The sequence below is a fragment of the Haemaphysalis longicornis genome, unplaced genomic scaffold (assembly GCF_048455015.1).
Source record: "Haemaphysalis longicornis isolate Haplotype H1 unplaced genomic scaffold, Haemaphysalis longicornis Haplotype H1 scaffold_12, whole genome shotgun sequence".
NCBI classification, from domain to species: domain Eukaryota; kingdom Metazoa; phylum Arthropoda; class Arachnida; order Ixodida; family Ixodidae; genus Haemaphysalis; species Haemaphysalis longicornis.
The window spans coordinates 114538060-114609870 of NW_027526225.1; the positions used below are offsets into that span (position 1 = coordinate 114538060).

Here is a 71811-nt window from a genome sequence, read left to right on the forward strand (position 1 = left end):
CATTGCGAACTTCCCAAGGCCGAAAGACAAGAAGGGCGTGCGAAGATTTCTCGGGCTGTGCGCATACTACCGGCGCTTCGTCGCAAACTTCGCACGCATTGCAGAGCCACTCACGCGCTTGACGAAAGATAGCACCCCTTTCAGCTGGGAAAAGGACCAAGAAAAAGCATTCTGCGAGCTGCAAAAACGCCTGCAAAGCCCGCCCGTGCTCGCTCATTTCGACGAATATGCCGAAACGGTAATGCACACGGACGCCAGTGACATAGGCTTGGGTGCCGTCCTTGTCCAAAAGCAAAGCGGCTGCGAAAGGGTAATCGCCTATGCCAGCCGTGGTCTGTCGAAGGAGGAGAAAAACTATTCTGCCTCTGAGAAAGAGTGCCTGGCTATTATATGGGCGATTTAAAAATTTCGCCCATACGTGTATGGAAGGCCATTCAAGGTTGTAACAGACCACCATGCGCTGTGTTGGCTCGCCAATTTAAAGGACCCCTCTGGCCGTTTTGGGCGGTGGAGCTTGCGCCTGCAGGAGTTCGACGTTACAGTCGTTTATAAATCCGGCAGGAAACACTCCGACGCCGACTGCCTGTCCCGCGCCCCCGTCGACCCACCACCACAAGACTCTGATGAAGACAGCGCGTTCTTCGGGATCGTGACGGAGAGCGACCTAGCCGCCCAGCAGCGTGCCGACCCCGACTTACGCGTCATAATCGAGTACCTCGAAGGATGCAACGTTGCCGTTCCTAGGACCTTCAAACGCAGCTTACCAGCATTCAGCCTCAGAAACTCCGTCCTTGTGAAGAAGAATTTCAGCCCCGGAACAAGAGCGAATTACCTTGTCGTCATCCCCGCGGACCTGTGACGAAATTTTGGAAGCGTGCCACGACGACCCGTCTTCCGGACATCTGGGCACAGCCCGCACTATTGGAAAAATCAAGGCGAGGTACTACTGGCCCGTCCTTACCTCTGACGTCACCCACTACGTCTGGAGCTGCCGTGACTGCCAGCGACGAAAAACGCCGCCGACAAGACCCGCCGGACTTCTGCAACCGATCGCCGTCCCATCGAGACCATTTCAACAGATTGGAATGGACCTTTTAGGCCCGTTCCCTACGTCACGATCACAGAACAAGTGGATTGTCGTAGCGACAGACTACATGACGCGCTACGCAGAGACTGCCGCTCTTCCGAGGGGGACTGCACAAGAAGTTGCGAAGTTCTTTATAAGCCAAGTTGTGCTGCGACATGGAGCTCCGCAAGTCCTAATCACAGACCGCGGAACGGCATTTACTGCGGAGCTGATGCAAGGAGTATTACGCTACAGCAACACGGATCACCGAAGAACGACTGCGTACCACCCCCAAACGAACGGACTAACAGAACGTCTGAACAAGACAATCGCAGATATGCTGGCAATGTACGTTGACGTTGAACATAAGACTTGGGACGAAGTGCTCCCGTATGTCACGTTTGCGTACAACACGGCTATCCAGGAGACGACGCAGCTGACGCCGTTCGAGCTTGTCTACGGTAGAAGGCCGACTACGATGCTCGACGCCATGCTTCCGCACGTAGAAGACGACGACCTCAACGCCGACGTCCACGGATATCTTCAACGTGCGGAGGAGGCCCGCCAGCTCGCTCGAATTCGTATAACGCACCAGCAGCTGGTGGATGCGGGCCGCTACAACCTCCGACGCCGAGACGCCGAGTACCAACCAGGGGATCGTGTGTGGGTTTGGACTCCCATCCGACGACGCGGACTCAGTGAGAAGCTCCTGCGACGGTATTTCGGACCCTACCAGATTCTACGACGTGTTGGCCAAATTACCTACGAAGTGATCCCCGATGGTGACTCCGGCACATCACGACGACGCACGCGGCCTGAAGTCGTCCACGTGGTTCGCGTAAAACCTTTCTACCGACGATGACGAACTTTTATTTTCATTTTTCGGACTGTCGCTTATGTTAGCATCGGGTCGATGCACTCTTAGAGGGGGGGTAATGCCGCGAACCATACATTGGGTTTGTTTATTTGTGTTTTGCTTTTACCGCCCGGCTGCGCCGGTCTGTGTTATCTCTGCGCCAAGGGAAGCGCGTGTTCCATTCTTTATTTCTGTGCCGCATGTGTTATCTGTTGTGATAGGGAGAGCATTTCGATCTAACGTGAACAGAATAATCTTCTTGGATCTACTATGTTCTCGATGCGAATCGACGTTTCGAGAACCACGCGCGCCAAAAGATAAAAAGCCTGCAGTGCGGACGCCGGGGCATTCGATTCGACGACACTCGCCTGTGCAAGTCACTTTGTTGACTGCTGCTTCGCCGCCTCTGTATTCTTTTGAGTTGTTAGGGGAGCACAAGTTCGCTCCAATAAACGTGCTTCTCATTCAAGATAACTCCATCGTCCTTGTCTTCGTGACAATATATATATATATATATATATATATATATATATATATATATATATATATATATATATATATTGAGGGAGACGTCAATGGCAGCCGTCACCCAGAAGACACGTCGCAGAGGCAGTGGAACAGCGCGTTTATTCTGAGCGGCAACCCAGAACTCCAGCCCCAGGAATGATGATGAGGATGGGTATGGAACCCGCCGCGGTGGCTCAGTGGCTAAGGCGTTGCGCTGCTGAGCACGAGGTCGCGGGTTCGATTCCCGGCCGCGGCGGCCGCTTTTCTGATGGAGGCGAAAAGCAAAAACGCCCGTGTGTCCGAGATTTCGGCGCACGTTAAAGATCCCCAGGTGGTCAAAATTAATCCGGAGCCCTCCACTACGGCGCGCCTCATCGCCTGCGCTGCGTCGGCGCGTTAAACCCTACAATCAATCAATCAATCAATCGAGGATGGGTATGAAGAATAGATGAGGAACGGCATGATGATGATAATTGTCCTGGGAAGCAGACGAAGTATACGATGAAGAACAAGGCGCAATGCGATAATTGACGGGGGAGGTTTCTTCCAGGATGGTGTAGGGACCAAGAAAGCGATGAAGGAATTTCTCACATAGTCCTGGCTTGCGAATTGGCGTCCAAAGGAGTACCTTGTCACCAGGGCGGAACTGGACAGCACGATGCGTTGCGTCATATCGAAGTTTCCGGTCGTTTTGGCACGCTTCCGTGTGCAGGCGAGCAAGGCGACGGCAATGGGCAAGGCGTGAGACAAACTGCTCGGATAAGGGGCTTGATGTAGACACGGTAGCAGTAAAGAAGGTGGTATCCAGAATAAAAGACGGGTGTCGGTCAAAAACGAGGAAAAATGGCGAATACCCAGTGGTCTTTTGAACAGCGCTGTTGTATGCGAATGTAACATATGGGAGAATCGTGTCCCAATTTGAATGGTCGGGTCGAATGTACATCGAAATCATATCAGACAAGGTACGGTGGAAGCGCTCAGTTAGCCCATTTGTCTGCGGGTGGTACGCGGACGTTGTTTTGTGCACAGTATGAGAGGCTCGGAGAACTTCCTCGAGAAGGTTGGACAAAAAAGTCCTGCCGCGATCGCTCAAGAGTACTCGAGGAGCGCCATGACGCAAGAGGATCGAGCGTAAAAAGAAATCGGCGACCTCAGTAGCACAGCCAGAACGAACTGGAGCTGTCTCCGCATACCTTGTGAGGTGGTCTACGGCTGTTACGACCCAGCGATATCCGGCAGTCGTTGGAGGTAGTGGACCGTAGAGGTCAATTCCCACGGTGTCGAACGGTACCGACGGGCAAGGAAGGGGTTGTAGGAGTCCTGAAGGCGCGGAAGTCGAGCATTTGCGCTGCTGGCATGAGCCGCACGACGCAATGTAGCAGGCGACACAGGTGGCAAGGCCAGGCCAAAAAAAGCGGCTCCGGACGCGATCATACGTCTTATGAAAGCCTAGATGTCCAGCTGTGGCATCATCATGTAGGGCTTGCAGTATCGTAGGGCGGAGGGAGCGCGGTGCAACGGGAACCCATCTGTAGCCCGAGGGGTGGTGGTTGGAATGGTGAAGGACTCCATCTAAAAGCCGAAATTGTTGAAGTTGACGACGGCAGCGGCTGTTCACAGGACGTTTGGTTCCAGTAAGGTAGTCAATTATTCCACGGCAGTAGGGATCGGATTGTTGAAGTGCTGCCAAGTCAGACACGTTGTCAGGCGCTATTTGGATGACAGGGGCGATTGTAAATGTCGTGCCACGCGACGTGGTCGCATCTGGAGCTTCGGATGACTGCAGCGGACATCGTGAGAGAGCATCTGCATCAAGGTGCTTCTTTCCGGATTTGTAAACGACTGTAAAGTCATATTCTTGCAGTCGAATAATCCAGCGTCCGAGGCGTCCAGTTAGGTTTTTCTGCGACTGCAACCAGCAGAGAGCATGGTGGTCTGTCACCACTGTAAAGGAACGGCCGTATAGATATGGGCGGAATTTCTGAACCGCCCAAACAACAGCGAGGCACTCCTGCTCGATAATTGTGTAATTCTTCTCAGTGGGACAGTGAGAGCGGCTGGCGTAAGAAACAACCCTTTCCATGTGTTGGTCATCAGCCTGCAAAAGCACAGCACCAATGCCATGTACACTTGCGTCAGTATGCAGAACAACCGGTCGGGACTCGTCAAAATGACAGAGTACTGGACCGGAAGTAAGTGCTTGTTTCAATTCTTGGAAGGCCTGTTCACATGCATCAGACCACTCAAAGGGTGTTCCGGAGTGCATCAGCTTGTTGAGGGGAGAAGCAATAGCAGAAAAATTCCGGACGAAGCGACGGAAGTACGAGGCCAGACCTAAGAAGCTGCGCAGATTCTTCTGTTGTAACGGGCGTGGAAAGTTGATTACAGCAGCAATTTTTTCAGGATCAGGCCTAATACCATCCTTGCTTACTACGTGTCCCAAAACTTTAATGCTTCGACTAGCGAAGCAACACTTCTTAGTGTTGAGCTGAAGCCCCGCATTGGAAAGACAGGTGAGAACTTCATCCAGTCGCTTTAGGTGCTCGGCGAAACCTGAAGAAAAGATAACGATGTCGTCGAGATAGCAAAAGCACGTTTTCCACTTGAGACCGCGGAGGACAGTGTCGATCATTCGTTCAAATGTTGCAGGGGCATTGCAAAGCCCAAATGGCAGGACGTTAAATTCATAGAGTCCGTCGGGGGTGGCGAACGCGGTCTTCTCTTTATCGTCCTCATGCATGGGGATCTGCCAGTACCCCGAGCGCAGATCAAGGCTTGAGAAATATTCGGCGCCTTGTAAGCAATCTAGGGCGTCATCAATCCGTGGCATCGGGTAAACGTCCTTCCGGGTAATTTTGTTCAATGCGCGATAATCGACGCAAAATCGCACCGATCCGTCTTTTTTCTGCACTAGCACTACCGGGGAAGACCACGGACTAGTTGAAGGCCGAATAATGTTCCGCTGAAGCATTTCGGTGACATTGTCACTGATAACTTTCCTTTCTGCTGAAGACACGCGGTAAGGACGGCGGTGAATAATGCGATGCGAGACCCGTCGGTTTCGATACGATGCGCTGCCACCGATGTCTTACCCAGTACGGTAGAATTAGAGTCGAATATAGATTTATGTTTGTTCAGAAGCTGCAGTAACAACTCAGTTTCAGCCGGGGAAAGGTCAGAGCTCATTGTGGCGGTTAGAGCGGTATCAGGAGAGTCGGAATTGAGATTAGTAGTAGATGAGACCGCACAGAGAGGGAAAATACAGGCGTGAGTAGAGGCAGCAACAGTAGCAATTGTGCTGCGCCGAGGTAGGACCATTGGCTCATGATTGGTGTTAACTACGATAAGAGCAGTAGTTCCCTTTGAAAAGCGCACGAGACTCGGAGCGATCACCAGCCCTTTGGGAAGGAAGCGAGGAGAGGGAGTGATGAGAACGTCACCATCGCAAAAGTGATTGGAACTAACCGAGATGATTTCCTCACTGCCAGGATCAAGGACGTAATGCGCGCTGGCTACTATGCGCTGCTGCGGCGCGTCATCAATAGTTGAATCATCTGTTTCCGTCAGTTCCATGTCTTGGCGGTCACAGCATATAATAGCGGATTCCGACGAGAGGAAGTCCCACCCTAAAATGAGCTTATGGGCGCAATGAGGCAGTACCGCGCACTGTATGTGGTGCCGAATTCCATCGATGAAAACACGCACTGTACAATATCCAGTAGGTTCGATGACACCTTGGTTCGCGTTACATAAAGAGGGCCCAGTGTACGGAGTTTTCACTTTTCGCAGTTGCAAACATAACTTTTCATCAACCACTGAAATACTGGCTCCTGTGTCCACTAGCGCATCAACAATAACACCTTCTACATCGGCTCTTACAGTGTTCGAGGGTTTGTCTGGAGGAATTATCGATTTTCCCACTAGTGCAGTTTTCCCTCCAAAACCTGCAGGAGCTAGTTTTCCTGGTGGGTGTTAGTAGCGTGGGTGGCCGGACGGAGGGGGGACAAAGAACGACGGTAGGGTGAAGGCGAGCGCCGGCGTGCAGAACGATGACTGGAAGGCTCAAGTGGCCCTGGAGGCGACGAAGGGCGGCGCGGAGGGGAAACGTGTTCGGTACGCCGATAACCGTAGGGAAACCGGGAATAGTCACGTTCGAACGGGGCGTAGCCTCTTCGCTCGTCTTGCTGACGCCGACGGCAGAAACGAGAAATGTGGCCCCTGATCCCACAATAGTAGCACACTGGGCCATCTCCAGGAAACCGTTGACGGCCCGGTCGCACGGTGGTGTAATAATGCGGGGAAGCAGGGGCTGCGGCAATCGCTGTCACATGGGCTTGCGGCGACAGTGGCTGAACCTGCAAGGGTAGTTTGGCCGCAATCGCAGAGTAGGACGGCGCGTAGACGGTGGCCAAGGGAGGGGTCGTGGGCGAGTAGGCCGGAGAGCAGACGGTGGCAAGAGGAGAACGTGCAGGTGAATATCCCGTCATGGATGTTAGCTCCTCCCTGACAATATCTCGAAGCTCCGGCGCGTTAGTGTGACAATGGTCACGCGACGAGCAGGGCGAGTCCTGTTGCTGCAGTTCTTCGCGGATAATCGCGCGAATGAGGCTGCGCAGATCCGAGTCCCCGTATTGATGAGAAGCGCAAGCCTCCTGGCGAAGGCGAATAGACTGCAGTTGGTCCAGCCGTTGACAAGTCTTGCGGACATCACTGACGCTTGCAGGATTTTCCACAGCCAGAGCGTTAAAGGCAAACGGAGCGATACCCTTCAATACATGACGCACCTTGTCAGCCTCCGGCATGGTTTCATCCACACGGCGACAAAGAGCGACGACGTCCTCAATGTAGGAGGCGAATGTCTCATCAGGGCGCTGAATGCGAGCGGCAAGCGTTTGTCTGGCTACATCGGCGCGAATGGACGGCGTGCCGAAATTTTTTCGTAGCTCCTGAGTAAAGTTGGTCCAGTCGGTGATCGTGTGTTCGTTGTTACGGAACCACGTCTTGGCCGCCTCGTGCAGGGAGAAGGAGACAATTCGAAGCTTGAATGCGTCATCCCATCTATTGAAGCTGCTGACCCGATTATAGCTATCCAGCCAGTCGTCGACATCCTCACCTCGACGGCCAAAAAAACTTGGCAGATCGCGTTGGTGGCTGGTGATTGTAAACGCAGCAGGCACAGCAGCTGACGATCCGGGGGGGGGGGGGGGCTGTTCCCGCTCTCGTGCTGCATCATCAGAGGCAAGCGCCTACCGGAACGGAGCTCCAGGTGTGCGACTGGAAAAAACAGAGGACGGGACCGAGGTGCACCTCCACCACTTGAGGGAGACGTCAAGGGCAGCCGTCACCCAGAAGACACGTCGCAGAGGCAGTGGAACAGCGCGTTTATTCTGAGCAGCAACCCAGAACTCCAGCCCCAGGAATGATGATGAGGATGGGTATGAAGAATAGATGAGGTACGGCATGATGATGATAATTTTCCTGGGAAGCAGACGAAGTATACGATGAATTGGCCACGACAGTACAAGGGCCCTTATCCATGGCTCCTTGAAGTGGGCAATAGCGCAACGGACAGATTGATTCTCACAATATATATATATATATATATATATATATACATATATATATATATATATATATATATATATATATATATATATATATATATATATATATATAATGTATGTCCTTCGATTCAGCCACCTGGCCAAAACTTAGTAGTATTCCCGATCAAGAAGTTTACGGAGGCAGAATTTTAAAACCACTTCATCTGGAAACACAGTTTCTTAAAGATGAAGTAGTGAAGTAGCACCACCCTTGTCGCTCTCAACTCCACAGGGCAGATTGCAACTGCGGCTACATACCGCTCATGCAAGGTCGACACTGCCGAAGCCCTAGCAATCGCCAAACGCCGCAACAACCCACTCAAGCCTTCACTCCCTAACAATCATATCCGACTCCCAACAGGCCTGCCACCTCTACCAAGCAGGCCTTGCCCCACCTCAGGCCATCCCTCTCCTACACCGGCTGCCCGAAGATCTTACAATCACACTCATTTCGGCACCTGGTCACGCTGGACTCCCAGGGAACGAAGCAGCGCATGCTGCCGCCCGAGCGCTTCACTCCCGGGCATTCCCATCCGAGGAACCGGCGAGCTGGACACCTCAGTTATCCTCACCTGACTTACTCACACCCCTCGACACCACTTCTGTCGGGCGCTTCGCCGCACGAACTGGCGCGGGCCGTGGGACGAGCAGTGCACAAATGAAACGCACGTGTCGCGCGGCGCCTTGAAACGCCGCGCATTCCAAAGACGGTCGCCCCTGCTCACACCGGATGCGCTAATGGCCACCACATGGGGTTGGACCCCCACGAAGGACTCGATTTTCCCCCTTCCCCGGCCCCTAGCGGCAAGACGAGGGGCAGATGAAGACGGAGAGACGCGGTCCGGGCGCAGGAGAGCTCGGCCCGTCGTCTTCGGGCTCCGCGCGAGTACTGTTTTTAATCGCCCGCCGGGCTGTAAATAAATGTATAGTTTTGTATCGGAGGCTGAGTTTGTCGGTTGAGGATACCCGGGGTCAGATCCTCAGCGCTACTGCGGCTTGGAGGAGAAGCCCCGGGGAAAAGAACACCCAAGGAAGATAACTACTTCCAATTTCCTTCTATCTCACTATACCCACACACGAAGAACATACCCTCCTCCTCATCACACGCTCACCAACTACGAATCTTACACATACCGCCGACTACAAACTGGCACATTCTTCAATCACGCCATTCTACGCCACATCGCCCCCACCATCTACCCTTCCCACTGCCAGCACTGCAATACCCCTCTCACCACTTACCAATTAGTATTCTCCTGCCCATACTCACCTACCTCCCTCCCCTCCCCCTCCCTGGAGCAGTGGAGACTGAGCTGACCAGCCCGGACCCAGCCCGCCAGCAGGCCCTGGTCTCCCGGGCTCTCCAGTCAGCGCGGTCACGAGGCCTTCTAGACTAAGGAGGCTTCCCACACCCCTTCTCCTTCCCCTTCCCCTGTTGCTCCAATAAACGTTCACCACCACCACCTGATGTTTACAACAAGTACAGGTTCTCCCTGATTGATGGCATAGCTTTCCTCCTCGAGTAAGCGCAAGAGGTGATAACAAGGAAGAACAAAAATGGCGCTTAATCAAACGATTGACTGAGAGTCAGCGGAACGGGAAATTATTAAGCGCGGGGAGACGCCAAGATATCGATATGTTGTTGTAAGACCTTTGTTCACAAATAAAGAAGCTATGGATCATGTGGGAATGACATCTACACCAAGGACGGCATACTTATGGTTAAACCAACCCTACATCTGATTGGCTACATCTTCGCAGGGAAAGTCATGAACTTCACAAATATGAAAGCCCTCAGCGGCCGCCTGGATCAAGGCGACCGATTCATTCCCACTATCCCGTGAGTAATAAAGCTTCCATCTATCATCTATTTATCCTACTAGCCTAATCATGATACAGTCATCTCAGTCGAATTTCACCCGAAGCGAAGGCAAGATTTAGCGAATGTGAATGAACAATGAAAAGCAGCAGATTAACTCAGACATCCACGTTTTAGCCACAATTAGCCAACGGCAATTCTCACTTAATTTCAAATAGTGTTTCCAGCGTTACTTTTGTGGGTGAATAACAACGATTTTTTGTTTGTACATTAGTTACCCGGTAATCATGCTATGCCGTGATTTTTTTTTTCAACATTTGTATGCTATTTCTGTTGCATATTTACGTTTGTCACGCTTGTCCTTTCTCGGGAGTAATCCTTGCCTGCGTAATTCTGCGCCTCACATTTTAACGGACCTGTTACAGAAGCTACCTAATGTTTAAGCATTTTAGAGCCAAGCTATCCAATTCTATAGACTAGCCCTAAAAGCGTCTACTGCTGCTCGGATTTTTAGAAACTGCGACCTTTTCAACACTGTGAAGCCGGGATGTAAATAGCAGAAGTTGGGTTCATAAATTGTACTTATAATCATGTTTCACAGAGAACGTTATTAAGCTAAGGTTTCCTTCATAACCTGTGCTCAAAGTCATTCCAACATAAATCCGCGTTATTTTCTAAAACGACAGAGCCCCCCTTCCCTGCTGTTTTGATTTTGTGGCACACTTAGTCTATGTCAAACTAGTAAGACATTCGCCGGGGGGGGGGGGGGGGCTTATTTTTCACGTGTGGAGGCAAATTAATGCAAGCCAAGACGTTTCTAATTGTCTCCACACATCCAATAGACCCAGCCTCAAACGGCAGGAAAGAAACCAAACACAGTTATATTTTTGTTGTTTATTTATGTCCAATTAGGTTACAGATTGAGTGCCCAAAAATGTGGAAAACAAACGGGTAATTGTGCACGTAACAATGTATTTTAACTTGTAAAAAAAGGTAAACTTGCTCCTAACTTTTAAAAAAAAAAAGAACACTTATCTGAAGACACCAAACACCGCTGCCTTTAGCGCCGGGAAACTTTAAGTTGATTACACACAAATAAAATAAAAGCTTCTTCCCTCCCTCCCTCTCTCTCTTTCTGATCTTGACAGGACACAGATGTTTTCTCTCTCTGAGTTGGCGCTTTCGACATAGCGACCTTCCGCGATCCAAGGCGGAGGCGGATAAAAAAGTTCACTGCGATTCGCTCACATGTGGCGGAATTCGCCTTGCAGCTGCTTCGCGGTGATGTTTTTTTTCCTTTGAAGACAGCTGTAGGTTAAGCTGCAGCTACATTACAGAACTCTTCAAAGGAACGAACCGCGAAAAAAAAATTACTTCTCTGCGCGACGACGCCTTGCTTCGGGACCCGTAGCGGTTGTCATGGGTGTAGTGGTTGTCCCATTCGAATGTCGCCTTCCACTGCAGGCCGGGCTGTACGGTACTCGCCTGCAGATCAGGCCCATCAGGTTTAACTGCGCCTCGACCTGTATAGTGTGGCTTGCGTCGCCCTCCACCAGGACGATCGGCACGTGGTCCACGGTTTTGGCGATCTTCCACGTCTTCTTTCCCATGTCCAGAAGGTACAGCTTGCCGTTCTCGGCGACGCACTTGTCGACCCTGTGCCACTCGAGGCCGTAGCTCTCTACGCACCGCCGGCCGGCGCTGTGCGGATCGGGGCTCCTGGACATGCAAGCGATGATGCGCACAGCGGTCAGGGTCTCCTGGACGCCCCTCAGGATGCACGTGTGGATCATGTCTCCGAGACACTCCTTGTAGCCACGCTGGCAGCTAAACGACGGGCTCTTGGACTTGGTCCCGTTGGCGATTAGGGCCCTTCCGAAGGGGAGAAGGGTCAGGTTCATGTGATCTCGCAGTTTCTCGTACACTGGGAGAAGCTGGGAGACGATGAACATGCGGCTCCTGGGGCAGTGGCACTCGTAGATTAGTTGCACACTGACCCTTTTGGCGTAATACGTGTAGTACAAGTGGTTGGACGCGTTGGTTCGGTTGGACGGCACGGTCAGGTCTGTAGCGTTTATACGGACGCGAGGCGGCCTACGTGACGTAGCGTTGCCGACGTGCGGGGGAGCGGTTGGGGCATGGACTTTTGTGGTTGGCGACGGCGTTGAACTCGATTTGGGCGTCGTCACCGCGGGGCCATGTTCAGGGGCGCCTCGGCGTGTCTTGTTGGATTTCGTCGTTGGCTCCACCGTAGTCTTACTCGGCGTTGTTGTGGTGGTGGTGGTTGTCCACGACTGAGTGGTTGCCCGCGATGTTGTACTCGGCGAGGAAGGTTGAGCGGTCGTCACTGGTTTCTCTTTCTTGTAGCCTTTCTTGGTCGGGCGGTAACCATCTGGAGCACTGTCGTCGATTTCGTTTGTCGACACGTCCTCGCTGTCGTCTATCACGTCACTCTTTGGCGGCCTATTGAAAGGGTAGCTGAGCAGCAAGGCGATGAGCAGGAGTGCGACTAATGCAGCGAACGCGCAAACGTACTTCAACACGACTTTGCGAGAGCGAGGTGGTGGTGGTTCGTCGACAAGCTTAGCCTTATCCTCGGCACCCATGATTCGACTGTAAAGACTCGTAAGCGAGACTGTTTGCGTGTCTCTCCGAGCAAAAGGGCACAGCAGCTGAGACCTTAACGCGGTGATTCGTCAAAGCTGTCTTGCGGGAGCCAAGCGCTTCCAAGGAGTCGACACGAAGCTGCATTTTGATTCGTCTCCTCCCGCGGCTGGCGTCTGCTACGTCCTCCCTCTTTCTTTCTCTCTGCATTTAAAGTTTATTTTCTCCAGCTTCTTTCCAGCTCTTCTGGGCTTAACGTGGGCTGGATAGACGAGCTTAATGCTATGTTATTGAAAATTACAAAGCTGCGTCTAACCGTGACAAGCAGAACCGACTGGGCTACATGCGAATACCTTTTGATCTCTTTGAGCACCTCTTTCAACTTTTGGCATCCAACCTGTGAAACAAGTTGCGATGGGTGCGATGACCGTGCCTTATACAGATCTAGACGTCACGAGTCTGAGTTATGCTTGCTGTAGGCTGTGATACGGCAGCTCGTCGTTGGGTTCGTCATAAAATATACCGGACAAAAAGCTTTTTGTCCTTTAGTCGTCAGGCACTCCGCTGCTACGCGCGAACTCACGAATTCGATCTGTGGAGAAATTTAAAAACCGCGTATTCTGACCTGTCAATTAGATGACCATTTGGTGCAGCGTATTGAATCTCGTCACATTTAGCCCGCTCGCATCAACTCTAATACGCTGGCTAATGCACAGTTTTTTATTTTTTCATTTGTCTTATTTTTCTTGGGAGTAAGCTGAACTTAAAAATCGCTCAGTGTGTGTATGTGTTTCTATCCCTCCAAATGAATAGCGCAAAATTTAAACGCATTCTTCTTCGTGTGCGCATTAACTTCGTTCCTTTCGAAGCGTATACACTGTAAGGTGATTCCCACCTTTGAAGGTGTAAATAAAAATCACTGTCTATAACTGACACCCTTACACCATAAAAAAGACTAAGGAAAACACCCTTTAAGGTATTTTGTAGTTTTTAACCTCTACACCCTAGCAAAAACACCCTTTTAAAGGCCGTTTCATCGCTATTACACCATGTCTACGGGTGTATTTTTTGTTTTTTGATGGGGTGTAAGGGCATTCATTAGAGACAAAAAGCGTGTAAAGTCGGCGAAATCGTTAAATAGCGTGCGCGAGCGGCAACTTTTCATGCTTCAGCGCCGTCTGACGGAAGCCAAGTTGCTGACAGGTCGAGATCAGGTGCAGGCTTAGAAACCGCTCTCAGCTGGGACCATCGTCTCCTAGGCTGTTCCTTCTTAATAAGAGCGCCATAAGACAGAAAAATCGCAGCTCGCGTATGCGAAAGATTTCGCCGACTGTACACCCCTTTTGTCTATAATGAACACCTTTACACCCTATCAAAAAAACAAAGAAAAACACCCTTCGAAATGGTGTAATTAGCAATAAAACGACCTTTAAAAGAGTGTTTTCTTGTGTTTTTGCTAGGATTTAAGGGTGTTAGAAACTACAAAACACCTTAAAGGGTGTTTTCCTTTGTTTTTTTCTATGTTGTAAGGGTATCAGTTATAGACAGCGAAAGGTGTAAATCATTTTACAGCGTAGCGATACAACGGAGGGATAAGAGGGGAGGAAAAAAAGTGTCTGGAGTTGTGATCGCGTCACGCGTCGTTACGTTGTTCCATCTCAATGCATTCATTCACGGCCGCGCGATGATTTGGGCGGCCATTACAATGAGGCATACGTCGCGCGTATCCTGTACGCTATGGCGGCGACTTACTAAGGGAGTAAGGCGGAAACTTACGCGTATACAGTGAAATATCGTTGATACGTTTTTCACTGGAACCGGAAGACAAAACGTATTATGCGAAACTCGTATTATCCAAACAGGTTAAAAACAGGAGGAACATATGCACACTCCGTCAGCAAGTCCCTTTTATTGAGCAACATTGAAGTTGCTGGTCAATTTGCGCGGCACTTTCTTCCTTTCAACGTCCAGGGCTAAATTTTTCTGCAAAATAAAGAAGAATCTAGCGGTATTTTTCGCTTCGCCAGGCGCTGTTTTGTACGACAATTCGTGTCACGCCATAAATCGGTGAATCCAGCCGCCGGCCACTTGGAAGTATTCAGTGTGCAAGAAGAGCTCGGATATGTCGACTTTTTCGCGTAGAATGAGCCTTCGACGTTGACTCCTGGCGTTCTAACTTCCTTGAAGCATGTAAGCAGGACGTCTTCCGGTGCGATTATGATACTTTTCGCAAGACGGCGCAGTGTATCGCCTGACGTATCACCATCATTGGACAGAGCGGCCAGGCTTGGCAGCGATATTTTCGCCGCAAAACCCGGCACTGCCGCGGCCTCAGCGGCTCCGCTACGTACAGATCGTGCCTTTTTGGAAAGCGGTTCGAGCTAGTACCATCATCTTCGCCATCAGCACGTCCTATCTACGCCCACTGCAGGGGAAAGGCCTCTCCCATAGGTCTCCAAATACCCCGGTTCTGCGCTAACCGCGACCAATTTATCCCCGCAAACTTCTTGATCTCATCTGCCCATCTAACTTTCCGCCACCCCCTGCCACGCTTGTCTTCTCTAGGAATCCACTCTGTTACCCGTAATGACCAACGGTGATCTTGCCTTCGCATTACATGCCCTGCCCAAGTCCATTTGTTCTTAATTTCTACTAATATGTCCTTAACCCACGCTTGTTCCTTGACCCAGTCCGCTCTCTTCTTGTTCCTTAATGTTACACATATCATTTTCCGCTCCATGGCCCTCTGAGTTGTTCTCAATTCAAGTGGAACCCTATTAGTGAAGGCAAAAAAAACAGCGCAAAGAAACGACACAGACGAGAAAAAGACAAACACGGGCGCTCAGTTTGTCTTAGTGAGCCTCCAAGTTTCTGCCCCGTAGGTGAGTACCGGTAAGATGCAGCTGTCATACACTTTCTCCTTCAGGAACAGTGGTAGGCTGTCATTCATTATCCGAGAATGCCTGCGGAATGCACTCCACCCCATTCTTATCCTTCGAGTTATCTCTGCCTCAAGGTTGGGATCCGGAGTCACAACTTGGCCTAAGTAGATAGATATATTCGACCTAGTATAGCGAAGAGCAAACGTAAGATCTCTAAAAAGTCGGTCAAGATCCGCTTTCGCGATCGTATGATCTAATTTTTGGCAAAAATGTGATCTCATTAAGCGCCCCAAGATGCATTATTTTGAAGGTACATTGGCCGGGAATAAAAAGAAAAACGTATTAAGCCGAAAAACGTATTATGCCGGATCGTATCAACGAGATTCCACTGTATTCCATAATTCTCTTATCGCGGTTCGTCGTAATCGATTGCTACGCATGTCGTTAGCGGTGCACGAGTTTTTTCTTAGGAAAAAAACTCGCGCCCCGCCAACGCGAGCACGTAAAACGACCGCCTCAAACAGCATTGAAAGATGTCAACACACTCGTTTGTCAACAGCAGCATAAAATTTATTCTGCGACTGTTTCTTTGTATATTATTTCGCACCACGCATTTTGTATCAGCAAGGAGAAAAAAAGAATACGCGTGCGATTAATGCCCAAGGACATTTGGGGCAGACATGATTGAACGTTCGCAGCGTGGCAACTGCTCAGCTCAGTAGCTAAAGGTTAGCGAAAACTCGTCAAGCCAGAGAAGTCTAATCCCGCTGCTGATTCCGGAGAAATTTCCTTGAGGCCGCATAATCGTGCGTATTTTTCGTGTGTTTCGTTCAATTCAGGAAATACTACAGAGATAATTATCGAAGATTTATGGTTTGCGTGAGCACGTATACAGTGTGTTGCGACGATAACTGGAACACTTTAAAAATTTTTCCTGAGCGATCGGCCGCTCTGTTCGCGCTCAAACTTCACACAAAGGTCGCATTTTGTGGTCTATTTTGTTTGACACCGGGAACAACAACGGTGGTTACCTGTTTATTCTGAAAATAAATAAAAACGATTTTCGCTTATGGGAAAATGGCGGCGATTTGGACGTGCGAGCCCGAAAACCGCGTTTTCTGATCGTCTGTTAGCTCATTTTTAGGTGCATTTTCTGATCGTCTGCTGCACCATTTGGCTCCGTACGTGAATCCCAAACATGCGTTTCACTCTGCAGGTGGTTCCGTCGTTCCAACATCAACTTGCGCTGGCTCGCACGTCCAAATCAGCGGCCATTTTCCCATAGGCGAAAATCGTTTTTATTTATTTTCAGAATAAACAGGTAACCACCGTTGTTGTTCCCGGTGTCAAACAAAATAGACCACAAAATGCGACCTTTGTGTGAAGTTTGAGCGCGAACAGAGCGGCGGATCGCTCAGGAAAAATTTTTAAAGTGTTCCAGTTATCGCCGCAACACCCTGTACATATGCGAATGTTGCCTTCGTAGGGCGGGGTGTCCTTCTTATTCCGTTTCTTGCTTTAATGAGCTGCTATAGTCTAGCGAGGTGTAGGTTCCTGTTATGTCCGCGCAGTCAGTGACAAGCTGACGCACGGGCTCACTTGAAGATAGGGTTTATTCACCCAAGAAGAACACGGCTTTTCGGCTGCGCCGAAGCAAAGTCCCAAAGCGTCTCCCCGTGCATTGTCCATCGCCCCGCGGAGTCGGGGGCGGTGCCGGCGAGGGAAAGGGCTCCTTCGCGGGGGACACTAATCGGCGCGCTGTCGGGAGGCGCCGACACAGAACTGCGCTTCCGCTGGGGAGCACGAACACAACAGTTCCCTAGCGCTTAATGACGTCATTATTCCGTCCCCCCCCCCCCCCCCACACACACACACTCACGCACGCACGCACACACACAAAAAGCCCTATGCAATGCTTCGAGCAGTGCTTAGCCGCGTTCTTCAGAAATGCATCAATGTGTTAAATTTCTAAAGCATTTAATGCTTTTCACAGCGAAGCCGCGGCGGCCGCTTTTCTGATGCAGGCGAAAAGCAAAAACGCCCGTGTGTACGAGATTTCGGCGTCCGTTAAAGATCCCCAGGTGGTCAAAATTAATCCGGAGCCCTGCACTACCACGCGCTTCATCGCCTGCGTTGCGTCGGTGCGTTAAACCCTACAATCATTCAATCATTCATTCATTTTAACAGCGTAGCTGTTTAGCAAATCATAATGGTTCGTGTCCGCAGTTAAAAATACAGGAAATTTCCGAGCGCGCGCATGTGAGCGCGAGCCTCGCGGCGAGCGCCCGGCAGTTAACAAAACCAAGAAAATGCCTAGCGCTCATGTGTGCGTGCCTCGCGGTGACTTCCCAGCGTCCCCGGCACACGTTTGTAAAGCCAAGCATACCCACTTAGGGAGATACGGCCAATATTGGCCGAAGAAAAAAAAAAACTCCAGCATTCACCGTAATCGTGGCAACACTTGCTAGGAACGAGAAAGACACGTCATAGCGTGAATGACTATCACCTTAAAAAATTAATGAAGCTCACACTCGTGGCCACGGTGATGAAGTAAAGATCGTCGCGGCAGCGAAGAAGCAAATCAGCTGCAATCGTGCACCAGACGCGTATTCCGGAGGTCGTGGGTTCGGCTCCCACCTGGCGGGCCTTTTTTCTCCCCTTTCTTTCTGTCTTTTCAAATTCTTCATCTGTTTCAATGACATACCGCATTCTCTCATTTGCTTTCCGGGGTATTCTTGACTGCCAACCCTTATTTCTGTCTCTCTCTATATATTTTTTTTATTGAAAATACTTTCAAGGCCCATGGGGCATAACAGAAAGGAGTGGTGGGATACATACATAAGGTGCAGTTGTTTTACACAAACCGGCATAGAAACAGAAATCAATGGGGAGAAATAAAACTTGGAAGAGAGAACACAAGGAGAGAAAACTTCGAACGAAGTACTGACCACGATTGTTGCCAACGTTTATATAGGGGTAGGTCCCCGGGAGAGAAGAGAGAAGGAAGTGGAATGCAATAACCGGATTGGTTTGGGAGTATGCAGGGGGAGATATTGAGGGCGAAATAAGGGTGTATAGTTTGAGCCGCACAGTCGGTAAGAGGGAAGTCAGGGGTGGTGGATATTCCGTGAAATTCTCTGAGAGAAAGGATGAGAAGGTGTTCAGTTGGCACGCCGCGTGGCCTACAGCAAGGTTCTCAGAAACGCCAGCTAGGTGGTGAGAGACGTTCTTATCAGAAGGTATCTGCAGGCCCCAGGTCAAAAGGAAAGGAAGGAAAGGGGGGAAATAACGATGTGACGGAAAAAAAACCAAAACGAAATCCCAGACACACACAAAAGCAGTAACCGCACAACTGAAATGGCACGTGTCGCCAACAACAACATTCCTGGAACAGGCATTTTATGAAACTCAAAAACGAAAAGATGAGAGATGAATATAAAAGGCATGAGAGATGACAATTAAGGCACCCGATGAGATATATATACAAACATAATACACAACAGTGGTGTTTGTCTGGAAATAAAGAAAAAAAAAAGATGAGATATATATACGCTCAGCGCACGCCTACCATGCTGCAAGGCACAAAAACATTTTGCCACAATCCAATTCACACCGCGTGAGCGTTGGCCATATTAATGAAATATACTAGGAGCGCGCATTCAGGGCATTACTTTTTTTTCCTACGTCAGCCCTAGTACCAAATTCCTCTTTTTCATGCACAGGAACGATGTGCAAGAGTTGTAATGCTGCGTCAAAGCCCCTTATACTACTATACAAGTGCTGTATAGTAGTATAAGGGGCCAAAGTACACTTTGGCCAAACATTGAGCTAACTGAGCAAATGGTCTGTCGTTTCTGGCCAGTGACACAGACGGCAGTATAAGCTTTCCTCGCGTCGTAATAAATACAGTACAGTCCACCTATAGCGAGCCCGTTTTCAACGAAATCCTGGCTATAAAGAACAAATCTTTGTTTCCCGTTTTCAATTGTATAGTAGATGTATTTTATGTTCAGATAGAACAAAAAACAAACGGATATAACGAAGTGATTTCCGTTTCCATGGATGTGTTCGTTTAAGTAAGCTGGACTGGACAGGTATTTTAGGTGTAGTGTCGCCCCAAGCCAAAGCCTATGAAGCAAGGCATTCTTGCTTCTACGAAGTGTAGGAATGAGCCAGAAGTTTTGCTCGGCATCCAACCTGTACAGTCGTTCTCGTCGATTGAATGCATAGTGGAAGATTGTTTACGTATGCAGAACAGAGTGCGGTGTCGGAGTCTTGTCTTACATCTATCCAAGCTACTTGCATTCTGTTGTTCCCGTCGGGCCTGCATTCATTTCCCACAATGCCACAGTCACATGGAGTACCCACTGCAGCCCTAACAGTGAGTGAAAAAATGAGCGTGCGTAAAACCACATGTGCGTCAATGCAGGGCCCCACATCTGATCACAAATTATTTTATTAATAAGCGCTACATGCTTCGGGCTCTTTTTGCTGCAAATTGCTGCAAATTGCTGCAAATTTTACCAGTTACGCGTACCACAGCTCGCCCATCTTTCGTGGCTCGAATGCATTGCGTAGTGGCGCCTGAAACATAGTTAATGCTGCACCCCTTTTCTCTCTAGTTTACAGTGTTTATCTCTTTTCTTTACTAGTTTGTTGCACTCATCGAATTTAAACGCGCGCAAGCTCTGCGTAGGTGGCAGAATATCTAAACACCGCACGGTCGTCGGGAGACGTACTTCGTTATACAGTAAATTCTTGTTATAACAAATCCTTCTGGACAGAAAAATAGCTTTTCTATAGGCAATAGTTCGTTAAAAGCAGGAATGGTTTCTTCGTACGAAGGAATAAGTTTGCGCGAAAGACGAGGACGAAGAGAAGAGATGACACAACTTTATTTTGCATGAAATAACAACACACACATACATGGTGCCCTATATCTTGCACGAAGATTTAAAAAAAGAGTAATGGCGTTACTCGAAGAAAACCTAGCTCATAATGTTTGCAGTAGTGTGGAGAAGCGGGCAGTATTTTTATCGTTAATGAGACTGAATTAATTAATTGCAATTAATTATCTAACTTGAGAAGTACTGTCCTAATCACTAAAGTGTCAATGAGGCGCGTATACCCACGAGGGGCATCTAACTGCGGTATTCTCAGCGACGAAGTGATTGCGTACTCGTTTATTCTGACTGATAACGAAAACCCACGAAATGTGAAAAATACGACGTGACAGTGCTCCCGCACGCTTCGTAAAGCAATGCCCTCAATCAGGCTGCCTCTGAGTTAACCAGAATGAAATCAAACCAAAGAAAGAAAGAATGAATCACGGCCGAGTTTGAGCCTTGTCTGCCACACACTCCCTGCCAAACATGCTGCTGTTGCTGCTCCTTCCATGCATGCCGATCATCAAGGTGATGCGCTGTCTCTTCGGGCGGGTGACAGGCGAAGCAGTTGCTTTCAATCAACTTATTTGAGGGCGCTGCTTTACAATGCACGCGGAGGCGCCGTAACGTGGCATTTTTCATATTTCGCGGGTTTGGTTTATCAGTCAAAACAAATGAGTACGCAATTAGTTCGTCGCTGAAAATACCGCAGTTAGATGCCCCTCGTGGGCGCCTACATTGCCTCATTGACACTTTAGTGATTAGGACAGTACTTCTCGAGTTAGATAGTTAATTGCAATTAATTAGTTAAGTCTGATTAACGAAACTCCACACTACTGCAAACATTGCGCACTACGTTTTCTCCGAGTAACGCCATTCCTCTTTTTTTAAATCCTGGTGCATGATAGCTGGGACACACGCATATGCCTCCCACTGCTGTTACCCCCTTTCCTGTCAACAGCCGCACCACCCAATTCGGTGTAACAACAATCACAAGAATCATATCGACACATCGACGTGTGATTCTTGTTCCACCGAACTGGGTGGTGCGGCTGTTGACAGGAAAGGGGGTAACAGCAGTGGGAGGTATATGCGTGTGTTGCTATTTCATGCAAAATAAACTTGGAAGTTGCGCTCGTCGTGTCCTGTTTTCTCTCTACCTCGTCTTTCGCACGAACTTTTTTCTTCGTGCGTCATGAACCAACTAGCCAGCAACCAAAGTCATGATCTCTTCGCCGTGTGCTGCTTGAGGTTGGGGCTGGGGAGGCATGAAACACTGAATGAAGCGAGATTTCGAGAAAGGCGATTCAGTTACAACACTTAAGCGCAAGAAAGCGTTTCATGTTCTCTTTGAATTCAAAGATATCTCCGGATTTTATATAAAGCAGAAGGGCGGTTCGTGCGCGCCGATATGCACGTTTTATTCGCTCGTCTGTAACGTCTTTGTTGCTAGGCAAAGCAACGTCGAGCGCTTTGTTGCCCTACAGAAACAAACTATGCAGTCGAGGCACTGAACTTCATTCTTGTTCCGCCCTTTGCAGCAGCTAACATTTAGCACGCAGAGAGAAATGTTTAGCGCGTCGCTTGAAAAAAATGTCATTTCCTTTCAATGTCACTGCGCGCGTTCTGCAAATGCGTCACAGGCAAGTGATACTCGAAGGGGAGAGGGAGAAAGAAATCACCGCTGCCATTCCGAGGCGTTGTTTGCAATACAATGACCCTGCAAGCTGCGCGAAGCCGCGTCAGAGAAACATGCGCTGATTTGTTTGGCCGCGAACGCTTCAAACACAGTGCGCTGATATATTAAAGCGAAGCTTTGGTGTTCCAACTCATGGCGTCTGTAACGCAAAAACGCCGAAGTGAACAAAAAAAAAAGACTTCCCGTGGCCTGAATCAAACATGGGTCCCTCGCGTTATGAAGCCGCGTTTCTCCGATGGCTACACTTATTTTTTCTTTATTGCCTGGATTCGACAATACACAACACATCACAGATCAACAGTGTAAATGATCATACAACCACGTGGTGAGGCTGCCCTACTGAGGGCTAGTGATGTCTTTTAAAGTTTCTTCAATGACGTAAGCTGCTGTATACACTTGGCTGCCACCCAGACGAGATCTCTTGAGATTTAATAACCTCCACAAAACGACCTGCACTTTCTCTGAAGTACTGCTTTGCGGAACGGGCATCTACGTCGCTGTACAGCCTTGCTGTGCGTGAGCGCCATATGCTGTGGAGGCCTAGTGCCATGACTAAGTCATAGGGCATTCCATCCTCTTTGTCTACGGAGAGATACCTTATGATATGAGGGTGTAGCGGGAAGTCTTTGCAAAGTGTCCTCTGTAAAACATCCCAGAAGTATACGCCTTCCTAACAATGCAAAAAACGTGGTCTATCATCTCCGCGGGGGTTTTCAGCTAAAGCAATCTGTCCCCCATGACACAAAAAGCCCCAATTCTTCCATGTAAGTCCGGACTAATGATGTTCCCGTGTGCAGGCAAAAGAAGGAAAGGCTTCACTCTAGGCTGTACTTGCATTCTTTTCACCCTTTTGAGCACATCCTGGCCGGTTCCTCCACAGTACATAGCTCTGTACAAGGGCACAGGGAAGACACCATCCACAATATCATTGTACAGGGTTTTCCGCTTTCCATGTGCTTAAATAATCCTTAGAAAAACGCGCAATCAAAAAGTTCACACTCCCAATTACTTCTTTTAAAAAATCCAAAAATACACCCCGACAGGTACTCTGGGGTGACAACATAGCCAGGAAGGGCCCTACGGTTTGGTCGAGAAGAACTCAGACGACAAGCAAAGAATCCGTCACGAGAAAGCTTTGCGTTTAACCATCGCCGTCGTTTGACGTAGGGGTGCATCATTTTAATGGCTCGAGGTAAAAACAAACTCTTTTGTTCAAGCACATTAATTTTTCTACAACAACAAAAAAAACAACCCTTATGAATGTTGAGCTGCTGCTGCTGCTGCTGCTGCTGCTGCCGAAGAAAAAGCAGAAACAGCAATTCGCTTGATCGCCAATGGCCATGGCTTGATCACCGTGACCATGAAAGAATTTATTTCCCCTGTATAAGACCTTTGGACATAACCCGTGTAAGACTAACATTTCGCGCTATTTTGTTTCTCCCGATTGTAAATACTTTATCACTCGTATGGCGTCTGTACAATTCACTGAAAGTGTACTAGTACTCCCAGATGGGATCCTTTTGTACATCCTGCATTTCTGCGCCAATGATATGTTTCGGGCACTCCTACATAATCTTTCACCCCTCCAAAATAGATAAAGCGCAAGGTAAACAGAATAAATCGCACGGTATTGTTTTATCTAGAACCGTTCCTTTTTCGCGATTTTCAAGTAACCGTTTTGACACAATAGAAGCGCGGTTTCACGCACGCGCCGTGTGTCCAAAGATCTTATCAGAGCTTTTCGGTCGACCACCCGGTCTATGGGGAAATGCATTAGCTTTTTGTCAGGACACCATGGGCCCCACTAAGAAAGCTTTCGCTCCAAAAAAGCTTTTGCTTTTAAAAAGCAGATAAACTGTGATCAGTTACACGATATGTAGGTGTTGGCGAATACCAAGAAATATGCCAGTGTGCCAAGATTTCAGTCCACATTGTAGCTACCCAGGTGGTCAAAACTAATGCGAAGCCCTCCACTGCGGCGTGCCTCTTATCGGCACGCCGCAGTGGAGGGCTTTGCAAAATATCCCAAAATTTGGATTTTAAAATTTTGATTCGCACATGAACACGCTGATAACAAACACTTCTCAGACGTTTACATGTCCATATGCAAAAAAAAAAAAGCTCGCATTTTTAAATATCTGAAATATTCGAAATTACCGAAAACTTTTTTTTTATTAGAAGGGAATAATCGGCAATTTCTACTACGGCACAGTTACGAATGTTCGCACACGGCCCTATTAAATACACCCTCGGTTTACGAATGAACGGGAGGCCCAGTGAATATGTGCGGGCATTTGGGGGACCAGCAGCGCTTTGAGGTACGGCCGAAGCTGATACACTCAAGGCCAGCACATCATGCAGGTCTTCCGCAAAATCACTGATGCAAAAAAAAAAAAAAAAAAAAAAAAACAAGACTGTCGGTGACAAGGGCGACATGAACACATGGCTGAGAAAGAAAGCTACCACGTTTTTCATGCGATTCAACAAAAATAAAACAAGGGGTGGAGGGCTTAAAGGCCAACTGCACTCAAATTTTCGACAACGTAAAAATAACGTCACCTAACAATTCATATAAAAAGGGGGCGAAATGCAAAATACTGCGCTCCAAACATCAACGCGCGCGACGCAAACGGCTCGCGACATTCGCGTTTTCGGAACCGAAACTGAATAGAAAAGGCGGCCATAGCGGCGGCCGGACGTGACGTACGTGAGGGAACGGAAGCGACCGCGCCAGAGCCGGCGGCCGCTCAGATACAGTGTACTGTAGCTCAGAGCCGCCTTCAAATGCGCGTGGTAGCGCCGCGTTTCGCTTTTTTATTTCAACAGAAGAACTTCCACTAACGTTTGCCCATGATAATGGAGTTGGGCGCAATTCCGGCATCCCGTTGCTATCAATCGAGATGAAGTAGACCGCCCGACAGTAATTTTTTCCATCATAATAACTGCACTGCCGGAGTAGCAATTTTCGGCATTGCAAGTAAAAAACGGACCCTGATTTACAAAGCCATTTCCTCGTATACGATATCGAAAAGCAGCTTTTATTATAGCCGACCCCTGGGCTATCACGTCGCCCTCTCTGAAGGGAACAAATCGCACGCGGGCGGAGATAAATCACTATTTCTACTATACATTACATGCAAACAGCTTCGTGAATATCGGCCCAGTATTTTTTCCCCTGTGTGCACATCGAGAATCGAATTACAAAAGGGATCTGAAACTATAAGCCCGCCTCCAGAGCTAAATGACGCACTAAAACACGAAAACACTTCCTATCTACCGCTGTTTTCTACTTTAACCAGAGACAGGTACTGTTGAAAACGTTTTACTTTCAAATAAACTAAATCTAACGCTCAAAGTAAATACTTCACTTGGGAATCGAACAAAAATATAATCTATTGTTTAGGAGAGGAGCAGATTAGTTTTCGCACTTCCCAAATACGACGGCCAATGCGGGTGTATTAATTTGTTAATACGAGAAAGGCTGATTTTTGTTCACTTAGCCAGGGAGACAAAAGTCGCACAAATGTTTATAGCCGCGTGTACAAGAACTCTATTTGGGTCGTAAAACTTTTGGAAATGTCTAAAGGATAGAGGTGGCGTTGGGCCAGCCCAAATGATGCCAACATTGGACGCGGAAGTGCAAGTGGTCAATAATTTATAATCTACCTTTTTTTTCTGTGGTAAATGCAATAGGAATGACAAATGTAAGGCAAGTGCTCCTTTCGCGCTATTTTTTTCTTTGAGTAAAAATATTATTTTCAAGTAAAAAGAGTTTTGCTAACTCCAACACGTTCGCAAGCGCCTGAATAGGTTTAGGCTTCTAATCATTTTTTTTTTTTTTGCATTGAGAAAAATGGGGGATATTACTGCCTATGCGGTTAGTTTAAACATTTTATGGCGACGCCGGTACAGCGCGCTGGTGTAGCAGAGAAACCCCGGGCGAACGCATCCCTGCGGGCCGGCGGAGCGCCCTGCAAGTCGCCGGTGAAGCGCGAGCTTCACGGGACAGGTTCCCCAACCTCCGTCACAGGCCGCTCGGAACTTGTTACGGCGACTCTCCGCCAGGTGCAAACGTCGTCTGCTCGGAGGTGCTTTGAACGGCGGTACCTAGCGCTCTCTGTGATTACGAAGCTAAGGATTTAAACATGGTGATTTTAAGAGCATAGACTACTTATTTGGACAAAAAAAAATTTGAGTGCAGTTGGCCTTTAACACTTCTACCGTACGTGAAACCACGCCGAGTGAAAAGTTCAAGTTTTAACTTCAAACATTCATATAGCCCTTTTACCAACCCCATTTAATAGCGGTCGTAGAATTTATTTAGCAGGTCAAATACGCGTGCTGGTCGATCCACCCTCACAAGACAACAGCGTAGATATGAAAAGATTAAAAGTAGAATAAACGGCAACAGCTAGGACAGTCGAGTGACGAGCGAATGAAGACGTCTGCGTAAAATGTAGTCTAAATACGCCTAAACAAATGTTCTTTTGTAAATTGAAAATAGCCGTTTATTTACACAAAATTAGCGCACTACCAGTCAATATTTGCCCCCAAGACTAAAAAAAAAAAATTGGTAGTGTCCATGAAGCTCACACATACAGGTATGGAAAAATGAAACGCGAGCACGAAAATATAAACCATAACACACAAATAGCAGTGCGATTTTGTTTCCATGACAGTCAAACGAAGCTTGGCTTAATTACAGTAACAAAGTTGGGAAATTCGGCTGCCCAAATTGCAACTTCAAGAATTACCGTCCTGTTTCTGCTACGCCAATTACCGTTTCTGCTTTTCCTGCTTTGCAACTTCAAGAACAGTAATTTTCAATTTGGCTTGTTGCCTGGTTCATATTTATTCTTCCCCGTATTTATCGTCATTCCCTCTTTCCAATCTTCAATTTCTCCCACCCTAACCGCGGGCCGTCTTCCAACCGGAAGACTAACAACGCGCGCGCGCGTGTGTGCGTGTTCGCGCGGCGTCACTGCAGTGCCTTTTGACCTGGCTGCAGTTCAAGGTTACAGGTTGAGGGGCTTGAGGCGGCCGCCGGCCGCTTCAAGCAGGTTTGGGAGGAATACCGCGCGGGGTGCTACATCCCAGACGGAAGTGGTTTCCCCGTCAGCGCCCCCTTCCTTCCCTGTATTCGCAGGGAACAAACAGACGGAACACTTCCGCGCACGCGGGAATGGAAGAGCTGGTGCGCTTTTATTGTAGTGTTTTTATTTGTCGCTGACAGCAAGGCCACAAGTCCTACGCTCCTTCGTTCAGATGATGGCACGAATGCCGGCCTGCGTAACGAGTTCCTACCACCGGACGGCCGGCAGCGGTGTTTGCGGCTGTACTGTAGGACTGGACGGCGTGATGTACCGCCGCTTCGATCTTCGGCTCGGCCACCAGCTGGACTGCGCTGCACTGTCGACGAGAGAGCGTTGGTCGCCATGCCGGTGAGAGTTCGCACTTCTTAGCTCGTCTGCTTTGATCTCCACCGAAAATGCCATAGCTTGGCCTATCGGCGTGAGTTCCGACAGCTGTAATGTGTTTTAGCCGGCGCATTTTGTTCCGAGGTAACGTGCGGGCAGTCTTGGCCAGCAGTGTTTGTGACCCGCTAAATTCAAACAGCGCTAAGGACAGCAAGCCAACTCTGCGTCCGTGCGGTGTGGAACGATTGCGAAATGGACGAACGAGACGTGTTTGTCGGAGTCCAGAAACCTGCGATGTTTTACTCGCGTCAGCTGACTTCCCTACCTAATGTTTAGGCTTACTCAGGCGAAGATTAGAGGGGGATGGGAAGCAGGTCCCTTGTCGGAGTCGGCGTTACGCGCCAGTGGATGAAACCCGAGCAACAGTCGCGGAAAGTGCGCAGTTGGGGCCTTGGCATTTTTGAAGTGACAGTCGGCGATACGCGCGATGGTTTTTCAATAACTGAATTATAAGCAACATTGACCGCAACAATTTTCTGGACTCGCCCCCGCGTTCTCCTCGCTTCGTGACAAGAAAGCTGCGATAAAAAAAAGAAAAAAAAAAAAAGAGGCGTGAACGTGGTTTCCAAGCGAAGCCAAGCGAGCGCATGAACCAAAACAAGATTGACAGGGGTGCAGCTCGAACGAATAAGAGAAATAAAACACAATTTTGTAAGTTGCGGTTTATTATACTTCCGAGTCAACTAGTTAATGAAACTTGATTAATTAGGTTAATGAAACGAACTTCTTTACCGGAGGCAAAATGGGGTTTTCCGTTACACGGTGGCTTTGTGGTGGTGCTGGAATGTATTTTGTGTATGGGAGTGTGTTTCTCTCTTTTGTTTTGTTTTTTAGTGAGGGAGTGCTTAAACTTGTCATCTGTTGCCCTCTGATGGTGCGCCGCTATAGTGGATTGCACCGATCTAGTTCAGCCTCGTTGGTAACAGATGTTATTAAGGATGTTACTCACTGGTGCCCTTGTACGCCAATACGCCGTGCAGGAAAGCCAAATTTATCTGACGATGATGATGAACGATCGTGGCGAAGTGAAAGAAGAAAAAAAAAACGCTTCCCGTAGCTGGAATCAAACCTGGGCCCCTCGCATTGTGAAGCGAACGCCAAGCAGCAGGTACAGATTGGCGCTGTACACCCCAAACTCAAACGTTAGGCCTACGGAGTGCACACCCGAGAGTTGGTATAGGTATTCTAGAAAAGGACTGCGTTAACCAACTCCAAGGCACGCTCGGCACCCGCTGCACCTGGTACTTACTCCGATCCTTACGAGGCAGCAAGGAATCAAAATCCACCTCACAACACCATCTGAAGCGCCTCATTCATAACTATCAGGGTGAATCAGAGCTTCAGAAACCGCTTGAAGCACCTATTTCTGCTACTAATCTGACACTTTCGTCGTACACGGGGAAAACCCGACCCAGACATGGACGCACCTTTTACCATGGCGGAAATCGAAGCAACCGTTCACCAACTAACCCGCACTACAGCCCCAGGAAAGGACCGGATACCAAACAATCTCTTCCGCAACCTTGATTACATTGCCCCTGAAAAACTTCTGGAAGTTTTCAACTCCCATTGGCAGGCAGCAACGCTCTCCCACAATCGAAGCACGCCGATATCACCCTCATACTCAAGCCCAACAAACCGCTCTCCCCATAGAACTTCCGCCTCATCTCTCCCACTTCCTGTGTCGGCAAACTGTTTGAACACATGGTGCACAACACACTATCACCCCACATCGAAGAGAACGGGTACTTCCCACATAACATGTACGGCTTTCACCCCCACTTGTCGGCGCATGACATCCTAGTTCAGATCTAAGACAACATTCTGGATACCCTGAACAAGCTGAGCAAAACATCGGTATTATCCCTGGACATCAAAGGGGCATTTGATACCGTAACGCACCACGCTATCTTGCAAGGTCTTGCCTCTACGAACTGCGGCGAACGTACATGCTCCTAAATCGCCTCTTTTCTGACCAACCGTACGGCAACGATAGGCATTGGGCATCTCCGTTCCGACCCATTCCCAGTGGCAGCCAAGGGAATCCCCCAAGGATCCGTCGTTTCACCTTTACTATTTAACTTAACTATGAAAAATCTTCCGCCGCTCCTCGCAGCATTCCCCAATTTACTCCATGACACTTAGGTTGACGACCGCACCTTGTGGGTCCCCACCGGCGCCAAACAGTACGCGCTACCGGAAGCCATACGCGTCACCCAAACATACCTCCAAGCTCGTGACTAGAATGCGCCCCCGAAAAATCCGCCCTCTGCACGCTCTGTGCCCGCACTTACAAAAAACGAACAGATTAAATCCCCAATCTAGAGTTAACAATCAACAACGAAGCAGTACCAACAGTCTCCCACCTCCGCATACTCGGTATCAGCATCCCCTAAAAACGGAAGCGGTTCTCAAACCTTGCCTGCATTACAATGCGCCCTCACACAACTCACGCACCTCGGGCGACACATCACCCACCGCCGCTACGGCCTTCAGGAGAAGGACACTCTCAGAATACTGCAAGCAATATTAATCAGTCGCCCAAACTACGGCACTCCATACATGGCTCTCAAATCCGCCGAAAAAGAAAAAAAAAAACACATACTTTTATCCGCCAAGCCTACAAACTCGCCCTAGGCCTACTCCCCTTAACATCCGCGCGCAAGTTGCTCCAACTAGGAGTACACAACACCTTGGAAGAATTGCACGAAGCTCATCGTTGCTCCTAAACCACCCGTGTCAAGTTCACACCTACCGGACGAGACAGCCTTACACGCCTGGGATACCCAGTACCACCCAAAGAAGACCAACCACAACGTTTCCCCCTCCACATTCGCCAAAATATTCGTGCAGCTCCCGTGCCGTGGAATATGCACCACCATTACTGTAAAGCACGCCGCAAAGCACGGGTTGATGCGGTTACTAAGTAGCACGCAGGGAACCGCTACGACGCGGTAAAAAGCGCAAAGTGACCGGTAAAAAGCGCAAAGGCTCATGGGTATGTCGTCTGCTCCCGCAACTTCCGGTTCGAGATCTTGCCTGGCCTTCCGTACGCCGGCGGCTTTCACACGCGTGTGTGCGTGTTGTTTATTTGTCACATAGTGTCTACCTTTCAGAGAAGCTCCTAGTAGGATTCATCGTTGTTACACATTAAATTCGCGATGCATGAGCGTTTTTTTTTTTTTTCGGTGGAGACAGATAAACAAAAAGCAGACGCGCGCGTGAAAGCCGCCGGCGTACGGGATGCCAGGAGAGCTCTCGAACCGGAAGTGGCGGGCCTCCGCGGGAGCAGACAATGTACCCATGAGCCTTTGCGCTTTTTACCGGTCACCTCACCTATACTGACGGAGCACGCTACACCCGAAAACCCGCCCACGCAGTCACGGTGATGGACCACCAGGGAAGCGATACTCACAGCCGCCACGACATGCACCTCCTCTACAAACGCCGCTGGGGAAATTGCCGTCGCCCTAGCAGACACAACATTGAGCGAATACGTCACAATCATCACGGACTCGCAAGTATCATGCCGCGGCTACCAGTTCGGCTGCTTATCACCTGTTGTCCTCGAGGTTCTTAAAGACCATCCCGCAGCTTCACAACATCTATACAGTTTGCACCACTGGACACGAGTCCCTCGATGGAAAGGAGGCGGCACATGTACACACCCTCCGGGCCATCTCTGAAGAAAGTCAAAGCCAGAAGACCCCCCCCCCCACTCAACGGCTGCGCGAACATCCTCTCGCACTTGAGGCACGAGCGTCGACGGTTCCCTCCAACCCATTTCCACCTTTCCCGAGCTGAAGCGACCACACTTTGCCGGCTACAGGCCACTCCTACCCTCCTCCACCTTATCTATCGCACCCAATATTACAGTACCTACAACTTTTGCCCCCAGCCCGGTACCCTGTACCATCTTGTCTGGAAGTGCCAACAATCGCCATCCCTCACACCCGATCCGCGTCCCACGTACGAGCAGTGGGTGGACCGGCTGTCCCGCTCGGACCTCTCGACCCAGCGCATGCTGATAGAGAAGGCACGAACACCCACCAAGGTCCAGGGCATCTCGGACTAGTGGACGCCTTACACCAGGCGGGTGCTCTCACCGTCATGCACCATTAACCGAAATTAAAAAAAAGTTTATTCTCTCTCTCTCTCTCTCTCTCTCTCTCTCTCTCTCTCTCTCTCTCTCTCTCTCTCTCTCTCTCTCTCTCTCTCTCTCTCTCTCCTCCAGGGTAACGCATACTCGCAGTATGGGATTAGCCAACCAAATAGTCCATCACGTGAAAGTTTCGCGTTAAACCATCGCAGTCATTACACGGAGGTGTGCATGACTTTTATTTATACCAGGCGAGGCAACTCTGCAGACCTGGGATTTTATTAATTTATTACGTTTTTAAATTATTCATTTGCACGTGTAATTCCTTGATCGTGTGATGGTAGAATCACATGTGTGATCCCATCACCATCGCTCATTCTCCTTCCCTTCCTCTCACCCTCGTATTTCCCTATTCCAAATGCACTCCTGCCTTCTGCTTGACCCGTCCCCTTCCCTATACAATTTTCCCCACATCTTTGTCCCTCCTCTATTACCCTCAATCTCCAAACCCCGCTTTTTCTTTTCTTCTCCCCTCAACAGTGCCGTTCACGTCACTATCGCTAACTCACGAATTTCCACTGGGTCAGTAGCCCAGTAGTGAACACTTTCGCCCTTAACGTTTCTAGCTGGTTCGTGTGACAGACAGACAGACAGACAGACAGACAGACAGACAGACAGACAGACAGACAGACAGACAGACAGACAGACAGACAGACAGACAGACAGACAGACCAAAAGTTTCGTTTTAAGGTAGGCCAAGAAAGACTGTCGTCTTCATAACTGTTGCAGCGACACCGTGAGGCAGTGCCGTCCCGAATGGAGAATACATACAACACGCCCGGTTCGGGAACTTTCAGACCACCATATACGTGGTGCTCTGCAACTCACACGCGAGATTTACGCCTCCTCCAAGGTGTGGCATCTGTACGCCTTCGGCCGAGACACCCTCAAGCTCTTCGGATATCCAGTGGCACACAAACATGACCAGAAACAACGCCTCCCCTTCCACATCAGCGAACACATTAGTGTAGCCCCAATCCCACGATGTATGCTGTCTCATTACAACAAAGCACGCCGCAAAGCCCGGATCGACGCAGTGACCAAACAGAACACGCAACCAACACTACGACGTGTAACACGAATGACACCCGCTGCCCATGCAGTCGACTACCAAGGCAACAAACTCACGACCACCACGCCATGCATTACCTCCACAGACACCACTGAAGAAATCACCTCAGCAGCCCGTCACCATTATCAAGGATTCGCATGTCGCAACTCCTTGCTCGGCCGCGTATCACATCTCGCCTTTAATCGAGAGGTGATCCTCGAGAACACCCCAACGTATAGTTCGAACACCACGGATACGAGTCCCTCTATACGCCTCGAGATTCGCGATCGCTGCGCCGCCTGCCGCCGCTTCTCCGCGGCGTTTGCGGGATTAGCCCTGCGTGGCTGATAGGTGGTCATGCAGTGTTTTGGTTCTCTTTCGCTTCTCTTTGCCCTTCCGCGCACTGAACAACTTGTTATGGTGACGTCTGTAAGCTAACTGCACGTTTAGGGCACTTAAAAAAAAACAGCTGCGTCTTGGTAGAGCGCTCTAACGCCAACAAGAGCTGCCCGGGGAGGCGGTTCTGCGCGCTTCTTGGTCGCTCTTGCGGGCGTCGGCGACGGCAGCAGCATATCACCGCTGTCACCTTCGAACACGTCAGCACAAGTGAATTCTATTTATTGTCGCCTCGTTTACACCTGATATTGGCACTGTAAGAGGTTGGTCCGTTTTGCAGCTCAGACAACAAATGCGGCTTTGCTTCGAATGTGTACGTCGTAGAAAAATATGTTTCGGGGATGTAATAACCCAATAGCTGACAAAAACATGTGCCTTTTATGGGAGTATAAGCCACGCGAAAATGTTAAGTACACTCAAAGGCTGTGCATTGTCAGATATGTGCCCACTCATGCCTTATGAATGGTCTGCAAGTCAGGAATAAATAGAATAGTCGTACGGCAACGAAAAAAAAAAAAAAAACCGAGTGCAGCCTCTGAAATGCTAAAGACGTTTGTTTGAGCAAGGTAGTATTCACCAGACCAACTAGATCCGAAATGCACTATTTCGCTAGACAAAGGGGGGGGGGGGGTGAGGAGGAGGACGCTCACTATCGTTTACAAATGCGGAGCGAAATCAACGAATGAACGTTTTAGTAATCGCACACACAAGCTGCGTGTTCACTTTTCGTTTGTTTTTCGCCTTCAACGAATGCCTGATCACTCGGCGGACGAATTTTTTGAAGAATACAGGGTAGGCAGTTCACAAGCGATACGAGGTGTCGTTGGAAGAGTTCATTGATTGATTGCAGGTTTAACGCGCCGACGAAACGGAGACGATGAGGCACGCCGTAGTGGAGGGCTTCGGATTAATTTTGACCACCTGGAGATCCTTAACGTGCGCCAAAATCTCGTACACACGGGCTCGTTGGAAGAGTCTCGTATCTGATAAGGGTCTCTGATTTCGGTTTATGCTAGATTCTGCAGTCTCCCTGTGTCATATGATGATGTTTCGAAGAAGAGTTTGGTCGGTCACGAACGCGGATTACTCTATAACCATCTTCGCGCTTCTGTGGAGGATAAATGTATCAGATGAATCTTTGCGAGGGCTGACCTCGGGACAAGACGACACAGCATTAAATTTGTCGTGTGCTGACTCCGGAGTGTAATTTTGCATTATCCATCGTACTCCTTTGGTACAATGTTTGTGAAATTTATGCCGCATTGGCTTGTTCATGGTACTGATCAACATCTGATATGTGATACTGGCAGGCGTAAGTTGCGTGCGGTCAGGTATGAGTGCTCCGCTGGATTTTCTAAGTGCACAAAGTCGATTTACATCATAGTGTGTATGGCCGCTACATGACCATTGGAGGAAGCACTGTTTATGGAGACACTGCCACTTAATTTCAGGGCAGCGGAATTGCAATCAGCTGCATGCAAATGCTGGCTTCGGGACGCCGGCCTGTGACACACGCCCGGCGCTCATATACATCTCACTAAGATCGCGTCATAAACGTTTATACTCTCGTGAACACACCACGCTTGCAAACAGAGTGCCTGCTCCACGTTATTCGGTATTTCGAACGCGGACAAACGGTAAATCGCTGTCTTGAACGAGACCCAAAAGCAACGGCGACAGGGGGGAGCTGGCCGGGGACTCCCGCGCCTGCTTTTGAAACGGGCCGCTAGGGGGATTTCAGTGGCGCCCCTACAGGCCGCGGAAAGATGGCTGACGTTGCTGCCCGAGTACATATCTTTCCCGACGATTTCCGAAGCAAAAACCCGGCGTAGACTTCTCCCCCTCCACCTACAACCTCCTCCGTAATTGCTCCATAGCTACGCGGACATCCTCTCCCACTAGGGACACTAGACACGAGCGTCAACAGTTCCTGGTAGCCCAGCCCCGCCGTTCCCGAGCCGAGGTGACCACACTCCGCCGGCTCCAGAGCAAGTCCTCACCTTTTACACCCTACGCCACTTCCGTTTCCCCACCTAATACGTGTTACTTCTGCCCTAATAGCGAGGCACCATGTGCCACCTGGTAGGGAATGTCTACCATCCTCATCCCTCACGCCCAATCGCCCGTCCCATGTGCGAGCAATGGGTGAGGAGATGGGACCGCTCCACCCAGCGTAAGCTGATAGAGAGAGCACGAGCAGCCATAAAGGACCGGGACATCCCGGACATAGAGGGCAACCCCCCCTCCCCCTACACAAGGACTGCTTCCCTTACCTTAACGCAACGAGGACCTCATGAAGTTCAGCAAAGCTTGATGTCGGGCTAGTTGGTGTAACATTCTTTTTAAAGTAAGTTGCGCTTGTTGTGAGCACGGAGACGGACACGGGAAAACAAATGTACACTTTCTCGAGAAGACCGTGCACTAACAACTGATTTATTCTGAACAAGACGAAAACACACACACATATATAGAACAACACAGAATGCAACAACAAATTCCAGATAAACGGGGAAGGGAAGTCATGCGAGTGAAATATAAAGACAAAAAGATAGCGGTGGTCGAAGCCGGTCCACGTGCTGTCTGTCGTAAAAAGATGATTCTAAAAACTGAATCTCACGCTGGGTGAGCGTAATCGAAGGGGTGCTGTAACTATACTACAATGGACTATACTCCGTCCGTGGATGGCTATGCTTCACTGTACAACACACGATGTGGGAAAGCCAGCTTAAAAGACCAAGCTTACAACGGTCTCGTTAAATTCGGCTTCACCCCTCAACACAAATGCATTGATGCGAAGACATTTATTCAGGAGAAATATAGGCCGTCTTATTTCAAGATGTGGAGGCCCTGCGATCTTTATTGCATTTTATAGGAATTTTTGCACGCGATGAACACACCTCGCTTGGTAAATAGTTGCGCCGGAGCGAGACCCTGAGATCCAAGCCACATACAGCTTCGCTGTAAATAATGTGCGGCGTTCACGTGACATGATGCGCGATAACAGAGCAGCTATGATTGTATCCAATGTCCTCATAAGGCGACCTCTTGGTCAGGTCAGTTTCTACTCCGCGCGCACCTTTTATAACCGCTCTGCGTCGGCTGCGGGAGCGAGCGCTCAAGGCCGTGTGACGTCACAGGGTAACGTGAACCGCACTACTCTCTCAGCCGCCTCCACCGCGAATGCAATTTGCGTCACCAGGAGGAGAGAATGAAGGCCGTTTCCGAATCCTCTGTATCGGCAAATTTTGCTGGCTTTGCCGTAAAGTTGGCTTTTCTGCAAAATAATTTTTTGCACAGAGTTGTGAAAACAAGGTTAGTTAACGTGTGCCTCCTGATAGCCCTATTTTAGGAATGGAATCGGGGATGTAGCCAGGGGTAGGGGCGGGAGTCCACCCCATCCTCCTGACATCCCCCCCCCCCATAGAAATATTTTCCAGGCAGTGTAAAGCGAGTGGTAGCGTTTTTTTTTTTTTGGGGGGGGGGGGGGGGGGCAAACTTCTCCCCTACCTTAACATATAACCCCCTCCCCCTGAAAAAAATTATCTGGCTGCGGCCCTGAGCGGAATATACTGCTCCTCAATGGTGTGATTCCACTCCTACGCATACGCAGTGATTCTAGCAATCCTTCCAACCCCACTTTTTTTAGGGGGGGGGGGGGGAGGGAGGAGGGGAGGAGCGTTGTGATGGCGATGCGGCAAGACGTACGTACGGACGAACTTCCTGTATTCTTGTGTACATCATCCACGACAAAATTTGCTGAATTCTTGCGCGATAGGCCTCCTGCGCTGGAGTTTTGGCGACACGCAGCGCCCCTAGCGGCCGACGCCTCTGGGTAGTACAAAAGCAGACGACCCTCGCCGCCCTCCATGTGTTTTCAATTACAAACCAGAGTGAAAGTTGGTTGTGGCGCTTTGTGGCGTGTTTAAATCACTGCATACTGTATGAAATAGCCCCTAAAGTAGCTGCAGAGGCTAAACAAAATAATATCCGCAAAACGAAGCCAATTTTTCGGCTTTCTTTTGAGCGAGCTGTCGCGGTGGTCGCCAGTATATCGCCAGGTCGGGTGGATTAACTGTTTGACGACAGTTCCCCTTACGCAGTTTTTTCTTCTTGCGTGCGGTCGACAAAGGAAAGTTCACGAGTAGCATAAACACGGAACGCTGCTCATCTTACATCCTGAGGTAACTGCAAATGTTGCTTCACCGGGAGCATGCAAGCGAACGCAAGAATTGCGCAGCCGACTCAGCTGACACTGCTGGCCTGGCACCGCCTTTGAAACGAGTGGAAATTTTGTTTCGTATTTTCGCAAACTAAATGATTCTTGCGTAACGTTTTACGCCGCACGATTTACGAACGGCAGGGTACATAGCGAGTAGGTGGGGCAATAGCGCCAATTAAATAAACAAATTAAGCGCTATTAAAGGACGCAAAACACGCACCAAATCACACGCCCTGCAGAGATGTGTACTTCTATAACATCACATAACACAGCCGCATACACGGCGCGGGGCCCCGAATATTTCTATACGATCATCACTGACCGTGTTGGTTTTCTAGTGCAGGGGTCGTACGCCGACACGCCAGTTATGACTTCAAATGGAGTTAGACAGCGTACAAGAACAGATAAGTTACGTCCTCCAGTTGAATTGCCCCCCCCCCCCCCTTGATCTTCACACTTCGCCAGATTATTGTCAAATATTATTAGAAATTCGATGAATTTTTTCTCTTTGCATTCAAAGCCCCCCTCCTCCTCCCCCCCCCCCCCCCCCCACCCCCTTATTTGCCGTCCAGCCCTCGGCTGCGTAGGCTGCATGGAACTCAGCCGTTGCTGACCCCGATTCTAGGCTATTAGGTGCGAACTGGGAATGTATGCTGCAAGAGCGTAATTAAGTAAAGTGAGAGCAAACAAGGAAAGCGAGCGGCCTCTTAGTTCGCCCGACCACTTTGTTTTACGGCCACTAATTTCGGAATCGAAAACAGATTTCACGCTTCTGACGGTCGCCGCATTTTGTCACTGAGACACGCAACAAAACGGCAAGCTAACGCTGCACCATGTATTCGTAACGGCGACGCAAACGAGCACTGTTTAATGAAAGCGCACGCATAGTGTGCAGGTACGCAAAAGAGCGGCGCACCGCAGCAGGCGAGCCTGCGGTCCGTCGGACTCGCTGGCTTTTTAAAGCGCGATCATCGCCGATTGCGTCACTCTTCTTTTTTGATCGGCTGTTTTTTAGAAGTCTTTGTCACCTAGAGTATTAGTTTAAACTAGAAATTTTACTTAAAATTTCACTTCGTACGACCATCGATCGGTGAACCTGCGAGTAGCAGACGCCGTCACGGTCCCGGCACTTTCGTCGGCGCTGTAAACGTGTTTAGCGCTGCAAAGCTTTTTCCCCTAATGCCAAGTTGATCGCTGAAATAGATCTGACGCGTCGGGGATGAGCTGGTGACCACGTCGCAAAATAATCGGGAGCGTCGAGCTCATTTTGCTTCTGTCAACACGGGATCCTATGGGACCCGCGCAGCTTTGTACTACCCGGAAGTACTGCCCGGAAGCCGCTTGCGCAGCGCCCCCTGGGCAGCGCAGGAGGCCTATAGGCCGAGCGCGCGTTCGCACCAGACGAGGGGCTACCAAAACAAGTTCAAGAAAGACGCACCGAAGGGATCGAGAAGACAGCGGGCGAGTGAGGAAGCCTGGCATTGCCCGTCCTCTTCGTGGGGAGTCCTCCCCGTCACATCCACACCAAACGTCGTTGCAGTGACAAGTATCTACAAGCTACGCATTCATGTCTGCACAGAGTTCATTTACCCAGCCATTTGAGCAGAGGAATGAATGTGAAACTGTCATGGCAAAAATCGTGCAAGAACAAAACGTGAGCTGGACATCGAACGTCTGGAGATTTTCTGCGTGCCGTGCGCACATCTTTCCCAAAAGCCTTGGGCTAGCCTCACGCCGGCCGTAAAATTATAAGTTTCCTCTCTCAAGACGAATGGCGCCTTCGACAAGGCTGTGCAGTGAAAAATTTCTCTTGCTGACAGTTTTGTAGGAGAGAATTCAACCTGGTGGTGTGATGAAATCCGCGTAAACTCAGTATTTCCTGGCACCAGTAATGTGCACGAAGGGTCGGGCGGAACACTGAATTTCGGGATCCTGCTGCTTGAAGAAATGGCTTGGAATCGAACCCTCAACTTGGTGTTCAGCGTGTGAGAATGAGTCCCCATCACCTTAATTTAAAGAACCATGCATCATTGGTTTCTGTTTCGGAATGGTCACGGAGTTTTCACGTTATGTATGTCCCTCATTGGAGGCACCACCGGCCTAACCAGCCCGCCATAGAAAACTGGTCTTTAACCAGCCCGAAGCGATGGAGATAGGGGATTTAGACGCATTTTATTAAAAAATAATGCAAAACAGTGCTATGTTCTTGGAGCAAACAACCCTGTCTACTCTCTAATGAATCATGACCTGAGGACGTTGCAATATTTGCAGTCATATCTCATGTTAAATAATACGAAACAATGACCTATTCCGGAGCAAGCAACTCCCAGCATCTCGCCATCTCGTAGCCAGCACAATGAGAGAAGTCACCGAGTGACGTAGTATAGTTCGTTGGCGCATCCGTCGCCGAAACCTAACTCCGCACACTGCGAAAAACAAATACGACCGGATGACCCACATTTTACCTCCCTCCTTAATGAGGCACCCTTTGAAATTTTATTACAATCGTCCTGACGCGTTCCATCACTCGACAGAAGGATATTTCGCTTTGGTACCGGGAGTTATTAACTTTACCCTTTGTAGCGGGTCGCTTCTGATATTTTCGGTTTCGGTACGGTTTCAGTCCTAGCTTACAACGTTGTCAGCATGTTGTATTGACTCGCGCTTTCAGACGCTCCGGGCAGCGCGCTGGTTTCGGAGTTAGTCATACTCCGTTAACCATGGATGCCGTTAACTGACATCTCTTGTAGTTTACGTGACGATAATTGCTAGTTACATGTTCCCCGCTAGGTACATGATCTCAAGGCACGTTTCTGCTGGTTACTTTATTTTTTGACCACTGTGCCGTTAGTGCTGCCACGCGTCTTTCAGTGCGCAAACTTTTAGACAAATTATGCGCAGTGCGCATGCGTGCACTGCGGACTATTGAGGAAGGAGCACCACATCAGACGCCGGCGGCCGCTTGACGCGGAGTTGTCGGTTCGTCATTTTTTTTTGTGAACTTCATGTAAAAAGGACCCTCGAGGGTCCTTAATCCTTTGCGAAGAAGAGTTTGCGAACACCACGATGATGACTTCGACCTCGCTGACGGCACTTTACCTGAGCTACGGCCTCAAGCCATGTCGAGGTAAACGCCGCGTTGTGCCCGCAACCCGGCGGTGTCATGATTGTTTATATTCAAACGCTTGCCTATGGGCTTAGTGTTTCTCTAAAATAGCTGCATCGATTATCCCAACGGCATTTTGAATTCGCGAGTCCTCTCGTTTTTTTTAGTGATGTTTTTCATCAAGTTTTTCGACATCAAATTTTTGGTTGCCCTAAATGCACGGCCATCTTGCTTCGGTAACGGGATCATGTAGTGCTCGCTGTTCGGCGTTATTTCGTTTGGGCTCAAAGATAACTTTGTTCCTTTAGTGTAGCAAGATGGAGCGCAAATAATTTTATAATGTACGAACGTCGTGGTGTAACCGCATCTTGGTGAGCGCCTCGAGCGCTAACACATGGTTGTTCCGAAGACGTGCCATTGTGTCTTAACCCTAACTGCCACTAAGGCAAACGCAGGGCCGAGTCCTGACGACTGCTTAAAAGACTAGTCCGGCGGCAACAAAGCCATTCAGGCGGGCCACAAAAGCGAGCGATGCTTGCTTAAGAAACGAGCCCAAGAATGGGCCCACATTTTGCAGCGCTCGTGAAGTGCGAGCCGGCACGGTCGCCGTACGCGTATTGCGAAGTGTGAACGAAATTAGGGTTAGGCACCTCGACCGCTAAATAGACGCTTTGCAAAATTAAGCTCTGGTGTCCCGTCCTCTCCTTAAGGAGCGGTGATGCGAGAAAAAGACAAGCCACTCCTATGTAACCGTACCAAAAAAAAAAAAAAGCCCCGTGTTTATTGACAGGCGCGTTTTATACAGTTCAGACAGTGACGTCACCTCGGCCAGCGCACCCCGGCGCTCGGCCACAACAGAGATAACAGATAACACGACAGCTGGCTTCACCTACAGTGCCGTTATCATGACCGCGTGTTCCTGCTGCGGACGCGCGTAGCTGGATTAATATGCACTGCGTCAAACCTGGCTAGTACAGCTGAGGTCTTCCCACGTTTCCACGTGGTTCCATACTGGAACGCACTTCCGGAGTTAGGCGTGGCGGCAACGTAAAAGGAATACATTCCAGTGGGACTACGTATTTTCGCAAGGTGTAGCCGGGAAGGAGTTGCCAAAGAAGGGCGCGGTAAAAGATTCGTGCTTGTTTGTTTAAATAATCGCGCACGAACATTTGAGGCCGGCCTCACAAGTTTGTGCATTACACATGAAAGGTTGTAGGAATAGGGCAGTTTTACGTGCAGTAGAAGAAAAAAAAAAGCACAACCTTTCTCTTGTCATGGTTTCGCCACTGAGTCCTGCAGTTACATTTAAGCCTATGGTTTACAGTTCAGTGGAGTGACTTTTAGTGAGCAGGTGTGCATTATTATTGAACACCTGCTGCCTGGTTTGCTTATGGTGGACAGTTTTTTTTTCTTTGCAAAGAGCGAGTTTAGTACTTGAAGGTAGTCTAAACAAGGGGACCAACATTTCACCTGGGCTGGAAGTTGCAGATGTGAGCGTTGGCAGGGGGTTGCAAAAAGGGCACTGGCCCCCCTCCCCCCTCCCCAAGCCACCCCAGGTCTTGCACCCTGCTTTACACCATTTCCCTCTCCCCTCTCAATACAATGGGTTTGTCCCCCTCAAGATAAAATCCTGCCAACGCGCCCATGTTTGCACATTGCAGATGAATTGCTGATCGAGTGCAAAATACGCCTAAGGAAAACCTGACTGCCAATATTTGCCTAACGAGATGAAAAAAATCCTCAGGGAAATCCTGACTGCTAAGATTTTCCTAAAAGATAAATAAAAAAAGGCGGGGGGAAAATCTGGCATTCAACGCCCGAGTTTCCCCTGGAGGCTGTTCCTTTTGCCGTTAAGTTTTCTGTTACAAGGTGACAAATGTTGGCCCTGTGTCTGAAGCCTGAAAAAAAAAAAAAAAAAAAAAAACGTTACTTTTGCACAGTTTAACATCAAGGTAAAGCAACTAAACAATAGAAGGATGGCGGTTGGGAGGAGACTATTCATGTGTTGTTGTAACATCCAGACACTGAACAAAACAATTGTTCTTATGCAATAATCATTGAAGATCGTAATAGCATGAGGAGCCGCTTGGTGCAGGACATTTATTTTCTGATCCCACCTTGCTATTGGTGAACATGCGCATTTTCAGTAATAGCTCAATTTGGTCATTTGCAACTGTAGTTTGTTGCTTCACTCCCAAACTCCAGCTGGATTTTTTGCGGCTTTATTTGCGCTCATTAACACAGGCCTGACTCCTGTTTTGCGGTAAATTCGAGTGTCAAGTCTGGCAGCAGTTCTTGCCCCGTTTTTTTCGCGGGCAACGCTTTGTGTTGTTGAAAGCATGAAAATGCATTTCGCACTCTGAAATAAAGGATGCCAACATTCAGGTGGTCAGCGACTTAATTAGAGCGCGACGGAGACAAGAGAAAGATGACGGAATAAGCTGTCTTTCTCTTGTCGTCTCAATCGCGCTCTAATTTTATCACCATTCTGCACCAACCTGCCCTAACGTGTTTTACATTAGTCAGGTGGTTATCAACTTTTCCTCTCTACAGTCTTTATTATCCCAGACAGTAGAGTATCCATCGCAATAAAATTAAAATCTCTCGCTTTTCACTGCTGTGGAAAAGCGAAGCCTTGTAGTCGGTGGGATTGAACTTTCTGGCGTTCACTGCAGTTTGTTTTGTCCTCGTGGCCCTCTCCCCGCTGTAAACAGTGATTTTGGAGCGATTGCCTGTACTGGAAGCCATCCAGACTCCTGTGCCTGCCAAGCCTCCCAAGGTATGATTTCCCATGCCGTTAGCAACTTCATCTCATTTAGCCGTGCCCATGCATGCACGACGATTGTCGTGCAGCAGTAGCCACGCTGCGACTTAATTAAAGGAGCCATGAAGAGAAAGTGCAACTTGGTTTAATTTTAAGGAGCTCGAATTCGGTATCTCACTCAGCTCCATTACAGCCACAAAATATGTTTTTGTTTTTTAACGAAAAGAAAACAAGAAGTATTTAAAAACTTTCAAATTTTGCGCCACAGTGACGTGTTATGAGCAAGGATGACGTCATACGGGCCAACAATAAAACATAATTTTCAGTGCGTTAACTGCACGTTACCATTAAAGTGATGCGGTCAAATGGAGCTAGAGGCCCCATTACAGACGTCCAGTCATGTGTCGTTGCGACAGGTCAGTTAGGCGGCCGCCAATCGCACAAACAAGGTTCCGTGACGTCATAGAAAAGTTGAGGGAAATTGGCTAGAAGGCCGCGACTGCTTCACACGTTTTCTTTAATATCTCCGTTATTTGTTCGAAGATTGTGATGATATTGGTATCATTGTTATCGGGACTAAGCAGTCTTTCTAATAAACCCAACTTGTATTTTGTCTTCATGGCTCCTTTAAGTCCCAGCGTGGCTGCTGCTGTGCAAGAGTTGTAAGTGGAGCTAGAATGCCAGCTTGGGTGATAGCTACACATCTTAGGGGTTGGAAAGGGGATTCAGCTGATGCAAAAGAGAAGCTTGCAGAAATCATTGGGAGGGGTGCTCTCATTAAAACCTTGGTGTCACCAGTGGCAAGGAACCATTTTGAGTGCCCATTTTAAACACCGAAGTTTAATGAGCTTTTGTAAAATCAGTTCCAAGCGATGCATAAAAAAAAAACTGCTTCAATTATTGCACTCACCACGGTCAATAGTATTGTAAAATATTAAGATTACAGTTGCATGACCAACACCGTTTTGTCTAGTGTTTGCGCGCACAACCTTACCAGGTCTCTCGCTTGAAAAAGCTCGAAGACACCCAGCCGTGCTCAGACGAGATGACCAAAAATGGTAAATTATCTTGAGAACTATTTGACGAGCTAAAAAAATAATAGCATATTTTAAATCAGCGGTAAAAAATGCAGCAAGCCTGGCAAGTTTCAGAGTTTACTTGAAAATTTAAAAGTTTTAAGACCAGTGTCCCCCCCTTAAGACAAGGAGCCTCTGTTACAGGCAGCGTCAGTCTATCTTGCACTTGCAATTGTATTTTGTGCAAACGGCCGGTGATAGCCCTGTTAATGTTGGGTTCATTATAACACATGGCACGGCCATGCTACGTTCAAAAGCAGAAGGTCGATCCCTCTGCTTTTCAGGCTTCGTGTGTGCGTAACAGAAGTTCAAACCTCGATGTATTGTTTCTTGAAGGGGTTGCAAAACAGTTCGATGTAATCGATAATTCGGTACTCAGAATAAACCGTGTGCGCAAGAAAAACGATTCTGATGATTTTCAGACCACGTAAATATGAAATATCGGAGTTTGTTAAACCGTAATTGAAATTGTTGAAGTAATACGAATGGGTTTCTCTATGGAGTGAGGCATAACTTAGGAAATGCCACTTCAAGGTTCAAGTGAATGTTTCCTACTTGAAATTGCACTAGACCTGATGCATGCCATGTAAGTGTATTATAATAGGGTTGTTTATATAAATTAGGCTCTAATAACGTTACTTGGGTGCAGCCTTCAATTCCATGTGCATGTGAAGCCTTCTTTAAATTTAAAGAAAACCTTGTCACACATTTTTATTTGTTTATTTTTTTGTATTTTCTAACTTTATGCCCAAGATGGTCTGCCGCTTGTTTTAGCTGTGGTATTTTGAGTTACCTGACCTGCTTATGTTTGTAATTATATTAGGCTGATATATATTTGCAAGCCCGGAACGGGGGAAATTCTTTATGCCTGTAATCTCGGATTAGAGGTTTCATATGTAACCTCGATTCGGGGAGTTCAGCGTTTCTTTCGCTTGACTGGTGGCAGAAACCTCCAAGCTTCTGAAGCGTAACGAAACTTTCGTGCATGGCGCTTCATTTGCATTTTAAAATTTGCAGACTCCTCAGACTCGTGTCAAGCTGTCCAAGTTCAGGAATGGCGAAACGAGATCGAGTCTTTCGCAAAAGAAGCCATCGAAGGTGGCTTCGAAAGCCACCACCAGGTTGTGGGATCCTGCTGGTTCTCCAGGCAGCAAGGAGGGTGAGTGGCCTGTCCTAAGAGTCGCAGGTTTTGTGGGAACGAGGAAGTGAATAAACGCCCCCTCCTTTTCTTTTTCTTCCTCCTTTTAGTGACTTCAGAGGAGCCCGCTGACAAAGCGTGCACCGATGTAAGCATCGCGACTTGTCAGGTATAATGCCTGCGCCAAGCAGGAAATGTGGCACTTGTCGGTGCCCTTTGCAGTTCTTTATTTATTTATTATTACTTTTTGCATTTTCTGGTCGATGGGCCACCACCCCGTGTAAGCTGCATTTATTTTCTAGTTACTGCGCATCCAGAGTGCCGACAACTCGTGTCTTAAGGCAGGCTTAGCCCTTTCAGATGCTGCTCACTGTTTCCCTCTACTAATTTTTTGTTGCTGTTTCTGGGTTCTGTATCTCACCAAATAAGACGAATTGGCAGGTTACTGACCCCAACACAATTTTTTTTTTTCCCCAGTCATTTACAGAATTGTGTACATGCGTCACAGAGGTAAGGAGCGTCAAATAGCACCGAATATGTCCACATTTGTATATATTTGTGTGATATGCATTGTTTCTGTATTTTGTTAGGGCTGCAAGTATTTTGAGGAAACGACGAGAAAGTTGAAAAAGCTCACTCGCTAAAGCCGTCACGTGCGTGCCATTGTTATGGTCTTAGTAATCTTACTAGGTGCCAGATGGCCCTAAAATCTTCATTGTTAGATGAAGGATACAAAATTATGCTAAAATAGTAAAAACTTGAAGTATTCGTATTTCTTTCTGTTAAAAAAAACTGCTAAATTGAAATGTACACTGTTGTGTAAATAGCGTCTGAAAGGGTTAATAAAAGGCCACCATACGTTTCAAAAGCATTAGATCCTTATGAGAATTAAAGGCGCCTTTAGTGAAGGCACCTTTTTCTAAGTTATGCATGAACCTGGGAATGAGGCCAGTGTGGAGTGCACCAATCAGCATACACCGCGTGTGCGGGGCCTTACTCGTGCAAAGATGGGCAGTGCTTATGCGCCTACGGATGGTTTGAAACCACTGTTGGGCTTTGGGCTTGACGTTATTGTAGATGATGATTTCAAGCACGATTTCTTTCCACTCTAACCTCCCCTAGTTCCATTCTGGGGAGTGACAGTAGGCTGTAGCTGAAGCTCATCAGATCATAAACGAAGGTAGTGCGATGCCGTCGTCGTTATCTGCGCGGGCAGTGGCACGTGTGCACGGTCGGCTTGCAGAGTGTTGCGTGCTGAAAACAATTCACGTTTTTAGCTTTATTCATTTATTGTGAATGGCGTGCGAAATATTCAAACTTGGCTAAGCTGTCGTCGTAGTCCACGATGTGGATTGGGAAATGGCAACTCAAGGGCTCCCTCAAAAGGCTACCTCAAGGAGACCGAGAAGGTTGGGAAAAAGTGTACTTTCAGGGTAAATTTTTGTTTTCTTGAAAGGGTTAAGGCACCCAGAATTAAACATGGGGTCAGTGTGACAAATCATGTTATCGAGACGTTTAGCTGACACAGTGGTGAATGGGCATAGGTGAAAGTTCTTGGTATTTTTCTAAAGCAAAGTTAACAATAATGTTGTGAAGATACTTGCGCAAAGGCTATGTGATTGGTGTGCCTTTGACACTTGTGGCTCTGGTATACCGTATTTATTCGAATCTAGGCCGGCTCCGATTCTAAGCCGACCCCCGAAAGTCCGAAGCCACGAAAAAAGAAAAAAAAAAAAACGCCTCGAATGTAGGCCAAACAAAAAGGTGAGGTCAGCGTTCACAAAAAGAAAACACGTTTATTGAACATGAAGATGCGGTGCTCATTCTGAGTCATCATCGCTGCTAGCCTCTGAATGCCATCCTCGTTGCGGCGCACGCAAATATCCTCCCGTTGTGTCCTCCAGCGACGGACATTTTTTTTTCATCCACGCCGAAGTCCCGCCTGGCTTGAACGTTCTACGACAACTCTGCGGCTAAAACAACTTTTCTTTTATAAGGCACTATAATGGTACCGCTTGTTTGGTGCCATTGCGCTGTCAAAGCCAAATGCCACACTGCACGCAGGCCACTATCTGCACAGTTCAAAATGGTGGCATCGCCCCCAGCTATGGCCCCTGATTAAGTGGCTACTGGCTCGTCTAGTAATGTTTACAATACTTTCTTTTCTGGGTGGCGCTAGCTGCACGCCATTTCCTTCAATTTCAATTGGAAATTGGCACGCGTTTCAAAATCCTCGAATCCAAGCCGACCCTGGAGTTTGATATATCAGTATTTCAAAAAAACTATCAGATTAGGTTCGAATAAATATGGTACATTTGTGGTCTTGACTATCCTTTTCGTATTATGGAGTGGTCACAGGCTGCATGACTGGCTGCTTTCATGAAATCGTTGGGCTTGCTCAGGTACTTTCAAACAACGATGTTGTGAACCCTATATCAATGCTGCCTTCACTGAGGCTATTGCAATTGCTCCTTTCGCTGTGATTCGGGATGTCATTGAGGGATCTATCGAAAACAAGTATGTAGTCTGTGCTGACTGTACGCCATAAGGTAAGGAGCGTGAGGTATGGCTCATTAAAAAAGATCCAGCAGTGTTGATTGCCTGTCTAGCGGCGGTGCCATCAGCTCCATTTTGGAGAGTGAAATTTGTGGTTAGGAGATAGTTAGCCTTAAATCATTACAGCCCAACCAAATGCTAATTATATTGGAGGGGATGGGCAGCTCAGGAGAATTGTCTCGGTGATCTTTGAGTAATCTCGGTGCATTTGTGAGTAGCTTCAACAAAATTCTTAAAACGACAACAACAAAAAAAAAAAGGCGAAAAGGAAACCAGGTTTCACTGTTTAAAAAACGAGTGTTTATCAGCATATATAGAACCATTTCATTATGTTGTGGTAAGCAGCTTTATCTTCTTTCTCTTACTCTGTTTCGCCACCTTAAAAAGAGTATCTTCTTCTTTTCTTTTGCTTGCAGAAAACTGGTGGGGAAAAGACGCCGAGGCGTTCACGGAAGCGGCGCACTCTTACGCTTTCTTCGCAAGTGGGCCCCCCTTTGGAGAATTTGCCCCGCGACTGTGAGTCCGAGAAGGGTGAGGAATTTGACTGAGAATACAAATCAGTAATGTTTGTTGGCTGTGACATCCACCCTGCATCAAAGGGGGAACATTTTGTGGGCTTCTGTAAAGAGCTGAACGGTTGAGCGTAGCTTTGTGGTAGCATGAAACTACTGAAGCAGTTCTTCTTTCTCTCGGTTCTTTTCCTTCCAGCCTCCTTGTCCACAGAGAAAGAAAAAGAAGCCTGTAACCCAGTTGTGGCGACTCGTCAGGTATGATTTTTGTGGCAAACTCATTTGGGAGTTTGACATCACGCCGCATTTCGTCACTTCGCGCAGTTTGAGGTGCACATATATAGCTAGCATCTCCTGAGCTTGCTGCCGCCATTGACGTTGATAATACAGTCATTGGAAGTCCAAGCACCTCTTAGTGAATTAGTATTCTTGTGGTGTCAAGTTGCAAAGTGCTGCTGCATGGCCTTTTTCGTCTGGAATTTGACACTATGTAGTGGAAGCGCAGTAGATTACAGTTAAACATGGATGTAGTGAACCTTTAAGTAACAAATTTCTTGATTTAACGAAGTTTTTAAATTCCCTATTGCCACCCCCATTGTAGCCACGTGTTTGAGACTTCTGTGTAACGAAAACATTGCAGCGGTTGACCTTGATGTACGAAGTTGCTAAGCTGATCAATCTTTTTTTTTTTGCATTTTTTCTGGAAAAATCGGCAAGAGAAATGCATTAATTTACCGAATACTGGCACTAGCTTAAAGAGCCAGCAGCTATGAAGATGTCTAAAATCCCCAAAAACAAAATTCATCATGATGCTGATGATGTATGGAGTGACTAGCGCCTGCCTGCCATGGCTGACGTAGCATCCACTTTAGGTTCTGATTCTATAGTGTTACGTGAGGTGGCAAGAGTAAGTACACTATTTTTTTTCACCCGCATTGCAATCTACTGCCTGTTTTTACATGTGAGAGTGTGGTGGCTTTTCGACATCTAAGATTTGAGGTGCTAGGCTTGCCTGTTGCACAGTGTCTCCACTGTAGTCTGTTGTGTCTGTTCGTCGGTGGCGAGTTGTGCTGCGAGAAAATGAAATGTTTTCTTTTGTCATGACAAGCTCGCAATTTGAAATGCCGTTGGCGCCCACCACAGTATCCCGGCTAGCCTCTCGGCAATTTTGAGTGCGGAAAACAGCATCAAGTTTGCGAAAGGCCCCTTTCAGCATAAGTTTGGTTCTTGAAGTGCATTTTGAACGAGAAAGTGCCTAGAGGGAGAAAGTGTTGAAAAGTTACGTTCGTGAATAGGGGCTTCTTTGGAGCTACGCGTAGTGTGTAAGCTCTTGCAAAAGCAGCAGGGGCCGATCATGCAGTTTTTACTGTGAAATAAATCCTCGAAGGGTTGGTTCACCTTCACGGATGTCTATCATTCTGGTTTTGTTTCTGCTTCATTCACGCAAGCCCAAACTCGAAACCTGCATTTGACGAAAAAGTGCGAACCTTTGTCAACGTTGTTAATATCCAAGTTTAACTGTAGTAGCTGTAGTGGAAAGCCTTAATTCCAAGCCATTGCGTTCCAAGCAAAACAAGCATGCCGTAGGTAGCTATCCACGAAGGCCATTGAAGCCTATGAAACCGTACTCTGCTGAACAGTAGATAGCAGCTTTTTTTTTTCTTTTTTTCTCGCTCTGCATTGCATGACACCCTTAAACTGCATTTGAGATATCAATATAGTTTGTTCTCTGCATTGGAAGTCAGTGGCAAGAATTTTGTGCGTTAGAACTACACTCTATTTCGTACATAGCGTGCAACGGAGTGGAAGCTACGCAAGTAGTCCACAGGGAAAAATTAACAAATTGTATCACTCCTGTGGTGACAGAGATGCACAAATTGGGGAAAGCATGCGTCGGAAGGACCGAGGCTTGAAACGCAGCCTGGGATCTTTTTTCGGGAAGAATTTTTCCTAAATATGGATAAAGATACGCAAATAAAATAAGCACAGACAAATTATGCCGTCTTCATGGCTGGAAGGAGTGGCAGAAATGGTGAAACTGTTCGCGTCGTCTGCTCAAAGTTGAGATGCACTCGTCTCGCAGCATAATTTTGGACATGTGGTGCCATCTCCGGGTTCCTCTTGTAACAAATAGTGTTGGCAAAATACTATCAAATACAGTGTAGACCATTTATAACGTAACCGCTTATAGTGCGGGACCAGATATAACGCGGGTTTTTGCGACCACCGGTTTGCCTCCCATAGAACTCAATGCATAAGCATACTGCTTAAGATGCGGTTGGCTGAAGCACAATACCGTTTATAGTGCGGTTTTTCGGCGGGTCTGCTGATCGACCGGCACAGTTGAGGCATCGTTTTAGGGTAGCAAAAGAAAAAAGAAAGGATGAAATCGGCCATCTGACGCAGCGTGCACCCCTTGCCCTCCTCTGACGGAGACACCGAAAGAAAAAAAAATAGGCACCCTTTAGTTCGTGCGTACCTGATAACCCCAACTGACCTTGCTTGATGAACCTCAGAAGATAGCAACAGACTCCCCATCCGCGCGCGGCAAGTTGATTTTAATAATCGTGAACCGCATGGCCTGTTTTCGCGCACCGGTGCACCGTGCGCGAAAACAGGCCATGCACGCACCGTGCACATCGGCGTTGCGCAAGGTTTTTTTTTTTTTTTTTTTCGTGCTCGTATCGACGATTTCGCTCGCGGTGGCTTCTTCGCGTGGCAGTGGGAGGAGCCTGACAACTTGCACCAATTGGGAGACGCGTACCTAATGGCGGGAGATTCGAAGCGCTCCAAGCCGGCTAGCCGCGCCAGAGATGTTTAGGCTTACCACCGCGGTATTTTTTGATGGGTGCTTTCACAAGCAGCGTGGATGGCAGTTTATATTCCACTTTTCGCCCACATTATTATCTCTTTTTTTGCATGAGCATCTTCGCTTGCGCCCCGTGCGGCATTTCAGCGAGCGGTTAGAAGCGGTCGCCGGAACTTACTGGAACTGCCTGCACCGCTTCACGGCCAGTGCCGACGCCATGTTGCCGCCTCTTACCGCACCGCCCACACCACGCCAGTTGTATCCGCGCTGGCGTGCACTGCACGTTCTCGCGATACCAAATCTACCACGAGGTTCACGCTTTAGAACGTTGTGCAGATAAGCCACCGCTCTTTCCCTTTCCGAACATTCGAGCCGCGCGAAGCCGAAGATTTCCACCACCAGTACGTTGCGCTGATAAGCAGCCGCCTTTGGCATCGTGAACACAAGGTGGGGTTAAAAAAAATGCTGGCGTTCTTATCACGTTTTGCGGCATCTGTTCATAGACGCTAAAAACGCAGCCATGGTCTTTCAAAACAAACACAACGGAAGTTAAAGCCGCGCTCGCCGTTTTTGAGACTGCGGTTTTGCCCTGCAGCAGCGGCTGATGTTAAAAATAATACGAAATATAGACCGTGCCTTCGTTTTTAAGTGCTGTGCGTTTGAGTGATGATAAATATAGGTTGACTTGAGAATTAGGTGGCGATGTGGTTGAATTCGCGCGTGTTTTAGTTATAGTGCGGTACCGCTTATAGTGCGGATTTTTGCGGCTCCCGTGACATACGTTATAAGCGGTCTACACTGTATTGCAGCAGAAAATGTACGTAAACCTTGTCTGGTCGGACAACTCTATGAAATCAAATTTTAATAATTGAGTTCGCAGTATCTGCAAGTTTATTGCTTTGAGCTGGCTTGAGCCCTACTTTTCGCAGGAAGTGCCGAATTGCTCTCCAGCCTTGGTAGCATTGCACGCTATCTATGAAACAGTATATATTTAAGTGATAATTTTCCTACGTAGTCGTTGCCAGTGCATACTTGTCATTGTGCCGTACAAAATGTTGTGACAAATAATTTTTGAACAAAAAAAATATTGCCATGACTTGATGGAGATGAGTCGGTCTATCATGTGAGTCCTCCATTTTTCTCGTGATGTTACAATGGCAAAGTTTTGTGAACTTTAGCTCTACAAACATGTTTTACACGCAGTCTGAAATCGTTGCCACTAAGGCTGGACGAAGCAGGGGCTGTCGAGTAACACGAAGTCACCCCAAAGGATGGCGGGATGCTACACCAGCTGTAGATGTGCCCAGTTGTTCAGACACGTTTCCCAGCAACGTCTCGGATCAGAGTGGTGAGTGGTGTGATTGCAAATTCAGTTTGATTGGTGGAATGACTGCCAGTGTGTTTGCAAAGCACCACCCTGCATTGTGCCATTTGAATCCTTGACCCCTTTTTCCCCTCAACTCCCCCCCTTCAGATAAGGACAGAACCAGTGAAGAAGCTACAGTGATTAATCAGGTATGGCGTTCTTGCTGATTAAGAAATTGTGCATGTATGATTCCCACATCAGTGCTTTCGTTCTTTTATGCGTGTCATTACCTTACAATTATTGGGTTAAACCTTTTGTCTGGTAACGGATATTTTCTTTCAAGAGTAATGAAGAGAAAATGCATTTGTTTTTCCTGAGTTTTATCCACTTAAAGAAAACAGCCTTTTCAGAAGCTAAATCCAGAACATTTTAGGGAGTCACAGCTTCTAGACTTCACAAGGTGTCTTTTCGGTGCATGCTTTGAGGCGCATATCAAGTCGCCATGCGATACCGTCGGCTGGTGGTGAAACTAGCACTGACATCAAGAACATTTGAGAGTTGAACGCACTTCAAATTTATTTTCGAGTAAGGGTGTGAGCAATGCAAATTGAATGTATTGCATCCTTTATTGATTGCTGTGAAGACGCGGCTGTTTCGGTTGACTGGCAGTCATCATAATGGCCCCCTGACTTACCGGCTGTTTGCGTGCAGTTTTCCTGCTGCCACTTGCATTCTCTCACCTGACTTCTTCCCCTTTGTGTTATCCGATAGGGTGAAGTTGTCCGAGCAAAAACGTTGCTCGTTGCTTCAGGTAGCATTCGAACTGGTGGCATCCAGTCAGGCGGGTAACTTGGCCAACTGTCTAGAAGATGCAGCGTACTTAGCCAACTGACCGTAGTTTATGAGAATGTGCGTTACCGAAAAATACTGCATAAGAACCTAGCTCACATTTTCTGTCATGCTCTGCTGTTTAGTTTCTTATTTGTACCGAGAGCTTTACTTGTGACTGTATTGTTGAGCACTTCTGCGAAACCAGCTATAGGGGGAGCGTATCCAACTGAGTAAGCAGCATCAACAGCCTATATTTTTCTTGCAGGAAGAAACTTTGCAAATTAAACTGTTCATGATCCGTTGCATCACTACTTCTCATTCGTTGTTTTTACACTTGAGTAAAAGGTGGATGAATTTTAATGTCTTACTATTTCAAATTGCTACGACAAACATATTCATGCACAAAATCCTAATATAGCGGGATTTTATTTCATCAGGTCAGTAAATTTGTGTCACGTGCGATAACCATGAGAATAGATGGCGGCAAGCTTGAGCAGGCTTTGTGTTAACCGTAGCCAGCAGGGTGACGATTTATGCGGGAACAAACATCCCCAAATGTTCTACAATAAGCATGGTTGCTGCTGTCTGCACGGAATCACCCATTAACTGAAAACTTACAGACTAGGAGTTGATCAAGAGTCAGAGATCCGACATCACGTATACAGTTGTGTGCGAATTTGTCAGAATGGCAGCCCTAGCTAGGCCGGCATGTTGTGCTAGTGGGAGGAAGCTGTGACTGGCCAATGTGAGCCATTCACAACTTTCCGAGAGCAGCTGTAAATGCATTATCTTTTCTCCTGTTCTACCAAATCTGTGTGGTAATTCTTGATACCCGCAGAGCACAGGGGTTGCCGAAAATCTCTTCATAGCCCCTTTAAAGGAGCCATGAAGACAAAATAGAAGTTGGGTTTGTTAGAAAGACTGCTTAGTCCCGATAACAATGATACCAATATCATTGCAATCTTCGAACAAATAACGGAGATATTAAAACTTGTGAAGCAGTCGCGACCCCCTAGCCAATTTCCCGCAACTTTTCTATGACGTCACGGAACCTTGTTTGTGCGATTGGCAGCCTCCTAACTCACCTGTCGCGACGACACATGACTGGACGTCTGTGATGGGGCCTCAGTTCCATTTGACCGCATCACTTGAATGCTAACGTGCAGTTAAGGCACTGAAAATTGTGTTTTATTGTTGGCCCGTATGACGTCATTCTTGCTCATAACACGTCAGTGTGGCGCAAAATTTGAAGGTTTTTAAATGCTTCGTGCTTTTTTTTTTCGTTAAAAAAAACATCTTTTGTGGCTGTAATGGAGCTGAGTGAGCTACTGAATCCTAGTTCTTTCAAATTAAACGAAGTTGTATTTTCTCTTCATGGCTCCTTTAAGGGGGGATGGGGCAAGTAAAACGACTTTTTTATTTATGGGCCAAATTGAATTAAATTAGGAAGGTGTAGGTAACTTACCATTCTAACAACAAAACTGAATTCAGTTTAAAAATACTATCTACATTTTGAGTTGGAAGATAATTACCTGAAACTTACAATGAGCATAATTAACTAACTACACAAGAAGTCAAGATTTTTACGTCGGTGTGATCGGAAATGTCTATTCTGTGCAAGGAAGCCATTAGATTATTGCATTATATCCTCTAAGCTTAAAGAAAGAACAAGAAAAGTTTCACCTTTTTTTCGAAATCAGAAACAGTTTCATGTCAAAAAGAAAGTGAAACTTCTCTCTTTCTTTTTGGATACCTAAAGGAAATAAAGCAATAATAAAATAGCTTCCATGCACAGAATGGACCTTCCTGGTCACTTTGAAATAAAAATCTTGAGTTCTTGCCTAATTAGTTAATCTTGGAACGGCTTTGTGAAGGTAATTTCGAAATATCGAAAAGGAGCCATCAAGACAAAACACAAGTTTGTATTATCAGAAAAATTTCGTGTTTTATAGTGCCCCAAGCGCTTGTTTGAATGCAAAGGGCGCTTTATTCACTTAGAAATTTTATTAAAGATAAAATTTTGATTTTCCCGCTAAGTCGTGCGTTTTCGTAGTCTGCAATGACATCACAGGGACTTGTTTACCGTTAGTGAACCTAGATGGCGCATCCACACCGCGGCAAGTCGTTTTCTGCCTTTGGTTTGTTTGTGAACGTATTAATTAGTACCTGGCTTGTTTTGTTCATGGAGACAATCGTTTCGTGAAACATGGTGCGCGCTCGACAAATATGGTCACGTAAGGCACTGTTGCTCGCGCGTCAATCGGCTAGTGTCGTCTGAAACAACCCCAGAGCCCCGCAGTCCTGTGCAGCTAAACCAAGCATTATGCGCGCAGTACCAACAACAGTACGCATCAGTACTGCTATGTTTACGTGTGCTTTCGTAACTTCCATTGTTTGTCCCACCATTCTTACTGATCGCGAATAGCTCGTTCGACAAGCTTATAAGTTCTGCCTAATTTGCGTTTGCTTATCGCGAATAGCTCGTTCGACAAGCTTATAAGTTCTGCCTAATTTGCGTTTGCTTTTGCCGCCCTTCGCCAATCGCAGAGCTGTCTGGTATGACATCATAGGTTCTGTTGGGGGAAATGAGCTAGTGGGTTGCATGGCCATTCCTTTTTTCCTATGTAGCTTATTTGAGTGAAGTTTACGTTAAAAGTGGTGTCAGTAGGATTTTAACGAGGCAGTCTTTTGAATGAACCAAACTTGTATTTTCTCTTCATGGCTGCTTTAAAACTTAGTCATTTTTTTTTAATTTCTATTTGTACTTACAGCCACCCGAAATCGCCAAGTTTTTGAAGAGGAGGCACAGCCAGCCCTCACACAGCCTTCCACAAAAGTTGCAGGCTTTCACCCCTCCTTCGCAAGCCTGCGCTCGACTGGAAGAACTTAGCTGCAACCATGTGGCTGACAGCGGTGAGTAATCTGGGTTTACAAAATATTTGAAAGCTGAACTGCCCATCAGTCCACCCTGAAAAAGAATGTTGTGCGGACTTTTGTTGAGCACTGCATTGTTTTGTGCCATTGGCTTTGCAGTAGCGCGAAATGACTGACGTCTTTTTTCTGTTCTTCTTCTTTCTTTTTTTTGCTCAATAAAACGTTTTGCCTCCTCCTCCTCCTCCCCTTGCACCCACAGGAAAAGAAAAGGAAACCGAGGATGCAGTTACGCCCATGCCTAAGGTAGGATGTTTGCACTTAATGGGACTCGGCAAACACTCTTCGAACAGAGCAAGTAAACCTGCACGACGTTTAGATTACACTGCCAGGAATAGCTGAGCCGAATATTACACATGCACGTGAAGCGGTGAGCGCGCAAATCGCTGGGAAATATGTGAAATCGTGCTCCCCTGGCATGGCCCAAGTGGTGTCATTGAGGCCATGGGTGGTCCTATTGGCTGTCACTGGTCAGCTTGCGGCTTATTTCTCGCATTTCCTGTGATGATTTGCAGTCGTCGGCGCTGTGTACCAATTTCATCTATGCCTGAACCTGTATGCACAGTTTTGGCATTTCTTTTGTGTTTTCAGTGCGCACCAAGTTTTAGTGACGAACACAATACTCCCCTTTTATTGACACCACTTGACAAGAAACGTTTATTCCTTCAAAAACGCCCTACCAGCCTGAGCGTGCACTTGTGAGCAGGCAGCCATGCCTGCTTTTTTGCGGCACCAGACCGGAAATAGACCCCCCCGTTTCACGTTGCGGAGAAGAAAAAAAAACTCCCCGGCATGTGATACATTGAAGGCTGCCATAGAGAACGCCGTGAGCTGCTCCCCTCTCCGGGAGAGAGAGAGCACCTTTCGTCGCGTTGCCTACGGTCGAGAGTTGGGATGGAAGAATTAAGCGCGACTTCTCATCGTGCGTAGTTTCGGTGATAGTGAACGGATTTTCATAATGCTTGCGGGAGGAGATTGCTGGGACAGTGGACTTACCCCAAAACAAATCGATTTTTCGAAATCGCCATTTTTGGAAAGCAGAGCTATTTTTCTCCCTGTTAGCAAAATATCCAGACCCAGGAGTGTGTATTTGAGCCATAATATCAATTCAGAGCACCGAAGACCGCTAAAATCGGGCCAAGATTCGACGCGAAAATTAGCATCTTTTCGGGGACTCGCCACTCGGGTTCTACATGCGCCACGGCGTCCATCTTGGTCTCATTCGAAAGTGCGTCTTTTTGTTTTCAATTCCCCGCCAGAACCGCTCCGTTTCGTCCGTTGGTTGCGAGTAAAACCGGGGTAGAAAAGAGACGGAACGTGCCGCCCAATTGGCTACTGACTGCACGTGACCGCAGGGCGCAACCTCATGCGCTGGGCGCCGTGGGTCGTCTGCTCGGCACTCTCATCACAGGGCAACGGCTCATGTATTCGTCTATGCGAGGACCGGCAAAAGCCCCGCATGGCGTAAAAATAAAGTAAATATGTCTATCGACAACTGAAAGGAAGAACTAGCAGTATTAAAGGCGCCTGGAGTGCAATTTTCTGCGTGTCTGACGACGACTTATCGCGAGAACGGCGCCCAGACGGAGGTAGACTTTGCGCCCGCGCGGGCTGCCGAGACGATAGCATTGGCGGTATGATTACGCCTGCGGGTGCACTAAGGTGTGCTATCTTTCGATCAGCAACAAATAGAAAGAAAACAAAATGATAAAGTGGAGGATGCCGCATGCCGACGTCGCAAGGGAAGTGTAACGAATCCGCGGCGTGTCGGCCCGCACTCCGGCGCGCGCTTCCTCGTCGGAAGGTTGCCATATAGATGAGCAATTTGGAAATTATAAGTGCTCGCACTGAGCACAATGTGCGTTAGTGACGTGATATACGAGTAGATTAAACCGAAAACGTGGTTGTCCCACCTAGCCAAGCGCATGCACGTTACAGAACAGTGGGGTGCATTCCGTTACCAGCCCCTTCGTTACAACTCATTTCATGCGATGTAAATCTGATTTGATTGCTACAAATGAAGCAGTAACATAACAAAATAAACTTTACAACTGTGGTGCACGATCGGCACCTCGGCCTTGGTCGCCAAAGAGTGACGGCGCGCTGCCAACAGCGTAAAAATTGAAGCAACGTTCTGGCTTTGCTTTTGTTCAGTTTTTCTGCCAGGTGCCATCTGTAGACAGAGGATTTCATAATTTTCCCACCAACGGATTTCAGCAAACTTGGTATGCTCTTGTTGAGCGAAAAGCGAGCTACATTCTAGAACCTTTCTTTTTTTCATATGCTCAATAGATAAAACTGTCACTTGTAGTAAAACTTCAACTGCGATTTTCTCAGCTTCCCTTTTTTTGCATATGTGCCTAGCCTTACAGGGGTTTTGAGGTAGTTTTTTTCAAAGGAATTCTATAAACCTTACACCTTTGAATTCGGGATGAAATGAACTGCATGCTGATGCTATTTTAATTTGCTCAGTGTGCCTCAAATAAATGTTATGAGTAATAATTAGAGCTCATTAAGTTTTCAGAAAACTGTACTTGACATAATTAGACTAATTCTATCCAATCAACTATCTTTACAGGAATATAAATAGCTTCAGCATGCATGGCAGGTCTTAAGCTACACATCCATACCGTTTATTTTTTAAAATTTTGAATAAAAAGTTCCGTAACTGCCCGTTAGAAATTACTTAATTAGGCTCCAGTATTTTCTTTGTAACTCAAAAAACACTTATGCCACATGATAACTAATCACATATTTGAAATGAGGAAAGCAAAACACATATGCACAGTGATTTTCATCATAGACCAGTTAATAAAAAAAGTTCATTTCAAGACCTATGTCTCCCCTTAAGGGGGGACGCGGCTTTCAACTTCGGAAAAATGACCAAAACATCGTTTTTTTGAAACCCACATATTCGGCTTCTATGTTTCCTATTCTGTGCGCCTGCAAAGTTTTTACGCTGAAAAGCGTCGCAAAGTGGCATAAAAAAATACTTTTGTCAGGCGCGGTGACAAACTATCAGCGCAAAAGGGCGAAAAAACGGCAATTTTCGGAGCGCTCTATCTCCGCAACGGTGCCACCGGGCGCGGCCATTTTGATATGGTTAGATCGGCCGAGCGATCGTCTTTCCGGTTCCGCTCGTCTCTTGTATCTTCGTTCATTCACAAACGCACAAACGGCAGAAAAGAAACGACGCACAAACGAAACTAGAAATAGATGCTGAAGCGCTATTGGTCCTCCGGTCGGGGCGAAGAACAGTGACCCTCCTGATTGGATGTCGCGGGCGCAACGCAAGATGGCGGCCGCCTGAGCTGCGTAGCGAGCGGATGGAGTTCATTTTCGCCGCTTCGCTCGGCCGAGTTTCTGTTCAATCTGTGGTATTCAACACGCACGTTATCGCGATGGGAATGCCAGATATAACGAGCCAGATTACGGGAAGTTGTGTGGCTCGAAAGGCGGAGGTCATCGAACGCTTCGTGGTGCGCGTGACTCTACCGTCGCCAGACCTTGGTGGGTGACGCGGTGTGCGCGCTTGCGATAGCGGTTCGTGAAGTGAACTTTTAGTCGGATTTGCGATGTTTACACGCTTAGTTATTGCTGTGTTTTTACTTTGGGCTCGCTAGCCTTGAGAAAGAAACGGTCGACGCGTCAAACGCTGCGGCGCGCACGGCATAGCCGACGCGCATTGGAGCATCACATGACTGGGCAACCGGTTACGATTGAATGCCAGTAGTTGTAATTAATGCCTGCGACGTTAGATTTAATCTTAAAAGCGACATGACCAGCCATATCTGGTATAATCAAAGTTCGATATGTCGCGGTAAGCGTGCGCTGCGATGCGCGCGAGCCATATCGCCTTTCTTGTGCTACGTTTTTTTTTTTTCCTGTGCACTTGTAATTTTCATGCAAACAGGTTTGAGTTAGTAATATAGGAATAAAAATATGCTCTCTGCGTTAAAAATGTACGTTACTGTGGCAGCATTTAACAGTGATTTTTTTAGGGAAATTATTGATACCATTGCTTAGGGCATACTGGCTGTGCTGCGAGAAATATTGGATGCCTTGAATGTCAAAAGTAGTAAAAAAATATGCTCTTGCATTGAAGTTGGGAGTTATGCAGAATACTCTACCAAGCTTCAAAGTAGCTCATTTTCATCCTTGTGGTATGCAAACTTTTGGCAATGAACACCTGCACGTATGAGTACTAAGTTGCTGTGCCAGGCAAGATAAAACATAAAAAAAGCCAGAAATGTTCAAATTTAAGTAAAAAAATGCTTAACTTGTTGCCATGGTGACAACACTGCAAAAGGAGGTTGTCCACTGCGATACAGCCAACCAGCTAACCTACTTTGCATTGAAAGCCCATTGAAACCCATCTTCCCCTCCGTTTGGTTTGCAAAGGGGGTATGTACTCTTCACGGAGGAGCTGAAAATGATGTTTTCTGGAAAGAGAAAGGCTGTAAAAGGCACTCCAATTTCAAGGCAAGGCCTTCCAGAAGCCCCATGTTCAAAAGGACATGAAAGGCTGCAACCGTGGCAACTTTTGATAAGTGAAACCTATGTTGCAACTTCGGAAGCCGTTTTCTCAAAACAGTTTTTTTTGCCACCTGTGTCGCTTGTACCAGGGATTTCTTCGTGACCACTGGGTCTATTTTGATTCCGTTTCTTGCATTACATTCCTTGATGAACAGTTCAGGTCGTGACACTTTTGGTTTTCCAGATTTGTTTTTTGTGACTTTTTTATTCAAATAGTCGTTCACAGTCGACATGCCTGTTGCACATTAACCTCTAAAAAATGAAAACTAAAAAATATTGTTTTGTAAAAAAAAAATTCTAAAACTGTCACGACCTCGCCCATTCATTTGGGAATGCAAAGCACTTCGAACAAGTTTTCTATCGTGTTTTATAAGTCGCTCAAGCTCGGTACAAGCGGAACAGAAAGAAAATTTAATAAATAAAAAAGTTATCAAAATATTATCTTGAAATTTTTATGGTGTTATCACAGAAGCATTTCCAGTTGCTGTGCCAATTTTCATCAAAATCCACTCAGAAATAAAAAAGTTGATTTTGAAAGCCACGTCCCCCCTTAATAGGGTGTGTTCTGTGTGTGTTTGTATTTATCCTACTGATTTCAGTCTTAGTTTAGCTGGTTTGGCTTGCCATTGCGTCACGGTACTGCATTGCAATGGCTGGCTTTTAGCTGAAACAGGGTGGAAATGTTTGGGATTTCCTTGGCAAAACAAACTTCACCAGTTGATGAACCATCGTTTCCTCTAATTGCAGTCCTCTAAAATTCACACCAAGGAAGCGGGCCGAACGACGAGGAGTTCTTCGCGAATGGAGTACTCGCTCGCGCCCGCTTTGCAAGCCGGTGCCAGCGTTGAGCTGTTCTTTGGAAAGAGGGTGGCGCACAGTGGTGAGTGGTGTCGACTACAATTGTTAGCAGCTGTACCTGTGTAAAAGGCCACGCTTCTCGCAGTATCATTGGTTGTGCACAAAAGCTCTCTCAGTGAGGCTGGTGGCGTCCGTAAATAAAACTGCTACATTTTCCCATAGACTGAGTGGTCGGCTGAAAATCTCTGATAAGACCTTTGGACACTCGGGCGTGTGTGAAACCGGGCTTCCATTGTGTCGAAACGTTTTCTTGAAAATTGCAAAAAAGGAACGTTTCTAGATAAGACAGTACATGCATCAGTCTTGAAGAAGGAGCACTATAGTACACGTTTGTCTCATAAACCACGTATCGGTATACATTTAGATCGTTCGCAGAGGCGTTTACTTAAAGCACGAAAAATCGTCGCATGGGTTCGTTCTTTGCTTGCGATTTGGGACTTTGAAAGTTGACGATCGATTGGGCGCACACTCCGTGAAGAGGGGACACTGGTCTTAAAACAGCTTCTTTTAATTTTCAACTGAACTTTGTGGAACTCGTCAGTCTTTCTGCTTTTTTCCTGCTGATTTCAAATATGCCATTATTCTTTCAGTCGGCCAATTAGTTCCCAAGGTAAATAAAGACAATTAGCCATTTTTGAAGTAACAACAGACAAAACAGTGTCGGTCATAAAACTGCGATCTTTATATTTTCCAATACTACGGAGTCTGGTGAGTGCAATAATCGAAGCAGTTTTTTGATGCATCGCTTGGAACTGATTTTACAGCTCATTAAACTTTGGTGTTTGAAATGGGCACTCAAAATGGTTCCCTGCCACTGGTGCCACCATGGTTTAATGAGCTGTAAAACTAGTTCCAAGCGATGCATCGAAAAACTGCTTCGATTATTGCACTGACCAGACTTCGTAGTATTGGAAAATACAAAAATCGCAGTTTTATGACCGACACTGTTTTGTCTGTTGTTACTTCAAAAATGGCTAATTATTCTAATTATCTTAGGAACTATCTTGGTAATTATCTTGACCAGCTATGACTTGGTAATTATCCTGACCAGCTGAAAAAATAATGGCACATTTGAAATCAGTGGGGAAAAAAGCAGCAAGACTAATTCACAGAGTTTACCTGGAAATTAAAAGTTGTTTTAAGACAAGTGTCCCCCCTGAAGGTGGACGCTCTTTTAGTGAAGGTATTGACGTGCTTTTGATGCAGTTTTGAGGTCAAAAAGCTTTTTCATTTCTCTCAGTTTTTTTTAGGGAGGGATGGTAAAGTTCTTTTCTTCATTGCCTTTTTAAGTTGTCGTGTCTCTTCCATGCAGATAAAAAGAAAGCTGCGATTCAGGCATCAAAGACACCCAAGGTATGGCCTTCAAACAAAGGGCATTCCTGTAGCATTCCGTGTCATGTCTGCCAGTCCTCCTCTGCCATTCACTGGTTAGGGGATAGCGGAGGGAACACGGGCTCCACATTTGCTCCAGAGTCGCGCTGTTTACAGTGCGCCTTGCTTGGGAGTGCAGCCAGCACTCCGGGCGCTTGGAGAATAGGCTAGGGAGAGTAGCCTAGTTTTGTTTGTTTCCATTTTCAGCTTTCTCAGCATTTTAGCATATACATATAAAAAATTTCCCTTTTTTAATTGAGAGCATGAGAGCTTCCCGTCTCTAGCTTTCCCTGCCGAGGGAGGTTCCTTTTAAAAATGTTTCTTGTTTTGCTTGTAGGCGCGGAAAACTCGTAGAAGTACCCCAAAGTGGCGTCACGGTTTTATCAGGCGAAGGCGGCCACGCCGGAAGCTTCCATTTACGCCGCCTGCTTCTGCAGTGGGCGTCGGCCATTTCGAAGAACACCTCGTGGACCGTGCAGTTAACAGTGGTGAGTGCCTCTTTCATAAAAAGAAGCTAGGATCGCTGTTGGTTTCGCGAAGCATTGTGCTGTTAAAGGAGCCGTGAAGGCAAACACACTAGTCAGCTTTACTAACTCTTTCGCGACCACAGAAAAATTGCTGATTTTGAGTGCTCCCAGAAAACTTGTTTTTCTCTTGAGCTAGTGGACACATTTAGCATTGCTATGCATGAATTGTAACTTATAGATTTCTCTTTCAAACACATAACAGCAGTTTTGTAAAAAAATGTAATTATTGACAGTCTATTGAGCAATGAAACAAAAAATGCACAAAAAAAGTATACACAAAACACCAATAAGTGATTTTACTGAGCTTAAAAATAATATTACGAATTCTAAGATATACCGTATTTACTCGCGTAATGAACCCACTTGCGTAATGAACCCTCCCCCCACTTGTCTTCTTGAGAATTTACTTTTTTGTCACTTTGAATAAAAAAGTAGCGGAAACATGTTTTTATCTCGGTATGGTTGCTGATCCCTTAGACCATCACAGTAACTTGATATCACGCTACAGTACGCGCAGAAATGCTAAAAATGCATTCCAACAAAAAGAAATCCAAACAGTAGCAAGAGACGTGAGCGCGAATGCCGTGGATCACAATTTAAAAATTGCGTGCTTGCGGAGTGCCACCTGCTGAACGCAAAACAATCCTTCTTGCGCTGTAAAAACGTTCGTGCGTGCGAACAAAGCGCAAAACGTACTCCGCACTCCTTCCCTCCTCTTTGTTGCTAAGGCTGGTTTTGGCGGCGTGCGAACAACGCACTAAATGTACTCCGCACTCCTCTGCTCGTGAGGTTCCGCAATTTCACCATTACGCTCGTGGTTTTGTTGTTCAGCTGTGTTCTGACCTTTTTTTGAGCTCCCAGTGCGCGCCGTACGATGGGCCAGTACATAAGCTACACAGCTGGATTTAAACTGAAGGCGGTGGAGCATGCGTTGATGCACATGGAAACCGCCCGGCTGGGCGCCCCTTCGTGTACGCTACGGGCTAAAACGAGGTTTTTGGGCGGGGAGCAGGGATCGCCGTGTGTTTCGTGGGTCCAAAGAAGGGAAGTTTCCCGGTGTCGGAAAAGAAGTTTTGGAGTGCCTTGATGGCACGCAAGGCGGAGCGGTGTGGGCTGGCAACAGATGTGAGGTGGCAAGCGACTTTAGTAAGGAGGACAGCTCCGTGGCAAACAGGGACCCACTAGCATGTTGTGAATAAAAAAAGTAATTTGATTACATAATTACCTACGTGTTCTTACAAAAAAGGTAAGGCTCTGACAGTGCTTCTCTTAGCAACTTTACTGTACGAAATTTCAACCTTTAAAACTGTTGCAATTTTTTTCCCGCATAATGAACCCTCCCCGAAATTTATGCCGAATTTTCTGGACAAAAAGTGGGTTCATTACGCGAGTAAATACAGTACAAAATGCTTCTACGTTCCTAAGCTACGATTCAATATATACATCAACGCTGTACACCAAGTTCTGGATTTTTGTGGGCCTACGAACCTAGCGGCTCTGACAGCTGTGTCACTCCATGAAGCCACTCGAGAGTCAGTCCATCTCTCTAAAATATGCATCAAAGCATGCCTGTTTGTGTTCTGACACAAAATCGTTATCACTTCAGTGGTACAAAGCAAGAAAAAAAAATAGCGCACTTAGAAGCTGTGTGCATCGCTCCGCAGCGCAAATTTTACACCAGCGCCAGGCTATCGAAGGTGATAACGCAATATGGCACGGTGCATTTAGCGAAATATCCCCACAACACGTCCAGACCCTGCACATGAAAGTACTGCCGCAGTTGTCAAATATTAGGCATGTTCTTTTTACAAATACAGCGCAAAGTTGAAAACGAAAATTTCCTGGCAGCACCTGTCAAAGTCTGAGGCTGTTGACTGGGGCGTCTTCATCCGAACTAAAACATCAAGAATCCACATCGTTGCTAGAGTCATCACTGCTACTGGTGTAAAAAAAATCAACAGCAGCAGTGGTCGAACTCCCTCCAACCACTCTGTCCAACTCACCGCTACCTTGGGTTCCAATTTCACTCGCAACGCCGTCTACCCACGCGAAATGCAAACGGCAATTAAACTGAAGAAGGGGTTTCTAATGAACCCGCTAGATGGCGTCAGTTAATGGTTGGTCAGATAAATCTGACAAACCACGAACGTGTCTGGTTTGTCAGATACACGGGGAGGTTTTCGAATATCCGGAGGATGGCGCCAGGCCTTGCCCTGGAGAGCCATAGATTGGCCGCTTAGTATGAATTCATCTGCTCAAATGACGTCCGTGGAGTCTAAATGTTCTCGCACGTGTGCATGTGCTTCAACGTAGAACTGACAGCGTCCGTTTCCTGTCGGGGAATGGCTCGCTTTCACCTGCAGCACTGTTCTCAGTTGCTAGGGAAGCAGAGTGGCGAAGCTTTTTCCAGTGTACTTCAATGGCCAGAGCAGCAACCAGGCATGCAGCACATCTGGGGCATCATCGTAGTTTACCTCGTAGTTCAGACGTGGTTTGCCCTTTGCGATGAGTGAACAAAAAAAGTGTATCGCACAACAAACACCATGGCAAGATTGCGACCCAACGTAGTGCCAATGCAGCCGCAGCCATCCAGGCCACCTGCACTGGACTCGCCGCGCTGCCGTGCGAAGGCTTTTGTCCACAAATGAAGCTCTCGTGGTATTATGCAGAAGTCGTGTGACTAGAAAAGCATTGGAGGACTGTAGCAGTATCAATGTACTGCACGAGTGAACAAAAAAATTATGTTGGGGAATATTTTTGATAAGCTGATGTTCTGAGATTGTGCACTTTTCAAATAACTTTTCATGATGTAACCGCTGTATATGCTGAGCTGCATATCTAACAACCTTCAGTGTCTGTGAATTCTTGTAATTTCTTTATAAGTTCAGTTACAGTGAAGTTGGCTGGGGGGTCTATTTGCTAATCAGTTTTGGGGTGAAAAGTACTCAGGAACGCTTCGATTGCCTAAAAAAAATAAAGCTAGGTCATTGATGTGAAAAACATGCAGGGAGCTGATCACTGCTGCAAATGGCACAAGAACGAAATATTCTGTGCAATAATTTTTCTTTTTTAAGGGCTTGTAATGCATGCAGCAAAATTTTCGTGGCTCTTCTAATGCTATTGTAGTCTTAGAGGCTGTGTTTGTCGGTGGGCTGTAAATTTTGTTGACCTAAAGCGCATCTTTTGTACCAATTCGGTTTTTGCCTCAATTTATATACTCCAGCAGACACCAAATGCAGTGCGGACATGACTGAATAAAGTTTTTTGTTTAACTTGTGGACGCATGGTGATTTAGAAGGCTGCAAAAGATCAATTTTAGAAACCCTTGTCTTGCCAGCCGCTTGACTTGAGAGCAAGTCTGAACATGGCACGAGGCAGAGAAAGGGCTTTACAGCCGTGGGTTGATCCAATCATTGCCCCCAATGAAATGTTTTGTTTGCCTGGAGGGGACAGCCAGTTTCATGCATGTAGTGATTTGCTCGGTTGGTCGTTTTCCACTGATGTGAAAGTACCGTATTTACTCGCGTAATCCTCGCACCCGTAATGTGAGCCACCAAAACTTGGATTTTTTGGTTCCTCGCATAATCCTCGCACCCCCACTTTGCAGCGGCGAAAGTTGCCTGCTCGCGAAACCCGCATGGTGCACGCGCTCTCCAATGCGCGCCCTCCCCCGCCGCCTCTTCGTTCGGCGGAGAGCGCCGTGTATCCAAGGCCATCCAGGGGCCCTAACAACCTGCATGGCTACTCCCTAACAGGCGCCCTAACACGCTACTCACACTGTCCTTGAGCCGGTTTCGCGCATGTTTCGCGTGCGCGCAACTAGACGGTGTTCGTGCAGCCCGCTGTCGTGTCGTGTCGCCGTCGTGGTCCCGCCGTTGAGCGGCAGCAGTCAGTGAGTCACTCGCATCAGTGATGGATAGCTCGCAGCTATTTTGAGAACTTTTTGATCTCTTTGTTTTGTGCTTGGTGCCACTTCGCCATGGGGAAGAACGCCAGCTACACTGCCGCTTTCAAATTGAAAGCGAAAGAGTACGCGATCGAACACGGCAACCGTGCCGCAGGCAGGCACGTGCTTCGGCGTCACCGACTTCAACGTGCGTTACTGGAGTAGGATTTGCACATACGACGACGAGATAGGGCGCGCGCCAGCAAGCAAAGGCGGCAATTTCATGATCGCTGATCGACGGGAGACTGTTTACGTTGTAAATAATAAAATAAAAAGAAATAGCTGCTGTTGGCAACACTGAGCTTACATATACAAAAAACGACCGCTACATTTAGCGGGATTGGCATAAGGCAAATTGGCAACACTGTGCACCGGATTTTTTTCCCCGCATAATTCTCGCACCCCTAACTTTGCATTGATTTTTCCGAAAAAAAAAGTGCGAGGATTATGCGAGTAAATACGGTATGCAACCTCTGTTGTAGCCTCGATTTTGGTTTTTGCCCTTTCATTGCCACCTTTTTCCCTCGTTCTTTATAGTACTGTAGCAAGTTGTGGCACTTAACATTGCAGCATCGGTACCACCAGCTGGGCTCGTCTTAAAAGTAGCCATTGAAGTCTCCTCTCTGTCCTTCTTTTCTTGTTTTGCCTTTTCAGCTTCTTTCCCTACATCAGAGCCCCCTGCCGAGGAGATAGTTGGCATTGCAGAGTCCCCTGTTGAGGAGATACTTGGCATTGACCCTATGGCAGAGGAGACCACCGAGGAAACCGCAGAGGTAGAACTGGGCGACCATCTGGAAGAGAAACAGCTGCCTACCGAGACCAGACTGGGGGACCAACGTGCGGAACGTGGTGATCACCAGGCAGGAACTTCAGAGCCACCTGCTGTGCAAGGGTTGGTTGGTCAGCAAGCAGCAAAGCAGCCCTCTGCTGAAGCCACGGAGTCTGAACTTGGTGTTCAAGAGCTCGAGCTGCCTGCAGAACTCGCGGATCGGTCCACTGAAGGGGGCAGTCAGCGTGCGGGAGAAGAACTTGGCGATCAGCCTGTCCCGACTTCTGAGGTATGATGTGGCCAAGCTGGCTGTTGAGCTGTCTTTCAACTCTCCCCGAGAGGGTGCAGGAATTCATGGCCATGCTTGAACGGTGTTGTGTCGTCTTGAAAGTGCTGAACACGTCTTGAAGCTTCAATGCCGTGAACTGCAAGTTCTTTGGCTAGTTGCCTTCTCTGTCCAAGTTTGTGGTAGTGTTGGTGCAGCACATTAGACGGTTTTGGACTAAACTGCTCTAAGGAAGCGAAGCTCAAGTATACAAGTACAGGTAGTGCGCAATGCTAAGTACCAACCATGCGTCCATACTTTTTTTTTTTTTTGAGGTGGTAGAACATTGTCAGTTAAGATGTGCATGGCCTTTCAAGTGGTGATTGAAGCAGCTGAGAAGGCATTCTGGCTCCCTAGTTTCGTAACAAAGTGGGCTAGAATTCTGAAGTGTCATTGGCAGCCTAATGTTACTCTTGCTATAGTGATAACTTTTCTTGGTGGGAATGGGGGATGGATTGTGAAGGATACGTTGGCGTTGACATTGTTCCAGAAGAAGTGCAAGAGACATTTTGACCAGTTATTTATTTGGCTTTTAACTAAATGTGTAGTTGCCATGTTGGGGTTTGCAGACACATTTGCAGGATAACAAAGTGCGTCTTCCTGGACCTTTTTTTCCTTCCCAAAAACTTGATTGGTGGGTCTTGTTTGTAAGCTTTCGCTGTCATCTTTCAAACCGCTTGCATCATTCCAACTTTTCTGCACAATGTGCACCATATGTGGGGTTTTTCATGGTGAAAAGACATATGAAACCAGGATAAAGCACGTCGTCGTTATGATTGCCAGCTTGCTGTCTTCAGCTTGATTCCGCACAAATGTTTGTTTCAATTGCACTAGCAAAAAATTTTGACCTCGGGCATTGTCAGTACCTACCGTAAATGCATTCTGTTGTGGGTTCAAAGATTCTGACTGGATTTCCCAAGGAAAAGTCCACAGTGAGAGTCCCACTTGTTCTTTTGCTAAGCGCGCTATAAGTTGTCCTTTTTGCAGCAAAGACTACAAGCATTGAAAAGTGGGCCATTTGTGTCAATACAGGGCTTCTTTTTCGTATCTTCTGTTTACCGGACATATCTCCTGTTAACTCTTTCGCTACCGCCGGAAAATTGACTAATTTTAGGGGTCCAAGAAAACATTTTTTTTTCTGCTAAAAAATTGGTTAGGCACTAATTGCAGGAGCACAAAATGCAGATTATTTAACGGCATTTCCAATAATACCAGTTTTTTATTGGTTTTTATATATCATAGTTGTAAAAAACCAAAATTTTTGTCAAGTTGTCGAAAAAAATGATAAAAAAGGAGTTGTTTATATCAAACCACCGGTAGCAGAAAAAGATTAGAATATACATTTTGTAGGGAAACATTTCAAAAACACGCCCTAGAAAAAATGTTGACTTGCGCGGAACAGTTTGTCAGATATATATAAAAAAAAAAAAATGTTAGCATGCACGGTGCTCGTGTCATGCGGTAAAGCCCAACCTCCAATTCAAAAAATGCAATTTCGGCTGGTTCCCTGGAATAAATCTGGCGGTTTGTCATTATCAGAGGCACCAATTTGCCCCCACATAACGTAAAAACATCTTTTCAATGGCTGACTTTGCATTTACAGCGAGCACAATATTTGGGACAAGCACGCGATGCGGAAAAAAACATGCATGAAGTTGAAAACGGAACGCGGTGGCTGATGCTTGTTGTCGTTTGCGGTCAGTTATCTCTCAAAACATAAAGCTGAGCTTTATTATCATCTTCTTACTCGCAATTGTAGCCTTGCTCGCAAAAATGAGGTACGATGAGCTAGAATTGTGCCCTGCGATCTTTGGCCGAGTACAGGGGTGAGACAGCTGCGCATATTGCGCCTTTTTGATACAATTCCATTTTCCTGCGCCAAGCTGCTCCAGAAGAGCCTGAAAGGCACGGATTTTGATGCTCATGTCAGTTCCGGCGGGGACGAAAGCCTCCCGCATCCCAGTGACCGCTTTTATTGTCGGTCAACAGAAATGGCAAAAATAGAAAGACTGAAATGAAGCAAACGATAGCTTCTAAAACACGATTGGCTTTCTGTCCGGGTTCGCTGAAACGGCCTTCCCGATTAGGCATCGCTGTGGCTACAAACATGGCCGCCGCCTGATCTGCCTGCTACTGCCTACTTCACGCGCTCACTGTGCATCGCCGATATTTTCCCTGTTTTTTTTTTTTTTTACGCTATCAGCTGTGTTTCAGTCTATTCATTCTATCAATCGTGGCTCTGAACAGTGACGTTAACGCGAGGATATGGTTTGAGATTGGTGCGAGATTACGAGAAGTTGCGCGGCTTGTAAAAAAGTTTTGAAATGTGGGGTCTATGACTTCGACGTGGTTTGTCCTTGAGTGCGAAACGCGGTGCGTGCGTCTATAATCGGGTTCATGAATTGAACTTTTTGGCTCGTTGTGGTGTTATAAAATGCTGAGGTGTTGCTGTGCTTCGAAGCGCGATCGCGAGCCTCGGCCCGGGAGGGAACGGTTGGCACGAAAGTTGCGGGCTGCGCTGCGGCGCCGCAACCTGTCCAGGCAGCACCCAATATCTGCAAGACTGCATGGTTTCATAGCACGCGACTAATAACACTTGGTGTATGCGAAGTGAAATTTAATGCCCAAATCTACGTGGCTAAACAGTAACGCTACTCAAATGATTACCGGGTGGACGTGCGCCCCACGGACTGCAACGGGTAGGCTGGTTGGGCTATGTGACCGTTATCTCGAAGTTGCTCAACTGTTGCCGTGACTACACTCGTTCATAAAACGCAGCCTGGGATTACAAAAATAATAATGTTAGCATTAAAATGGCAAGAAAACACGCCACAATTGCAGAGCCCTTAAATTTGATAATGTTGATTGATTGATTGATTGTAGGGTTTAACGCGCCGACGCAACGCAGGCGATGAGGCGCGCCGTAGTGGAGGGCTCCGGATTAATTTTGACCACCTGGGGATCTTGAACGTGCGCCGAAATCTCGTACACAAATTTGATAATGTTAACGGCAGTTTTGTTGTCAGTGTTGCGTACATCCGCAACACAAAATCACTAGTTAGGAAAAAGGTAGTGCAGTTAGAACTTTGTGATACTTTTAAAAAATTCTTTCGCGTAAGGCTGTTCCAGTGTTCTGGGTATTCAAAACTGATTGGAATGTGTACTTGACCCTTCAAATTGCTGAAATTATGATTTTTTAAGCTCGCAAGACGATCTATTAAATGTCCCT

General features: G+C 47.3%; 2 protein-coding genes across 2 annotated transcripts; one reads left to right on the forward strand and one right to left on the reverse strand.

The window, feature by feature from the left end:
* Positions 1-10730: 10730 nt before the first annotated feature.
* LOC144163316 (uncharacterized) lies at positions 10731-12564 on the reverse strand. Its single transcript, XM_077694245.1, has one exon. It carries the CDS (start codon positions 12455-12457, stop codon positions 11222-11224), a length of 1236 nt encoding a protein of 411 aa, XP_077550371.1. The 5' UTR covers positions 12458-12564; the 3' UTR covers positions 10731-11221.
* Positions 12565-40147: 27583 nt separating this feature from the next.
* On the forward strand, positions 40148-56240 carry LOC144161802 (uncharacterized). Its single transcript, XM_077692399.1, has 9 exons — positions 40148-40351; positions 43045-43109; positions 45188-45329; positions 45419-45477; positions 48281-48395; positions 48573-48631; positions 52386-52530; positions 52657-52697; positions 56091-56240. Exons 1-9 carry the CDS (start codon positions 40291-40293, stop codon positions 56238-56240), a joined length of 837 nt encoding a protein of 278 aa, XP_077548525.1. The 5' UTR covers positions 40148-40290.
* Positions 56241-71811: the final 15571 nt, after the last annotated feature.

What these genes read in the sequence shown, in the direction of transcription:
- LOC144163316 (XM_077694245.1), bottom strand. Translation starts at nt 12,457, where the DNA reads ATGGGTGCCGAGGATAAGGCTAAGCTTGTCGACGAACCACCACCACCT.
- LOC144161802 (XM_077692399.1), top strand. Translation starts at nt 40,291, where the DNA reads ATGATGACTTCGACCTCGCTGACGGCACTTTACCTGAGCTACGGCCTC. An exon ending in TAAGCATCGCGACTTGTCAG is followed by an intron (nt 45,478 to 48,280) that starts GTATAATGCCTG and finishes TTTTGCTTGCAG; the next exon opens with AAAACTGGTGGGGAAAAGAC. An exon ending in CAGTTGTGGCGACTCGTCAG is followed by an intron (nt 48,632 to 52,385) that starts GTATGATTTTTG and finishes TTTTACACGCAG; the next exon opens with TCTGAAATCGTTGCCACTAA.